Source organism: Vanellus vanellus (genome assembly GCF_965231255.1).
Source record: "Vanellus vanellus genome assembly, chromosome: 29".
NCBI classification, from domain to species: Eukaryota; Metazoa; Chordata; class Aves; order Charadriiformes; family Charadriidae; genus Vanellus; species Vanellus vanellus.
Window position 1 is genome coordinate 1,055,991 of NC_138934.1, and position 68,892 is coordinate 1,124,882.

At 51.1% G+C, this 68,892-nt stretch overlaps 3 protein-coding genes across 3 annotated transcripts in view; 2 read left to right on the forward strand and 1 right to left on the reverse strand.

Annotated features, from left to right (window-relative positions):
- Positions 1–6,038: 6,038 nt before the first annotated feature.
- Positions 6,039–7,004, forward strand: LOC309682460 (olfactory receptor 14A16-like; the record flags this gene model as incomplete). The annotated part of the gene is made up of 1 exon (XM_082496551.1): positions 6,039–7,004. One exon carries the CDS (start codon positions 6,039–6,041, stop codon positions 7,002–7,004), a length of 966 nt encoding a protein of 321 aa, XP_082352677.1.
- An 11,380-nt stretch (positions 7,005–18,384) lies between these two features.
- Positions 18,385–34,982, forward strand: LOC309682461 (adenylate cyclase type 10-like; the record flags this gene model as incomplete). Its single annotated transcript, XM_082496552.1, has 25 exons — positions 18,385–18,529; positions 18,814–18,918; positions 20,039–20,077; positions 20,256–20,399; positions 21,150–21,355; positions 21,791–21,884; positions 22,202–22,290; positions 22,846–23,037; positions 23,152–23,273; positions 23,862–24,010; positions 24,253–24,442; positions 25,254–25,306; positions 25,929–26,082; positions 26,800–26,992; positions 27,540–27,626; positions 28,071–28,354; positions 28,909–29,045; positions 29,908–30,033; positions 31,026–31,280; positions 31,971–32,309; positions 32,534–32,573; positions 33,067–33,289; positions 33,683–33,790; positions 33,949–34,127; positions 34,805–34,982. 25 exons carry the CDS (start codon positions 18,385–18,387, stop codon positions 34,980–34,982), a joined length of 3,831 nt encoding a protein of 1,276 aa, XP_082352678.1.
- Positions 34,983–54,002: 19,020 nt separating this feature from the next.
- Positions 54,003–68,892, reverse strand: part of LOC309682462 (E3 ubiquitin-protein ligase RBBP6-like) — a gene marked incomplete at both ends in the record, with an annotated part of 20,272 nt that continues 5,382 nt past the window's right edge. Inside the window, 11 exons of the mRNA XM_082496553.1 lie at positions 54,003–55,290; positions 56,838–56,939; positions 57,310–57,666; positions 59,208–59,548; positions 59,986–60,089; positions 60,897–61,063; positions 61,977–62,116; positions 63,148–63,244; positions 63,364–63,452; positions 65,110–65,154; positions 68,036–68,072. Of these exons, the coding sequence (XP_082352679.1) occupies positions 54,003–55,290; positions 56,838–56,939; positions 57,310–57,666; positions 59,208–59,548; positions 59,986–60,089; positions 60,897–61,063; positions 61,977–62,116; positions 63,148–63,244; positions 63,364–63,452; positions 65,110–65,154; positions 68,036–68,072 (2,767 nt within the window). The remainder of the gene's footprint in view (positions 55,291–56,837; positions 56,940–57,309; positions 57,667–59,207; positions 59,549–59,985; positions 60,090–60,896; positions 61,064–61,976; positions 62,117–63,147; positions 63,245–63,363; positions 63,453–65,109; positions 65,155–68,035; positions 68,073–68,892) is intronic.

Here is a 68,892-nt window from a genome sequence, read left to right on the forward strand (position 1 = left end):
GGATAGAGAGCAGTTTTACTATAACATATATCCCCGTGCAATGATTGCGTAGATGGAGCATACCAAAGCACCATGTCAAAACGCAAGTTCGGCTTTACTGTCGGTGGGGTCATAGTCGACTAGAAACCACCAGGATTGGAACTCCCTTTCAAATTCCATTTGAATTTCAGTGGGTATGGTGCCCTCTTCACCTTCTCTTACATTCACTGCCACAGTAGATTATACTCACAATTGGGCTTGAATACAACTAAGAGTGAGAGAGACATTACTTTGGTCACACTCAGAGCATTCACAATTAGTTGGTGGTCCTTTTCATTAATGTTTTTCTCATTGGGGTAATATATCAGAAAAGAGCCACCAGTTAGTTCCCAGTGCTCATAGGGAAGATTGCGATGGACATTCTAATTTGTATAAATGGCTTATTTCTGAGTTTATTTTGGTTGCTAAAACTTCAACGTCCATGCTATTTAATGCCCCTAATCCTGTTCCTTGGATACCAGTCACATCTCTTCTTGATCGTTTTGGAGAGGTGAGGGTTGGTCCATGCAATCACGCTAACCATCCTGCATAGGATGTACTTAAACATAGTGAGCACATAGGTTTAATTGCAGAGATATTAACCTGCATTGATATTTCCACTTGTTTGAGGGACCATGCCTGGTTAAACACTATTTGTTGTTTACCTGTATTTTTGATCACATATGGTCCCATTTCAAAAGTTTGCTGGGACAGTTTCCTTGACCCCTGTAGTCACTGTGGACATTAAGTGAGGAGTGGGAGATAATGTCGTGCTAGGCTCAAGCATGTCTATTTTAAATCTAAATGAGAGTCCCAGGTTACCGCGAGCCCACATGCAAATTGCAGTAACAGGTTGTACTAAGGTAAAGCTGTGCTGACAGCTCCATTTACTTTCAGTGGCACAAAGTGTTGTATCCCAGTCTGCTATTGGGTTTGAAGTAAGGTTGTATACAGAAATCTCATGTGCCTTTTCGTGGGTGGACCCATTGATCATCCGGCACCCTGTTTTAATTTCTTCCCCTACCGTTCCCCAAAGTAGGAAAACTTTGCCACAAGCTTCCTCTTTGTAGCAGCTCCACTCATTCTTTACATGTACTTTATTTCCACGCATGACCACGGTGGAAAGATTTACATTTCCCCTGGCAGAGAGAGTTCCCATGGTTCTGGCACACTGTGAGCTTGAGGCCGTGGCCATTCCAGGGTTTTCTCAGTAAGACTCCTTAGTAAACCTAGTGATTTTGAGGGATATTGTTCCTACTATTATGTTGCATCCCTCTAGAGTGTTCCTTGACTATGTCATGTGTTGAGCAGTGAATCACGTTACAGCATTTTCTATATGGCCTGTAAGAGTTATTGTAAGTAATCATACTATATACGTATCCCTCAGTAACGGGCGGTTGTGTTTTACTGGTCACATTTATATTATTGTCTGTTAATAACAGAACAGGTGGTGTATCTGCATTGACACAATTGTGGCTGATTCCTTGACTGCCAATCAAGTTGAGACAGGTGGGCATTCCCAGGGAAACAAGTATCATTATAACCGCCAAGAGCAGTAGGATGATACATCTTCCTTTCAGCTTGGAGGAAGCTGCATGACAAAAAGCTAAATTAGACTGGTCCTGGTGGAGTTTTCCGGACCCGTTACCCCATAACAAAGATGGAAATATCCACCGTGCACTACTTCTGTGTTTTGCACCCCTGCTATTGGTATCTTCCCAGGAGACTGTGCCACGAGGTTTCATTACAGTCATGGGCACAGTACTGATGGAGGGTAGATTGACCATCACATGTTGTCCCGGCTGTAATATTTTTGGATGTTCCCTTGTCCCAGAAGGTGGAGAGCTAAGCTGATGCTGGGCTTATGGGGGTCCCAGTGGGCCCATACCCATAATTCACCCTGTACAGGACATTCTGCCTCCTGCGCAGCCTTGCCTGTGTCTAAGAGTACAGCAAGAAGTTCTCAAGAAAACATTGTTTCTGTTTGACTGTAGAGATGACAAATAGAGTTGTTTCCCTGTAAGAAAATCTTATAGTAGCTTGAATGACCAAAACAGGACACTGCCTTCTATGGATGGGCTCTGCATGGTTTGTGCAGTCAGATCGAAGGCCCATTCAATGCTACACCACCTGGGGTTCCCACCATCTAGGGGACACAAGATTAGCTCTATGATACTCTCCTTATAGTGCTGATCTAATGAACAGCATTTTAAATGATACTTTACAGAGTCTGAGTGCCTTTCCTACTGGGGTCATAAGAGGCCAGCACCTCCTGGGGAAAAAACACTCTGGCAGCATCCTTGGATACAACCCCTCCAGTCCCGTGGACTGGTATGGGTGTAGTTTGCTCAGGTAACCACTGCCTTGATCCCCATCCACTCCTGGTTGTTCTCCTCCAGAGTCCTGCCTCAAAGCACAAAGGCCTGGGAGACCTTGCTGGTTGTAGTCCAGGCTGACACATGGAGGATCTCAGATCTACCTATGCCTACTCTTACTGATTCAGCAGTGGTCACACAGCATCTCTGATTCTTCTTTAGCAGTTCCTGAAGTACCAAAAGCTCATCTTGTTGCCTTTGAATTCCTTTTTGAGTTTCTGTTGAGTTTTGATATGGACCATTGCTGTGCTTGGAGGATGCTGACCTTGAAGACAAGACGTATCCAGGTGCATTGTGAAAATGATTGGTCTTTTCCTTGATGGTATCATCAAGGAAGTGAGTAAAGATCCCAGTGTGATTGAACACAAATAATTTTGGCCTTTATTTGGGCATCAGCTGTCATTTCAGTTGGACAAAGGTATTTCCCACCAGAATCGTATATAATTCCCAAGACGTTACCCTGTCCTTTGAACTTCTCCATTACAGAGTTATCTGTGTGTATCTTTGACCACTTCTGGAAACTCCAATGTCACCAGGTGTTTGCATCTGAACACCTCACTCCTGGCCTCCATCTCCAGTAATTAGCATGGGAGCTTCAGAAAGGTCACCTGCAGGTGCTTATTTTGTGCTCACCTGAAGTGAGGAAGGAAGAATCCCACCTCCTGTGTGTTTGTAGAAGACATGGGGGGAGGCCCAGGAGTACAAACACAGGATGAGATGCGTTCATTAACTCAGATGAATCCCTTCCCACAGCAGGGGTAAAAGACATCCCTGCCTGTCAATTTCTGGGTGTTGTCTCTAATAATAAGACAAAAAATGTGATATTTAGATGTACTTTTGACTCGGAGAGGAGAATTACACTTCTGGCAAGAAGTATCTCTCCCCAGCTGAGGGAGGGAACGTGGGTGATTGCTTCAGCCTGTCTCCCAGCAGGTTCCCCTGAAGCCCCAGGGACAGCTGGAGGGAGCCCAGAGGGGGCAGAGCAAGTGCTGCCTTGGGCTGGTCCTCTGCTGCTGAGCTGGGCCGGGCTGCTGGGCCGGAGGGAGCTCCTGGCAAGCGGGCAGCGCTGCAGAGAGACAGCTCTGCCCAGGAGCAGCTCCTCTGCACAGCGCAGCAGGGCTGAGGGCACTGCCCGCAGGCAGCAAGGGGAGAGGCGGGAGGTAAGAGAGAGGTTGAAGGCAGTGTGGGGTGGGAGGACAGAGGAGAGCTTACTCGGAGAAACACCTTCACAGCCCTGAACAGGGTAAGTCTCTGGCTGCAGGGACACACGGTTGCAGTTGCTGGAATGATCTCCTAAAGCTGGCACATCCCACAGCCTATGGGATGTGTCAGGAGGACTCTCACCGTGACTCCAGTGTAGAGCAGCAGGATGTGCTTTGGCGCAGGACTTCCCTGCTGCACCGTCAGAGGGACAGGGCATGTCAGCTGACTTCACCCGGGGATGGCTGCAGAGTGTGACGCTGGGTGCGCACCCAGAGGTGCCCAGGGCCGTCCTTCCAAGCGGGCACATGGTGCCTTGCGACTCAGGGGGCTGCGTGCCGCGGCAGGGTCTTTGTCTGCTGCCATGGTCAGCACTCAGCCTGCCCCGGGAGCTCCTAATGGCAGGGCAAGGAAAAGCTGTGCATGGAAGAAGCAACTCCCAGCAGGAGAGGGTCCTTCTGCTCTCAAGAAGGTGCTGCTTTGGTCAGGGCTGGTCACAGCTCCAGGTCACCCCAGGCTATTTCTGAGGGACTTTTCAAGGGGAAGGTGAAGGCAGGGGTTACTAAAAAGATAAGGAGCTTTTGGGAGTCTGTGCTTTCAGTTTCCTCCTCTTGTGGAATTTGAGAGGAGAAACAGAAAAGGAACTCTCATGCTTGAACAAGTCACTGAGACTCCTGAGCTGGAACCATGAGATATCAAATCTGACAGAAACCTGGCAAAGTGTCTTCAGCAACTCCTCTGCCTGTGGACAGCACCAGCATCACCTTTGCTGCACCCATCAGGTAGTTTTGAGCTTTTGAAGCTCCAAACAGGTCCGTGAGCCCGGCCAGTGCCCTGCAAACAGGCAGGTTTCTGGAGGGCCAAGGTGAGCGCACAGAGGTCGGGATGGGGTTTGTGAGAGCTGAAAGAGAAAGGACATGGAAACACCTTGCAGGAGGGGAATCGGCAGGCAGAATGCATGTCATCAGGGAATGAGAGGAAACTGAAAGCAGAAATGTTTTGGGAGGGAGAAACCTCGGTGTGATGCCTTCCTCTGAGCAAGCCCCCTTTGCCTACCCTCCCACCCAGAAAAGCCCCTGCCCTCAGGGCTGTGGGGCCAAGACATGAACCACCTCCTCCACAGCCGGAGCTCCAGCAGAGCCATGGTGCAGCTCTCCAGCCACACGCCCAGTGCCCTCTGCAGAGCGCGGGGGCTGAGAGCAACGGCCCAGCAGTGCTGGTGCCTGGGAGGTGGCGTGCCCAGCTGGGTAAGGGTAACGCTGTCCTGAGGGAGCAGCTGCCTCTGCCCTTGCCACTCTCACCTGGACCCTTGCTGCATTTGCCCTTGCTTCTCCACTTGTCTGTGTCACTGTTATCCTTCTCTCTTTCCTTCCGTGAGGCTCTCTGGGGATGGGAATTTCAGATGTAGGGTCACACACTGATCTTGTGTGTCCTCCCACGCAAGGGTGACCATGGGACAAAAGTCCCAGCGTTCCTCTCACGTGTGGGGTTGTGGTCAATGGTGTCTGTGGGGCCGGGGAACGAGCTGATGTCCCTTACAGAGATATCGTCATTAGGACACTTGGACATCTCCTCAGAGTGGCCCCCCAAGCTGTCCATTGCCCTGCAGGATGCAAACCTTTCCCACAGAAGCTTTGTGTTATCTGAAAGCCCCGTGGCGAAGCGCAGAGATGCAATGGCTGAGGAAATGGTCTTGGGGGGTGTGTGTGTGAAATGAGCCATGTGTGTCCTTGGCTAGAAGCAGGGTTCTGAGAGCTATAGAAAGGGGAGACATTTTGTTAGTCTGCAGTAGACCCCTCTGTTCTCAGTAACGTCGGGTGACTTTTCAGGGTAGTGTGGGAGTATGATCACGCTCCATCTCTGAAAGGTGCGAGCACAGGGAGCCTGGGAACCAGGTGGAGGGACATACCAGCTCTCCACACGCTGCCCCAACCCACAGGCAACCCTCTTGCCTGACAGGGCTCGTTCTCTTCTCCCTGGGTTCAGCAGAAATGCTGAGGGTTTCTGAGATCCAAGAAAACTGCCCAGGGCAGATGGGGGGGAAGCCGTAAAGAACCCTTAAACTGCCCTTACCATCCCAGTTCCTTAGCACTGGGAGGACAGATGCTGACAAGGCCTTGTGCGTTAGCAGTGGTTCCATCTGACAAAGTTGAAGAGCAGGACTGGCCCCTGCCCCATATTCCCATGAACCCACTGTTGCAGAGCAGGGCTGATTTTCCAAGAGCCCATGGAGAGAGGCCCTGCTCTTCCTTGCACACTTGGCCAGCACCAGCCAGGGCTCCAGCCACAGAGCTGAAGGAAGCTCTCCTAGAAAAGGAAAAGTGTGTCTCTGTGTGACAGGGGGAGGGTCTATGAGAAATGGTTTTGATTTTGCACACAGAAGTCTCCCCTAACTTGTCACTGTCTTTTTCTCCTACAACAGTGCTCCATGCCCAAAAGAAGCAAATGTCCAACAGCAGCTTCATCACTGGGTTCCTCCTTTTGGCATTGGCAGACACGAGGGAGCTGCAGCTCATGCGCTTCTGGCTCTTCCTGGCCGTCTACCTGGCTGCCCTCCTGGCAAACGGCCTCATCATCACCGCCATAGCCTGCGACAACCACCTCCACACCCCCATGTACTTCTTCCTCCTCAACCTCTCTTTTCTTGATCTTGGCTCCATGTCCACCACTCTCCCCAAAGCCATGGTCAATTCCCTCTGGGACACCAGGGACATCACCTACTTGGGATGTTCTTCACAGGTCTTCCTGTTTGTCTTTTTCATTTCAGCAGAGTTTTATCTTCTCACCGTGATGGCTTACGACCGCTACGTTGCCATCTGCCAATCCCTGCACTACGGGACCCTGCTGGGCAGCAGAGCTTGTGTCCGCATGGCAGCAGCTGCCTGGGGCAGTGGCTTTCTCAATGCTGTGCTGCACACAGTCAACACATTTTCCATACCACTCTGCCAAGGCAATGCCATCAACCAGTTCTTCTGTGAAATCCCCCACATCCTCATGCTTTCCTGCTCACATTCCTACCTCAGGGAAGCTGGGGTTCTCCTGGTTAGTCTTTTAGTTGCATTTGTGTGTTTTGTGTTCATTGTGCTGTCCTATGTGCAGATCTTCAGGGCCGTGCTGAGGATCCCCTCTGAGCAGGGACAGCACAAAGCCTTTTCCACGTGCCTCCCTCACCTGGCCGTCGTCTCCCTGTTTATCAGCACTGCCATGTTTGCCTACCTGAAGCCCCCCTCCGTCTTCTCCCCATCCCTTGACCTGGTGGTTGCAGTGCTGTACTCAGTGGTGCCTCCAGCATTGAACCCCCTCATCTACAGCATGAGGAACCAGGAGCTCACAGGTGCGGTGTGGAAACTGATGACTGGCAGGATTTTTCAAGTAATAATCTCTCCATTTTCTTACACATATCACTCGTAATGTAACCCATCACTGGCCCAGACAGCCTTCTTTAGATGGTGGTGGTGTAGGGTTTTTGCTGTGTTTTACTTCTTACAATACTTTGTCATTCTTTATCCCACTTCTAACTTGGCATCTACCTGCCTAGTGTTACCCACAGACTGTGCATGAGAGAGCCATGTTCTCTCTGCTTTAAAAAATAATAAAGGATCCTGCGGTGAACTGTTTCTCTGAGATCCTTCCTCTGAGACCTCCCTGGTGCTGCAGTGGCACTGCCTGTTTGCAGAAGTGGAGGGGAAAGCCGTTCCATCACAGCAGCGCTGCCAAAGACCGTCAGCACTGGGAACTGATGGTGAAGGAAGGATTGCTCTTGCAGCTTGGTGACAGTAATGCTGTGTGGCAGTTCTGTGACAGCAGGCAGGGACACGCAATGTGCGCTTGTGTGAGAGAGCTGGCCTCCATAACAGTGTTTCCATCCTACAAGGGGATCTCCTGAGCGTAGTGCCTGAGGAGGAGGAAGAATGCAAAGCACCAATATAGGTTAGGGGCGGACCTGCTGGGAAGTAGTTCTGAGGAGAAGGATCTGGGGGTCCCGGTAGATAGTAAATTATCCATGACCCAGCAATGTGCCCTTGTTGCCAAAAAGGCCAATGGAATCCTGGGCTGCATAGGGAAGAGTGCGGCCAGTAAGGTCGAAGGAGGTCATTCTCCCCCTCTACTTTTCACTGGTGAGGCCACAACTGGAATACTGCTTCCAGTTTTGGGCTCCCCAGTTCAAGAGGGACAGGGAACTGCTGGAGAGAGTCCAACAAAGGGCAACTAAGATGATTAAGGGATCGGAGCATCTCCCTTATGAGGAAAGGCTGAGAGAGCTGGGACTCTTTAGCCTGGAGAAGAGAAGGCTGAGGGGAGACCTTATTATGGCATACAAGTATCTAAAGGGTGGGTTGAAGGAGGATGGAGCCAGGCTCTTTTCAATGGTTCCCAGCGACAGGACGAGGGGCAATGGGCACAAGTTAGAACATAGGAAGTTCCGTTCAAATACACGGAAAAACTTCTTTACGGTGAGGGTGACAGAGCACTGGCACAGGCTGCCCAGGGAGGTTGTGGCGTCCCCTTCTCTGGAGATTTTCAAGACGTTCCTGGATGCAGTCCTGAGTAATGTGCTCTGGGCAATCCTGCTTTAGCAGGAGAGTTGGACTAGATGATCTCTCGAGGTCCCTTCCAACTCTGAAAACTCCGTGATTCCGTGATTCCGTGAAGGCTTAGGCCTTCTTTCAGAGTTGCTGTCAAGAACATGCCCAAGAAAGTGCCAGGAGAAAAATCTGCAGTGAATAGCTGAACTCTGTGAGTGTGCAGTGGGGGCATGTGGACGTGTCGTTGCACTGCCAGGCCTTCTGGAACAGAGAGGAAGGCCTAGCGGAAGAGGCTTTGCTCTGTGCCCATGGTCGCTGGACACCCCAAGGAAGCTGCCCCAAGGCCACCATCACAGACCAAACAAGAACAACCCCCATTACCAGCACTGGCCTCTCACCCCAGAGCACACAGGTAGGTTGTCCCTCCAGAGAGGGACACCAAATGACTAGGACAGAAGTCCATGTTTCCATTGTACAGATGTAAGATCATGGAGCAGAATCTCCTTGAAAAGAGGTTGAAACATATGGAAAACAGAGGGATGATGATTAGAGAGGCAACATGGTTTCACCAAGGACAAATCGTGCCTGACTCAAATAGTGGCCTTCTCTAATGCAGTAACAGGTTCAGTGGACATGGGGACAGCTACGGATGTCTTTTACTAAGAGTCTGGTAAGACCATTCAGACAGTCTCCCCCACCATTCTTGCCACGAAATTGGAGAGGTACGGGGTTTATGGATGGACAGGTAGATGGCTAAGGAATTGGCTGAATGGCCATGTGCAAAGAGTTGCAGTGACTGACTCCATGTCCAAGTGAAAGCCAGTAACGAGTGGTGTCCCTCAAGGGTCCATACTGGGACAAAAACTATATAATATCTTCTTCGATGACACAGAGAGTGGGATCGAGTGCGCCCTCAGCAAGTTTGCAGAGGAGACCAACCTGGGCGGTGCAGCTGATTCTCTAGAGGGAAGGGTTGTAATTCTGAGAGAGACCTTGACAGGCTTGAGGAGTGGGTCTGTGCAAACCTCAAGAAGTTCAATAAGGTCAAGTGCAGGGTGTTGCACCTGGGTTGGGGCAATCCCTGATCTCAATACAGCCTGGGGGATGAATGAATTGAAAGCAGCCCTGCTGAGAAGGACTCGGGGATACTGGTGGACAAAAAATCGGATATGAACTTGCAATGTGCACTTGCATCCCAGAAAGCCACGCATATCCAGGGCTGCATCAAAAGAAGCGTGGCCAGCAGGTCAAGGGAGGGGATTCTGGCCCTCTACTTTGGTCTCCTGAGGCTTCACCTGGAGCATTGCATCCAGCTCTGGGGCCCTCAGCACCAGGAAGACATGGGCCTGTTAGAGCGGGTGCAGAGGAGGGCCTTGAAAATGACCTGAGGGCTGGGACAGCTCTGCTACAAAGAAAGGCTGAGAGAGTTGGGGTTGTTGAGCCTGGACAAGAGAAGGCTCCGGGGGGACCTTATTGGAGCCTTTCCATATATGAAGAGAGCTTATAAGAAAAATGGAGAGAGATTTTTGTCAGCGCCTGTAGTGAGAGGACAAGGGGCATTGGACCTTTCTGTGAGTCTAGGAAATGAGACATCATGTACATGCGGTGAGATGAACATGAGTGAGAACAAATGCTGTCAAGTATTTCTGGGGTGCCTTGAAGGCTCATGGGAACGACTGTGTCTTGAGGTCGCTTCATGCTGAGAGTACCTTTCAGTGGGACACCACCTGAATGCAGCATGGGATGTGGTTGCGTGAACTGAGGTCCCTATGTCCATTCCTCATGCCTTGGGGCACCTCAGCTAAGTGCTGAGCAGGGCAATGGAGTGCAGGGCTGAGGTGCCTCCCAACTTCTGGGAGTGGCAACAGGAGGCCAGAGAGACACTGGGAGAGCCGACTGAATATGTCCGTGTCCCCAAATCACCAAGAAGGCCAGTAGCATCCTGGCCTGTATCAGGAATATTATGGCAAGCAGGACTAGGGAAGTGATTTTCCCAATCGACGTGACACTAGTGAGGCCCCACCCCAAATACTGTGTTCATTTTTAGGCCCCTCACTACAAGAAAGTGATTGAGGCTCCAGAGAATATCAACAAAGCTGGTGAGGGCTCTAGAGAACAAGTCTTATGAGAGTGGCTGAGGGACCTGGGGTATTTGGCCTGGAGAAGAGGAGGCTGAGGGGAGACCTTATGACTCTCTACAGCTCCCTGAAAGGAGGTTGTAGAGAGGGGGCGGTTGGTCTCTTCTAGCGAGTAACAAGCAATAACACAAGAGGAACCGGCCTCAAGTTGCACCAGGGGAGATTTAGATTGGGTATTAGGAAAGATTTCTCCACAGAAAGGGTTATGAAACATTGGAGCAGACTGCCAAGGGAAGTGGTTGAATCACCACCCCTGGAGGTGTTTAAAAGGTAGGAAGATGTGGTGCTGAGGGACATGTTTTAGTGGGGGTTAGGTTAACAGTTTGACTCGATGGTCCTTTCCAACCTAGATGATTCTATGTTTCAATATACACATCAACTCTTATGAGCGTGGATGTTCTTATACTGTACTGGACCTAATACTTGTCTTTGTGCAAAGACACCTTTAGTCCCAGTAGCTAAAACTTCGGGTGTAGGTGTGTGTGCGACTCCTCAAGTGGTGGGTGTTTGTATGTTTGTGCTTACAAGTATATGTATTGATTTAAGATACCTTATAGTAAGTTAATGTGAATCATACCATTCTTGAATCTGTAACTAAGTCACTGTTCAGTTATTTTGTTACATCATCTTGTAGATCCTTAAATCGGTTAATAAATTTTGAATTGCTACTAAATCAAAACCGTGTCAAATATTTCCATCTGCGCCTGTCCTGGTTTGAGGTAAAACGGGACCAATTTTCAGTTCAGTAACTTCACTTTTTAGCTGAGCCTCTTCTAACTACTGAAATTAACAGCATATAGTGCAGAAACTATTTGCTGCCAGAATGATAAGACCTATGTTTATAGTTATTCCAAGGGATGGTATGCAGAGAGGCTCTTGCTTACACTTGTTACTATAACAACGAAGGTCAGCTAACTTTGGTATTTGTTCTGTTGGGGGGGGTGGAAGGGGAAAAGCACAGTGGGGTCACAACTGTGTGGAGGAGCAGACAGGACAGGTGACCCAAATCTGACCAAGAGGGTATTCCATCCCATCTTCCTCATGCTCAGTCTCAAAGCTGAGGGATTAAAGGGTCAGCCCTCTTTCTTCAACGGCAGGCATCCGAGGAGGACACTGCCTGTTCATCTGCCTTTGATGCTGATCCTGTACCCAGATCCAGAATCCATTAATTATTGAATGAGGTAAACCTGGATGGGTTTTAAATTTGGCAAAGCCAAATGGAAACATTGCCTCAAAAGAAAAAAAAACCAAAAGGTAGTGTGGATGCTCAAATCATTACCTGCTTGGTAGTAACGGAAAGCATTTGAATGCAAATTTGCTTGTAATCTCACTTAATCTCAACGTTTCTCATGTTGACAAGAGAAAAGGGCAGATGGAAAAGCGTTTCTTAAAGGGGAATCCCTTTATCTGTCACTGAGTCGTGTGCTGACAGAGACCAACCCGAGCCACCATAGTCATGCTGGCACCCAGCCAACCACGCTGGGATGACCCCCTCACAGAGAATCTACAGCGGGACACACAAGAGGAAGAGAAAAAGAAGGAGGACAAACAGGAGGAACTGGTGGATGGCAAAGGAGGAAGAGGAAGTGGATGAAGAGGATGAGGAACACAGAATGAGAATGAGAACAAGGAGGAAGAAGAGAAAGAAAAGAAGGAAGACAGAACATGAGGAGGAGCAAGAGGAGGAGAAGAGGTGGAGGAGGAACACAAGGAACTGTCAGAAGAGGAACAAGCAGCACAGCACTAGGAGCAGGAGGGAAAAGAGGAAGAGAAGATGGAGGAGAAGGAGGAGGAACAGAAGGAAGAGCAACAAGAGACACAACAGGAAGAAGAGGAAAATGTGGGAAAGAAGAGAAAAAAAGAGGAGGAAGGGGAGCAGGACGAGAAGGAGGAGGTAGAGGGGCAGGAGGAGGAGAAGGTGGCAGGAAGAGCAGAAGGAGCAAGGAAAAGGAGAATGAAGAGGAATGGGAAGAGGAGGAGGAGGAGGAAGACAAAGAGAAGGAAGAGGAGGATGACATCCAGGATGAAGAGGAACAGAAAAAAGAGAAGGCAGTGGAGGAGGTGCAGGAAAAAGAGGGGAAGAAAGAGGAGGAGAAGCAAGAAGAGGATGAACAAGAGGATGAATAGGAGAAGGACAACTAACAGGAGAAGGAGGGTTAGGATGAAGTTGTGGAGGCGGAGTGGAGAAAGGGGGAGGAAGAGGAGGAGAAGGAGGATGACTACAGCAACGACAAACAGGAGGAAAGACAGAAGGAGAAGAAGGGTAAAAGAATGACAGCGAGGAGGAGTAGGAACAGGAGGAAGATGATCAGGCAAAGGAAGCGGGGGAGGAAGAGGACGAAGTATTGCGGGCTGAGCGTTCCAAGGCACACCTACAGCAATGTACAATGAGAAATTACAAATAAATGTCCTTGGGAACGTGCCCCATGGGCACCTTTTTTGCTTTTTCCCCTTCCAGGTGACGCTGGTCAAGGCCCTGGCACCCGCAGCCATTGGCTGTACAGCTCCCCTGACGCTGGATATCTCCCACACCTTTAGTAAAACAACGCAGCCCCAAGATTTTGTCTGTCCACCGGGAGCAGGGGGAGGAAGGTGTGCATGTGGGTGAGGACCATCTGCTTTATCCTTTTAACTGTGATCCCTCAGCAGAAACACTGAAATATTCAGAGTAGAGCACCCCATTGAAATCAAAGGGTAAGCGGCCAAGAAGGCTCCAAGCGCACATTTTCAGCTCTCTGTCCCTCTGCCATCCCCTCCAGCCACTCTGCCGTCCCGTCCCAGCCTTCTCTGCCGCTCTCTCCCTCTCTCCTGCTCCTCCTCTCGGCCCCACAGGGGCTCCAGGGCCTGGCCCTGTGCTGGGGCAGCCCCAGGGAAGTGTCTGTGGTTGGGGGGGGGCGGGGCCGCTGGGCCTACAGGGGCGGAGGGCAGGAAGGTGTGCCCCGCAGCACGCTGGGAGCTGTAGTCCCAGGGCATGCTGGGAGCTGTAGTCCCGTGGCCCAGGGTGGCCCGGCGGCCATGTTGGGTCTGGAGCTGCAGTCTGGGCTCCAGCTGCAACCGGCTGAGGGGAGGGCCGGGGCTGCCCCTGAGGCGAGGACAGGCGAGTGGCTGGAGCTAGAGGAGAGGAAGGCCGGAAGGGACAGACAGGCAGACAGAGAGAAGGGCCCGAACTCAAAAATTTCCTGGCAGTGCAGAGAGCGGGAGCTGCGCCGAGCCCCGGGCCCTTGGGGCCGTGTTGCCCCTCTTCTGCCTCCCAGGCCTTGCCTGCAGCCCCCGTCTAGAGCGGGGGTTCGAGTCCCCTTTGGGGGTTCGAGTCCTCCTTGGGTTTTTAGGCAACACTGAATAAGGGAATTGTTTTTCGGTACAGCCATGGGTGCTGCTGTTTCTCAGGTGACAGCCGCATCGTAAAGACTTGAATAAATTTGGAGGAGAGCCCATGACTAAAGATAAATTCAAGTGATATTGTAATCAATGGTGGCCACAATATGGATTGGAGGATTGTAAAAAATGGCCAGAAAATGGGTCTTTCAAATGTAATACTGCATTGCAATTAATGTTGTTTTGTCGCCCAACTGAAAAAGGGAATGAAATACCTTGGGTTTGCTCTGAGAAGTAACTGGGATGTTAGAAAGAAATGTGGTTTAGTGGATACTAAACCTCAGGTTGGGATATATGTTTTGAATAAGAAGGAACAAAAGAATTCTCTTTGTACTGATTGTGGAATGGGAAGAAATGAATCAGGAAATCCGAAGGAGGCTGTGCAATTGTTGGCAGCCTCCCCAAAACAAGCTCATATTGATTATTCAAGTGAGGAGGGTGAAGTATTAATTCCTGTGCCTGGAAGAACTAGAAGACATAAACAGTAATTCAGGCTGTTGGTCCTGATGGCAATCCTGTGTTTGTACACGTACCTTTGACTACTTCGGATTGGTTGAGTTGGAAGCAGGCAGTGGGATCTTATGAGAATAATCCTGAAGGCATGTCGCTGCATGAAGCTTCGTCCAGCTTCACGAGGGCCTGTGGGCAAGCACACAGAGAGCAGGTGAGCGTGGGTGCAGAGGCCACGGCCAGCCTTGTCCTCCCCCACTGCCGCTGGTATCTGTCTTAAGAGGGCTGCCAGAGTGGAAGGGGGCAAAGAAGCGCTACCGGGGGAGGCCGAGCGCTCCACAGGGCCTGTTGGCACTAGAGTGCTAGGGGAGCCAAGCAAAGCGGGCAACCGGCAAGAAAAAGTGTGTCGTCCCCTGAGCTGCTTCATTCTCACACCACACCACACCTCACCACACAGCAGCTTTTCCACCTGAGACTTCAGAAAGGCTCCAATGCAGGTGCGGGGAAACTCCCTGTTGAGCAGTCTCAAAGTCTCCCTGATCATTTGCTCGGCCAGCTTCGTGCATTGCATACGGCAGCAAACCTGCTCAGGAAAAGAGAAACACTCTGATCTGCTCTCGTTGCCCAAGAGACTGCAGGAACGTGTCGGTGGCTGGAGATGCCAGGGATATCCCCTGCAATTGGGGAAGGCATCCAGCTCCATCTCCCAGGAGATCCCTCCAGGACTCCCCGTCTCTTTACCTCCCCTTTGAGGCTGAAGAAGGTGGCCTCGTCAAAGTGGGCTATCACCCTCACTTTCTTCTTTAAGAAGTTCCTCAGGACCTCTGCTTCGTTCAGCTTCACGAGGGCCTGTGCACAAGCACACAGAGAGCAGGTGAGCATGGGTGCAGAGCCCTCAGCCAGCCTTGTCCTCCCCCACTGCCGCTGGCATCTGCCTTAAGAAGGCCTGTTTCTCCCCTGGTGCTGCCCGCTCACACGCTGTCACACCAGCTCAGAGCACAGGCACCAGGGATCCTTCCGACCGCCTCCCTGCTAATGCCCCTCGTGCTAAGGGCACGGTGGCCTGTGTCTCTTGCCGCAGAAGAGGCAAACCGGAGGAAAAAGTCAGGGTCCGACCCCAGCATTGCCCTTCCAAGGCCTTCTTAAGGCATGTCCTATTGCAACGGCAAAGGTGCCCTGCCCAGAGCCAGGCGACCGAGAGGACTCCATGCACAGTGGGGACTGGCAAGCGCGGCAACTCACCGTGTAGCTGTCGGAGACATGCAGGTAGGCAGCCACACACTCCAGAAGATAGTAAAAGGCTCTGGCAGCATCGCCTGTTGCCAGGTAGTGGTGAGCCAAAGGCACAAGCACCGATTCCACGATGGCTTTGCATTCACTTAAGTACGCACTGTGGTGCTTCCCGTCGGTCGTGCTGGGCAGCTCAGTTATCTGTTTGCCCTTTGCCAGAACTCGCTCGGCCACACTAGTTAGAGGAGAGTTCCCAGGGGAAGAAGAGAGCAAAGAAGACACAGGCATCACCTAGGCTGCTCTTTCTCCCCACAGAGACGGCATCCAAAGCCCTTTGTTGCAAGCAGAGCACGAGGCCACGGGCAGGCGTGACTCCTACAGGTGCTCCTTAGGCAGCGGGAGCAAGACCAGCTGGGCTTTCTCTCACCTCCCACAGGCAAACCACCCGACTCCCTGCGGTGGCTTTGCCCCTGCAGATTTTGCAGCGCTACCCTGGAGGAGCTGCTCTCCCTCTCCCCGTGGGCTTGCAAGGACCCTTGCAAGGGTCCTGACACCAGGAGGAAAGGCTTGGGCTGGTTGGAGCACACCATTCACACAGCGGTGACCTCAGCACGAGGTCAGAGACAGCCTCTCTCCAATGCCCCTTCCAGGGTGCGGAACAAGGCACCAGGCACTGCCAGATGCAGCGTGGGACACAAACTTCCCACAGACAGGGAGCCCCCCGGGCCCAGAAATGGCAATGTGGGCTATGTTCCCTGCGATAAGCTTCCATATGGTTTAAAAGAATGATAGTCACCTATGGATTCATAGAGATTTTATTTGAGCTGAATTTTGTGTTAAAGAAATGGAAAGAGTTGAAAATGAACTTCAGGGTGACGTTGCTGATGCTGATTTATCAAAACCTACGTATCTGTAATACTAATGTAGTTTTTCAGGTAATCCAGTGATTTCGGAAAATCCAGAACGTGAGTTAAATTACAGCATGTCGGACTTTTGATACCATGTTAATGAATGGAAGCAGGATATTAAGATTGAATTTGAAAAAGGAAAGGGTGTTTGGATTAGGGAAATGGAAGATTCTGGGGAATGATTCTAAAAATTGGCGTTGGCGTACTGATGAGACCCAGCAACCTGGATTGACTAAGCAAAGAGGACCATGTGATCGATTCTTCTGGGGAATGCAGGTCAGTTCCGTTTGGAAGACTGCAGAACAAGGAGAATGGCACGGTATGCAGTCTCCTCCGTGGTATATTGATTGGCCAGGGAATCAGTCAAAAGAGAATAAGAGAAATTAATTTGCCTTCTAATTTGACGGCAGAAATATACGAGAGGCAATAGAAATAGGACAGTTGAACAAGATCTTGCATGGATTTGGGTTTTCCCTGATGGGAAGTAACCCAGGAAACCTTCTGCTGTTCAAGTAGCATTGTTGATACGCAGGGCATTCCTGTCAAGAGAGGGATGAACTGTAGGACTGGTCAGCAAACCGAGAAAAGCACTTGGAACTGTCAAGATCAGAGGAGAAGTAGGTAAAAGGTAATTTTGGCAGGGGGAGGTCGTGAGCACAGGACTCCTTGAGCGCCTACACAAATGATACCACCTACTCAAAAGAGAACAATGGAAGAAGACAGTGTCTGTGCACTAATTTACATAGGAAGCGAAGAAATCTCAACCAATCATTAAACAGGATGAAAATGCATATGTATTAATTGTTTGAATGTGTAATAATCAATGTATAAAAGTGGAGATTTTTGAAAGTATGATGTGCTCCTGTTTGGACGAGCACCCCATTTCTGTGCTTTAATGGAATAAACTTGGAAATACCTCTGCTCTGGGTGTTACTGGCTTGCACACTGGGTAAAGAACCCAGATTTGGGACCGGGGAGGGAGAAGAGGAGCTTTGGCCTCTGCAGGACGTGGCAGGGCTGGCTGGTAGCCCTCCTCCCCTTCACAGTCCTGCCCTTGGCAGCGCTCATGGTTCTCTGGTAGTCCGCTGCCTGGCCCCCGGAGCCCGCTGATGGGAGCGTGGAGCCCAGTGGAGGGGGGCTGTTTGTGACCCAGGGTTCCCAGCCCGGGGAGATTTCCTTGCCACACGAGAGGTTGCACAGCTCTTGTGCCAATCCCAGGAGGCACAGCACCTCCTGCTGACTGGCTGCCATTGGCCCCAGCCCTGGGAGAGTGGTGGCACTCAGGCACAGCGCTTCGGCACGACCTACAAGGTGGTGATGTAGCTGCGGGAGGCTTGATGTCTGCTCAGCCACGGTCCCTCTGATGGCCTCCGCTCTGGCACCTGGCAGCTGCAGGGCAGCCTGCGTGTATGCCCTGGCCTCCCTTTCCCTTGGGAACCCCCGTCTGCCGCCAGGGATGAGAGGCCTGGCTCCACGTGCTGGAGCTCTGGCACCGCCCAGGGAATGGGGCAGCTTGGGAGCTGCTGTCTCTGCCGGAGACAGGCTCCCCTCCTGGTGGCAGGTACTGTGCGGATGGAGGGCTGGGAGAGCTGGAGGGCTGCGCTGTCAGAGGTGGGGCAGCTGGGGGCTTGGGGAGGGAGCAAGGGAGCAAGAAGGGAGTGAGCTTCATGGGAAGATGGCAACAAGCTGTGTAGCTGCAGAGGGAAGGACCAGGGCTAGCAAAGAGCTCTCTGCGCCGGAGGCAGCTGGTCCCTGATACAGGGGAAGCAGCTGCAAAGCGAGCAAGAGGTCGCTGCCTGAGCCTCCCTGCGGCCCTGTCCTCAGAGGAGTGGGGTGGCGCTGGCCGCCTCCGAGGCAGGGGCTCAGTGCCGAGGAGGGAGCCTGGGTAACGGTAGCAGCTGGGTAGCAGGCGGTGACACACGGAGGATGTCCCTGCCAGCTGATTGTGACACGGGAGGTCAGCTGCTGGGTAAGCGATGACCTAGCCAGGAGGCCACTGCCAGGTGATTGTGACCACCCCCGTGAGGGCCGAGGGCCAGTCGTCCCGCACAAGGGCCCAGGGCTCACTGTGTGGCTCGCACTGTGCAGTGAGGTGCTCGTCCTCCTGCCAGCTGGGCCTGGCCGTCTTCTCTGGAGGAAGCCTGTGTGCCACAGGGCGCTGACGATGGCTTCTGCCTGGGAGAGGACCTACTGCCACTCAGACCTGCAGAAAGCAGCAGCTCTCCTCCCCGCTCTCCTTGGTGACGGCTTCCTTGTGAGAAGTGCCACTCAGACTGTGCACGGAGTGCTGCTCTTTGCGGATATCTCAGGTGGGGTGAGCAGCGAGGAGCAACCACGGACGCACAGGCCCTTTGGAGGCCTGCCCCTGCCCCTCAGACAGAGTGGCCATCTTGTCACTGCTGAAGTCTTCTGCTGGGACGCCCACAGAGCGCATGATGGGTTATCTTGGGCGGTCAACCACTGCTGCCAGCAGCACTGAGCCGGGCATGGGAAGGTGTCACCTACAGGCTCTCGGGCTGGACAGCGTGGAACTGGCTGCCAGGTCCTTTGGCCCACATTGGCGTTTCCTGATTTCTAGGTGTCCCCCTTACAGGTTTCACTGCTTTGACAGAGAAATTCATTGAGAGGAGCGGCGCCCACAGAGGCACTGCTGAGCTGGCGCAAACCCTCAATTCCTACCTGTGTGACATTTTGGAGGGTAAGTGTCATGCTGCAGGACTCTCTGGCGTGGGGCTGTGGGGCGGCTCAGGGAAAGTGCAGGCAGACGGGCTGGGCAGCCCTGTCCTGCCTCCTTGCAAGGGCTGGGGCTTTCTGTGAGGACCAGGGAGAACAGCCAGGGTCTACTGGTGGCTCAGGAGCAGTGCGGGTCCCGTCTGCTCCCCACTGTGGCTGAGGAGGCACCCGCTTTCTCAGCAGCCCCCTCTGTGCCTCTAGCATGAGCAGCCGGCTCAGTGCTGCCTTAGGGCCCAGAGCAGGCTGAGGGCATCCAGCGAGTGCCAGCATGCGAGGGACCTGAGGATGCTGTCTCAGACATGTCTTTGTGTGTGTGTGTGTGTGAGCCCCCCACGAGCCCCTTTTCAGAGGAAAAACCTTGACCCTTCTGAGCTGAGCGTGAGCACATTGTAGCCACCCCTTTGGCAGTGCTTGTAGAGCAAAGCAGGAGAGTCCTCAAAGATGATGAAGGGTCTGGAGCATGTCTGCTGTGAGGAAAGGCTGAGAGAGCTGGGACTGTGTAGCCTTGCGAAGAGAAGGCTCATGGGGGATCTGAGTAATGTTCCTAAAACCTGAAGGGAGGCTGCAAAGAGGCCAGAGCCAGGCTCTTCCCGGTGGTGCCCAGTGTCTGGACCAGAGGCCACGCCATGGGCATGCACTGAAACACAGGAAGTTCCCCCTTTAAGTCAGGAAACACTTCCTGACTGTGAGGGTGACTGAGCACTGGTGCAGGTTGCCCAGGGAGGTTGTGGAGTCTCCCTCCTTAGAGCTCCTCCAAAATGACCTAGCCACTGTCCTGGGCAGCTGGCTCTGTGCCGCCCTTCTTGAGCAGCGGTGTCGAAACAGATGGACCCCAGAGGTCCCTTCTAGCCTCCACCTTTGTGAGATTTGGGGGCATCTTGAGGCCCTGCCTCCCTGCCTGCTCTGCAGGTACCAGGGCTGTGGCCACTGTGAGCCTGGGAGAGAGGCCGGAGTGGTGCTTTCCTGAGCTGTGCCCCATGGTACACCCTGGCCTGGCTGCTCCTCTCCGGGCAGAGGGGCGTGGTCTGTGGGTTCTGGAAGAAGTAGTTCCACCTAACTTTCCCTTTCCTTCCCTCTGTCCACAGAGATCCTGATTTTTGGAGGAGACATCCTGAAGTTTGCTGGTATGTTCTTTGGACGACAATGCCCACGTGCACTGATCTGCTGCCTTTGCCTCTTGTGGCAGCCACCCACAAGCCCATCTTCCTCCGCACGTGGGCTGATTTCTGCTGTCCCTGCCACTGAGCAGGGACACCTGCCACCTGTGTCAGCAGAGCCTTTGCCTTCCCGTCCCTTTCCCAGGAGATGCTGTGCTGGTGCTGTGGAGAACAGCACCCCAGGAGCTGGCTAAGACCATCAGCCTGGTGCTGCAATGTACCCAGCAGATCCGGAAGAAGTATGGGAAGCGTAACACGGACGTGGGTCAGACGGTCCAACTGAAGATAGGTATGGGCGCTGGGCCAGATGCAGATCCATGGCACTCTCTCGTGCAACAGGGTGCTTCTCACCAGCAGGGAACACGGGAATCCCTACTGGGGCGAGTGCCAAAGGAAAGCATCTCGTGGGAGCATTGAAGGGGCAAACGGTAGTCAGAGCGGGTACTGCTGTGTTTGCGTGCGTCTGTGTCTGCAGATGCAGAGGCAGCTTAAAGGTAGAGCGGGTGTCAGATCAAGGATTAGGGTCTTTGAATGTGTGTTTTAGCACAGATGTCTGCGGGAGGTGATTATTGTATTTTCATTTTTTCAGGTGGGGGTAGCTTTGCATCCTTTCCCCTGCTGGGTTCTCCCCTGCCTTTCACAAAGAGCAAAGGGGCGCTGCTTTGCGTACGGCTGTGAGAAGGGCTTTGGCAGGCTGTGGTGTTTTCTCAAGCAGACAGCTACAACTCACCTGCATGTAGAGGGAGCAGGCGGTGATCAAGCCCACTGGTTTGCTGGTCTTCTGGTGCAGGCAGCTGGGTGAGACGCCCAGCACTCTCAACATGTTGTGTATGTCGACTGCCTTTGTCTATTTCGAGACAGGCGTTTCAGGGAGCTGTGTCCATATCCCCCCGCGTGGGACGGAGGGTGCTGTTGCTCTCCATACTGCCCGTCTCCCTGCTGGGCCTCCGATTAGCTTCTGAACAGCTGAGGTGCTGGGGGCTGTAGAGTTGCAAATGTTCCCTGTGTCAGTTCTGCTTCTCCCTCGCTCCCTCACCAGGGATCACTGCAGGGCCCATGAGCCTCATCGTTTTCGGCAACGAGAGTCAGCAGTACTTCTGCATTGGTGGCCATTCCCTGGCTGAAGTCCGTGAGGCTGAACAGCTTGCAGGTGCAGGTGATGTTATCCTCTCCGCCACCTCCTGGGAGCGTTGTGAGCAGCACCGGCTCAGGAAAAGGCGTCTGTCAGGCGAAAGAGCTGTGAAGGTAGGCACATGGGACGGCCTCTTGAGCCATTCTGAGGAGCCGGCCCTGGCCATGAAGGAGGGAGATGTCAGAAGGCCGAGGAGCTGAATGGGGAGAGTTGTAGCTTGGAAAGCGGGCAGGCAGCTGAAGCTCTAGTCCTTCCATCTCAGGGAAAACTGTGGGCTGTGCTTGCTTGGTTTGAGGGGTCGGGAGGCATGGGAAGGGTTTTTGCCAATGTGGGCAATGTCCTCTGTGGGACATGGAGCTGTTGTTGACATCTGGGGGATGCTTGGATAATGCCTGCCCAGCTCCGGTACTCCTGAGGAAGACCGCTGTCCCATCCATCCAGGCAGGCTTGTTCTCCCCTTTTCCAGGCAGCAAGGGTGGAGGGCAGGCTCTGTCCCCTGGGACTCCTGGGGAGGCCAGTGGCAGTGCTTTCATTCTGTGTGTCTTCAGGTTACGGGCATGGATGAGATGCCTTGGTCAGAATGCCAAGATGTTTTACACAACCTTGTGCAAGACCCAATGAGCCACCGCTCGGAAAGGGAAGGTGAGTGCCCACTTCACCTTGTTCTGTGAAATGCCAGACAGGTTGGGCCTGGCTGCTTCAGGGGCCAGAGAGGGACCACCTCCTCCCTCTTCCCCCTTTCAGTTAGCACTCCTGCTTTTGGGCCTCCTGTGCATCAGCTGGGGCAGTGGCTGCTGCTGCCTCCTCCTTCCAGGGGACAGCTCGTCCCTGAGCATCTGGAGGTGGCAGCATGAGCAAAGGCAGAAGACGCTTTCTCCCCCGTTTCTTGTGCCATCCCCCGCTTTGCAACAGCTCGTAGTCCCATCCTCCCAGGGACCACCTGCATTTTCTCTCCTCAGGCACCATGAGTCCTGCTCTTGTCTTGCCTGATGATCCTAATGCGGAGGAGGTGCTTAGGAAGTACATCCCAGAAGTTGCTCTCAGGAAGGTACGGCAAGGCCACCGCTGCTGGGGGCTGCATTTTTGGAGGGCATAAGTGGTGCACTGCAGAGACGGAGTTCTCACGGGAACAGAGAAAGAAAAGAAAACGCACCCTGAGACGACAAGGCGGGGGGACAGAGCTGAGGGCCACCTGTGCTGCACCATTGTTGGCTTTGTCCTCAGAGAGACATGGGTGGCGGGAGGCGGACTTGTCTTTTCCGTGGGTGTGGTTCTGGGTGTGCTGGGGCCATGAGGGTGGGATAAAGGGGAGATTCCACTGAAGTCCCTAGAGCATCCCCGAGGGTCTCCCCTCATGCCTGTACCTGTCCCAAGATGGGGTGTTAGCGGAGCACCTTTCTCTCCTTTGTCGTTAGTGTTATGATTTGGTAACTGCCTGCCGGCGGTTGGGCAGCCTGCCTGCCATTTGCACCGAGAGGAGGATTTAGCCCTTCCTCTGCAGTCCCTGCTATTGCCAGGACGCCTGCTCTCCCTCGCTGTCTGGGGTGGGCAGTAAGACCCCAGGAGAGCAGGCTGGTGAAGCCATCGTGCTCTTGCCTTCCAGCTTGATGACAGAGTGCCACTGGACCTGTTCTCTGAGCTACGGCCTGTCACCATCCTCTTCATCCAGCTGCAGCTTCGTGCAGATATCAAAATAGCTTCTCTCGCCGAGACCCTCAACAATGCCAGCAGGATGATGCTGGAAATCCTCTATCCTCACAATGGCGAGATCAACAAAGTCCTCCTGTGTGATAAAGTGAGTGTGGGGGAACAATCATCTCCCCCAGCCCTGAGAAGGTGGCCAGTGAGAAGGAGGGAGGGACTCCCTCTTCGGCATATTAGCAAGATGTGCTGCATCTGTCCTTGGCAGGGCTGCACCTTCCTCTGTGTGTTTGGACTCGCTGGAAAAAAGCTGCCCTACGAGAGCACTCACGCCTTGCAGAGTGCTATTCAGATCCTCAACTCATGCTCCACCATGCTCGATGAAACAGAGTGAGTGTGTGGTGGGGGTGGGGGGCTGCATGCTGCCTGGGACGGTGCAAGTGGGCTCACCGGAAAGAGACGTGTCTTCTAGCTTGCCCTCCCTTGTCCCTGGAGGAAGGAGGCAGTGCCCGCAGAGGCGGCAGGCAACCCCTGGGCTTAGCCCATGGCAGCCAGGCGGAGTCCCTGCAAGCACAGCTTGCTGGCCATGGCGCTGGAACAAGCCCTCGCAAGGGCAAGAGGCTCCTTGGCGCCAGAGGCAGGCCCTTCTGGGCGACTGGCCCATGAACAGGGATGGGGCCCAGCCTCCTGGTCTCAAGCTGCTGTCATGGCAGGCGGTGACCTTGTGGGCGCCGCCTTCCCTCCCTCTCTGCTCAGGAGAGGGCTGTGGCCCTGCATGTGCTCTGCCCCTGTCCCTTGTCCCTTGCAACCCGTGGATGTTGCGCCCTGAGTCTCCACGTCCCCGAGACCCATGCTTGCAGGGCAGGGCAGCTGATGGCCCAGGAGAGGGCCCAGGGCAGGTGCGGGAAGGGATGTGTCTGGGAGGGCAGGACTGCGCCTGGGGCGCTGCTGAAGGCCCACTCTTTCCCTGTGTGCCAGGGCAGTGTCTGTGGCAGTTACCAGCGGGACGGTGTTCTGCGGAATCATCGGCCACCCTCTGAGGCATGAATACACAGGTAGGAGGCGTGTGTCTGAGGCGCGGCAGGCTGGCGTGGGCCTGCTTAAGCACAGCAGTCTGGAAGAGGAAGGTGGGCTGGGAGAGGGCTTGCCCAGCAGTCGGTCAGCAACGCCCCGGTGGCGCCGGTCCAGGCCCAGGGCGGGAGAATGGGCTCTGTGGGCGGCTGCTCCCCTGGGTTCTGCTGAGCCTGCGGGGGGGCTGGCCTGTGCTGGAGGTGAGGCAGCCATGGGCCTGGAAGGGTGTGGCAGGGCTGGTGGCACAGTTCCATCAAGGCGTGCTCCCTGTCTCTAACACGTGCTCTCTCTCTGGCAGTCATCGGCCAGAAGGTGAACTTGGCAGCCCGGATGATGGTGCACTACCCTGGGCTGGTGTCCTGTGATGCAGCTACCTACGCCGCCTCTGGGCTGCCCCCTTACTACTTCAAGGAGCTGCCGGAGCGAGAGATGAAAGGCATTCGCCAGCCTGGCACTGTCTATCAATATGTGGGCATGACCAAGGAGAGGTGAGTGTCCTCTGAGAGGGCTGCATGAGGGGGTGGTGGCACCAAGGGTGGTGCAGCCTTGGCCAGCAAAGGGCAGTTCTGCAGAGAGAGACCAAGCTGGTCTCCCTTCCCTGTGGCTGAGATGGTCGGCAGCTCTGGCGTGGCAGGCGTTTTGCCTCTCTCCCCCGCTGTCTTCTGCTGCTGAGAGAGCGGGAAGGGAAAGCACAGGATTGGGGAAGGTTTGTCTCTCTTGGCAGACGCAAGCTGGCCTTGCAGGCTCTGTCCAGATGGCTTTTGCCTGGGCTTTCCACGCTGTGCTTGTCCACCTTGTGCCCTGGTAATGCTGACCCAAAGAGGCGCTCGTCCCAGCTGCTTCCGAGCAGGCAGCTTTGCGCCACTCTGATCCCCACGGGGAAACGTGGACCATCGGGACACCCTTCCTCATGTCTTTCTGCTGAAATCTCAGTTCTTCCTCTGGGGCAGGATTTGGCCCCTGGTGGTTTTGGCCAACGTGGTAAAGCTGTCTGTTAGCCAAGAGCACACCTCTGCTTCTTTCACGTGCCTCCAAGTTCTCTGGGTTTGGCCTCTGGTGAGGGACTCTTGAGATGTTCTCCTGTCCCGCCATGGCCGTTGGGCTTCTTTATGCTTGAAGCTGTCCTAGCGTGTCAGCTTGAACTTTGGCTGGTTGGAGTGTGCACAGGATAACACGCTGCTGGAAAGAAAAGCAGGTACCCGAGAAGCACATCCGTCGCCACCAGGCAAGGCTACTTCTCTGTGTCCCCTGGCTCCTCACCAGCTAACTGACTTGTGTTTTGTTTTCCCCTGCTTCTAGCATATTTGGCATGGGCCTTTCCAAGAAGAGGTCAGAGTACGTCCCCTTGCTGGGTAGGTGGAGAACGCCTTGCTCTTCTGAACCCCTGGTTCTTCCTCTTGGTAACTTTTAGTGCCCCGCTGGAAAGAGAGAGGCTTTGACCAGGGATGGTGTTGCCTGCAGCGGCCCTAAGCACGTGCCGCCTGTCTTGGTCCCTACTCGGTTGATCTCTTATGGGTGGAAAGCAAGGTGAGGCGCCTGGTGCTCCTTGCCATGCTCCAGACCTGGTACAAAGGATGCTTTCAACTGTGGCATTGATCCCCATCTTTGGGATCAGGAAAGAGATTTCCTTGTGCCAGACTGACGGAGAGTTTTGGCGGTGGGTTCTCCCCCTTTGACTCCTCAGCGTTCCTTTCTTAGCAGCACCTGAGCGTAGTCATGGAAGTGTCAGGACACAAGAGATGCCTTTAATCACTCAGTGTCTTGCCCGATGTTTTGGGTGCTGTTATGGGTTAATCCCGGCAGGCAGCTCCGCCCCACAGAGCCGCTGGCTCCCCACAGTGGGATGGGGAAGAGAGTCGGAATGGTAAAAGTGAGAACAGTGGCGGGGGGGGGGAAGCTGCCGTGGAGGGTGCCCACAAAAGGCACGTCTTTTCAGCAGGCCCCAGCAGCTCATTTTCTTGCTTGTGTTCACAGGTCGGAAGCAGGAGATGGACCTCTTTGTCAGCTGCTTGAAAGCCTACAGGGACTTAGGAGAAAGGAACATCCTGGCATTTGAGGGCACGGCGGGCTCCGGCAAGAGCCGCTTGCTTACGGAACTGGCCTATTTAGGCCAGGATGCTGGTCACAGGTACAGCTTTTCGACCTGTAGCTTTGGGACACTACCCCTGCCCGTCCCCTGACAGCCATGGAACACTGCAGCCCCTCTGCCAGTGCCCCTGGCCCTGGGACTGCAGCCTCCCGAGGAAGCCTCCTGGAGACACTCCCTAGGAGCACCTGCGTGCTCTGCTCCCGCCTCTGCCTCTTTGGGGAGTTGGAGGTGGCTTCTTGAGCCACAGCTTTTCCTCCTGCACCTCTGGGCCAGGCGCTGAGGGAAGGAAAGAGCCCCTGCTCAGTGCTTTTCATCTGAGGGCAGACCCAACGGACAGCAGGGTGGCCTGTCTCAGAAGGCCTGCTTGCCCTCTGCCTGTTTCCCAGAAGGAGCATGTGGGCAGCAAAGCCTTCCTGGGCTCTGGCAGGCAGACTGCTAGGGTCGGGAGCCCAAAGGCAAACTCACACTTGCTCCATCCTTGCCTCTTAGCCCCATGAGTTCCTCTGCAGGGGCCATGTAGCGAGAGCTGGGCCGGCGCTGCGGAGACACAGGGTCTGGGCCCGGCTCTCCCAGTGGCTTGGCAGCAACTGGCCCTCTCTGCCCTTTCTCGTGGGAGGAGTGAAAAGCTTGGCCTTCTCTGGGAAGCGCTTTGAGCTGGGTGGCTGAAGAGCTCGCTGCAAAGGGCATCTCCACCCCTTTTGTCTCAGAAGGGTCGGGCCGTGTGGCATCTCAGTGCCTTTTGCTTTTGCACGGCAGGGTGGTTGCCATGGAACTGCTCGAGGTCAACGTGAGGCAGCCCTTCTCTGCCATCCGCACGCTGATGGCCAGGGCCCTGGGCCTCCAGGACTGCGACTCCTGCAGTGAGAGGCAGTGCGTGCTGAAGACCAAGCTCCAAGGGACAATCGAAGAGAGCAGCTATTGCCTCCTCAATGACATTTTCCTTGTCGAGGTGAGAGCCAGAGGCCTGTCTGGCTCGGGAGAAGGTCTTCTCCTGAGCTTTGCTTGGTCTCTGACGTTGCATGGGAAGGCTGCCTTATCTCAGGGGTGGGAATCGTGGGGGTGATGGCACACCTTTCCCATTGCTGAGCCCGGGGGGCTCCCCGTCTGTGGGGAGTTTGTGTCCCACGCTGTCCCTGGCAGTGCTTGGTACCTTGTTCTGCACCCTGGAAGTGGCATTGGAGAGAGGCTGTCTCTGACCTCGTGCTGAGATCACCACTGCAGGAGTGGTGTGCTCCAGCCAGCCCAAGATTCCCACAGCCAGAGACGCATCTCTTCATCCCACCCGCACGCCCCAGCTCTGCCAGAGACCCTCAGCAGAGGGCCTTTGCTTTGGGCTCCAGGAGGAGTCCCCACCGTGGCTTCCTGCCCCTCTTGGGGAGAGGCTCGGTGCTGAGGCCAGCAGAGGCGGTGCGCTCTGCAGTCTTGCATGGTGGGTGGATGTGCCAAGGCTGGAGCGACGTTTCTCCCTGACTCTGCTTTTCCGTTTCGGACTCCAGTTTCCCGTTTCGGACAAGGTTCGCGAGATGCGTGCAAATCAAAGAAAAATGGAATTGCACTCGACTTGGGCCAAAGTGCTGGAGAAGGTGAGCATTTCTCCTTCCCTCCTCCTGCACCAGAGAAGGAAAACAAGCTTGTAGGCTGCGGGCTCTGTACCACAGCAGTGTGAGCAGGCGGGAGGACCACGTGCCTGAGTCATGGCCCTTTTGGGCCTGAGAAAGTCCTCAACGCCACGCCCCTCCGCAGCCCCACAAACACACCCAATAACTATCCTCCTGTAAAGCGTGCCCTGGAGGAGGAACAATGTCTTCTGCGTCTCCTTTGCCCAAGCTCCCTCCTTCTGCAGGGCAAGTGATGTTAGGTGTGACCCTCAAGTCTCAAAGAAATGAGGAGTCGGTAAGCTTCTGAGCAGGGAAGGGCTTGGGGAGAGACTTGAGAGCATCCTCTCAAGAGACAGAGGCTAAATCTCCTCCCCCGGAAGACACCTGAGGATCCAGCAGATTCCTCTCAGAACAACCAATTTCTTTCAGACCATTGGAGGAGAATTTGGCATATTTGTCATCGACAATGCCCATTTCATCGACCGTGCCTCCTGGAGCATCCTGTCACCCGTGCTCAGAAACGTCTCCCTCTTCATGGTCATGAGCTTAGCTCCGGGCTACGCCACAACAGAGAGGTTTTGCAAAGCCGCAGCAGACAACACAACGTCCCAGAAAGTCACCTATCTGCACCTGGATGAGCTGAAAGCTTCATCTGTGGTGCAGAAAGTCTGCCAGGACCTTGGAGTGGTCAGCATCCCCAGGGAGCTAGCGAGGTAAGTTGGAGGCAGGTGAGCTCTTCCCGAGGGCTTGAACCTCTGCAGAGCACGGTGGGGGACGAGTCCCCCAGGAGAGGGAGCGCAGGGCCGCGAGAAGCATCACTGACTCTAGCCAGTAGCGCACGTGGGTTGCTAGTTATGCCTCATGCTGGCAGGGGTGAGCTGAGAGTGGGCGACTCCCTAGACACCGAGCGTGGGAGGTGTCAGCCCTTCGCTGTTGCGCAGGGAGGAAGGGAGGCAGAGTCCCGGGGGCAGAGGTCCACCCTGCTGCCAGAGAGGATCTAGGCTCCTGAGGAGAGGACAGGCAGGGCTCGCTGCTCTGTGCTTTGGGCATTGTCCGCAATTCTTTTCCCACGGACTTGAGTGAAGGCTGGAGGCTCAGGGGGCCCAAAAGGCCCGGCCAGCGGGAGGACCGTCCCTTTCCAAAGGGAGGTGTAGCTGTGACGACGGTGCGGGCTACCCTGTTCTGCCTGAGTGACTCGCCACCCACCTGAATTGTGTTTCTCCTTCCTTTCCTTGTGCTGGTCACTGCTTGGTCTGCTCCTGTGCAGCTTCCTGATCCAAAGAAGCTCGGGGATCCCATATTACTGCGAGGAGCTGCTGCGCTGCCTTTGCTGCAACAACATGCTCCTGTTCCACACCCAGGGGCAGGGTGAAAAAGCAAAGGACAACTGGGAGAGCCTGATCAGTAAGCACCTTTGCTGCGCCTACCGAGTCGCTGTGGCGCCTTCTCCGCGGCACAGTCTTGCTCCACCGTTCCCCCATGGATCTGGGCAGAGTCGGATCTTGCAGCAGGGCTGAACTTGGTCTGGTGGAGGCGTGGGCTCCTGCATGCCTTGCTGTTGGCACAGCCAAAGCAGGGGCTAGCGAGTTCTGGTGTTTTGGAGGGGCCTAAATTCTTGGGGCAGAGCTTGTGTGGCTCAAACACAGGGGAAATTGTTCCAGAGCACATGCGTTTCTGGTGTTCCTTAGGCATTCTAATGGGTGCGTAATTTACCTTGGCCAAAGGCCAGCTCATCTAAGAACAAACCCTAGCTTGAGGTGAGGGACAGGCCCAGGGCACTTGAATCCAAAAGCATAAAGCCCCACAAGGGTGCTGGTAACAGAAGAAAAGGGTGGTAATGCCATCCGAGAGAGCAATGCCAGCAGAGTGCTTTGGCCTTGGGAAGAGCCAGGGTCGACGCTACATTTTGCATTCTCATCGGCAATTTCCCTGGCTGTGGAGGGAGCGCTGGTGAAGGCAGCAGTGCTGCCACTTTCTGTGCCCGAGCATTCGGTCGCCCCCGGGGAATTCTGGAAGCTTTGACCGGAGGACTGTTTGGGAAAGGTGGTCTGAAGGCAGAACACCTTTGGGAGGGCTGTGCAAAGAAACTCTTGCAGTGGAAACTGCTTTTCTCTGCTTAATGACCACGTTCAGCGCAGGCAGGTCAGTGCGCCTGCACTGGACCATGTAAGGTGGGACTGGTCCCATCTCAGATGAATTCTGAAATGTTTGCAAGCTGCAAGTGACTTTGCAAAATGTCTTACTCGTGCTCTCCTGCTCCACCCAGCATCTGCAGTCGAGGCTTCATCCCTCGCAGCAGCTTTGATCTGCAGCGCAGAGAATGATGGCAGGGTCTGCATCATGAGACCAGACGTGAACCTGGAGAATACTATGCTGCCCGCCACCGTGAAAGGTGAGGGGCCGAGCGCCGGTCTGCCGGCTCGTGGCTGAGCGGGGCATCTTCGCGGGCCATCGGCTAGAGGGAGGCTGGGCATGTGTGCGCTGCAGAGTCCCCCTCTCAGCGCGGGGGCTCTGCTGGGAAGGTGGCTCCTGTCCAAGCAGAAACGGGCCTGGGGCTGCGGGCAGCCGCTTCCCTGTCATGGCTGTGGACCAGCTGTGAGCCTGCTGGCTGCTTTCCATCAGCAGGTAGGAGAGAAAAGGGTATTGGTGCAACACTGAAGGGGCTCCCTTTTCTCACAGAAACAAATCCTTTGCTGGGAAAAATCTTTGACTTGCCTCTGTCTCAACTTTGAAGGTGGCCTCTACTTTGCTATTCTCCTTTTAAGTTCCCCAGCTAACGCTGGTCTCAAGGCCCTTCATCCAAAGCAAATCCATTGGGGTTTTTTTGGTGGATGGGCATGGAAATCCCTCCGTAGCCAGGGGAGCTGGATGGGGGAGCTGTCGATGAGTGTCCCTCCTCTCTAGCCATAGCCATTTGTACGACCCTTGAAGAACTGTCATGCTAAAGTATTCCTCCTAATCACTCATTTTGTCAAAAAAAAGAAAACCAAGCAAGCCAAAAGAAAGGAATAGTATTGCCTGGGCAAGTTAAGTTCTGAGTCCACCTGTGAGGTGGGGAAAGTTCTCTGTGTGCTCCGTTGGGCAAAAACCTACTCCAGATCTGGTAGGGCGCATGATGGGATGCAGGTACCTGCTGGGTCCTGCCCTCCCCACCCTTGGTGGGGGAGCGTTCCTTTGAGCATTTTCCTCAGGCCTTGTGGCCTGCGATTCCAACGGGAGTGGAGCCATATGGAAGAGGCCAACCCTGGCTTGAGATTGCCCAGCAGGTGCAGTCCCGAGGAGAGGAGGCCAAAGTCTACCCTGTTTCATGTGTTGAAACTTTGCAGCCTCTCCAGCCTCAGCGTGGGGAACAGGCCAGAGAGACGTGTTGCTTCTTTTTGACAGAGCTTGCGCTGATTCAGCTGGATCGGTTAAAGCCACTGAAGCGGACAGTTTTGAAGTTTGCGGCTGTCATCGGGCCAGTGTTTACCACCCAGCTGCTGCGGCACATCCTTCCTGCTGGCCTCAGGTACCGGATGATTTTCTTGCTGGACATGCTGGTGAGCGACAACATCCTCAAGTGGCTGAAAAACACAGAGGTGCCAGAAGATGTGCGGGATCCTTCCGAGAGGCCAGCCACCCCTCAGCAGGCCCACAGCGGTACGTGGTAGCAGTAAGGTGGACAAGGGAGCTGCCGGCTCTGTCCTGGTGGGGCTCCGTGGCATATGGTGAGCTTCCCGCCCTGTGATGGGTGGCTGGAGCTCAGGCAGGCATGGCTGTTTGGGACGGGCTGTGCAAAGACCTCACAAGTCCATCTCAAAGCACACTAGCTTTGCACTGGAGGGCAGCTCCCACCAGCCGTCCCAAGTGCCTCTGCTGCCCTGCCTGCAAGCACTTGCTGCTTGTAGCGCAGGTATGGGAGGGCGTGTGGAGTCCCTCACATCTTCACCCAGCCGCCTGCAGCATCCAGATCAAAGATGCCCTCCGGAGTGCCCCGGGGCTTTGACAGGCTTTTAGCCAGGTTTGATTCTGCTGTGGCGCAGAGGGAAGCTCAGGAGGGTGGGACTGCCTTGCCAAGAGCAGGGAGAAAGCGCTGGCCGGGGCTTGCTTTAGCTGGTGGCAACATGCCCAGCTCCTGCCTGGAGCGCAGCTGAGCACTGTGTGCCCAGGGCTGTGCTAGCATGAGCGAGGCAAGCTGGGCCCTTTCTCCCTGTGCCGCAAGGCTTGGTGTGCAGCAGCGCTGCTTCGTGGCCAAGGACACACAGCAGGGCAAGACTTTTGTGCTCTGGCAGGGATGGCCCCAAGCCTGGGCTCCTGCGCAGTCTGATGCAAAGGCCCTTTGCCTTGCAGGTGTGCAGAGGCCCTCTGCAAGCACGAGGACCATGGAGCGGCAGTCTGGCGTCCTGGCCTTCTGTGTCCTGCTGCTGCGGGAGGCTGCCTATGAGCTGTGGCCTGAGAGACAGCGGGTTGACTTGCACCGCAAGTGTACTGTATTCCTGGAGCGGCATGCACACAAATGCAAGAGCTGCAACCAAGGGGACTTTGTTGCCTTCCACCGCTTGGCCGTCCCCAGCACCCAGGAGGGAGAGAGCTGTCAGGACCCCGCTGACATGGGCGACTCGCACAGCTGGGAGGCCTTGGTGCTCGCCGGAGAAGAGCTGAGGAGGGATAGGACCCACACCACCAGGGGTATGCTGCGCAGCACGGGCCCTGCAGGAGCCCAGGGGTGTGTGTTGGGGATCGGGTGGGAGTAGGTCTGCTAGGGATGAGCCCAAGAGCTGAGGACAAGCACTGCAGAATTTCCTCAATGTGTCAGGAGCCTTGCAAGGGTCCTTGCAAGCCTGCTGGGAGAGGGGGAGCAGCTCTGACCCTGGGCAACGTGAGGAGGTGTCTAACCCCTGTTTTCTTTCCAGATGCTGCAGCAGAGCAGGACTTCATGGAGGAGAACTTTGGGTGAGCAGGCAAGGTTTTGGTTCTTTTTGAAGGCAGTGGGCTCAGGGTCTCCAGAGGAGACAAAGGAAGCGCTGGCATTTGGCTGCCGGTGGTACCTCTACTGTAGGGAAGAGGCTTTCTGTGGGGAGGGAGCTGGGAGGAGATGGCCACGGAATGAGCGAGTGCTTGAGGAAGGCTGTGGGCTCAGGGGATCTTCCCGCTACACTGGAGCAGGCCTTGCTTTCCAGTTCTTACAGAGTAGCGCTGCAAAATCTGCAGGGGCAAAGCCACCGCAGGGAGTCGGGTGGTTTGCCTGTGGGAGGTGAGAGAAAGCCCAGCTGGTCTTGCTCCCGCTGCCTAAGGAGCACCTGTAGGAGTCACGCCTGCCCGTGGCCTCGTGCTCTGCTTGCAACAAAGGGCTTTGGATGCCGTCTCTGTGGGGAGAAAGAGCAGCCTAGGTGATGCCTGTGTCTTCTTTGCTCTCTTCTTCCCCTGGGAACTCTCCTCTGACTAGTGTGGCCGAGCGAGTTCTGGCAAAGGGCGAACAGACAATTGAGCTGCCCAGCACGACCAACGGGAAGCACCACGGTGCGTGCTCATGTGAATGCAAAGCCATCGTGGAGTCGGTGCTTGTGCCTTTGGCTCGCCACTACCTGGCAATGGGTGATGCTGCCAGAGCCTTTTACTATCTTCTGGAGTGTGTGGCTGCCTACCTGCATGTCTCCAACAGCTACATGGTGAGTTGCCGCGCTTGCCAGTCCCCACTGTGCATGGAGTCCTCTCGGTCGCCTGGCTCTGGGCAGGGCACCTTTGCCGTTGCAATAGGACATGCCTCAAGAAGGCCTTGGAAGGGCAATGCTGGGGTCGGACCCTGACTTTTTCCTCCGGTTTGCCTCTTCTGCGGCAAGAGACACAGGCCACCGTGCCCTTAGCACGAGGGGCATTAGCAGGGAGGCGGTCGGAAGGATCCCTGGTGCCTGTGCTCTGAGCCGGTGTGAGAGTGTGTGGGCGGGCGGCACAAGGGGAGAAACAGGCCCTCTTAAGACAGATGCCAGCGGCAGTGGGGGAGGACAAGGCTGGCTGAGGGCTCTGCACCCATGCTCACCTGCTCTCTGTGTGCTTGTGCACAGGCCCTCGTGAAGCTGAACGAAGCGGAGGTCCTGAGGAACTCCTTAAAGAAGAAAGCGAGGGTGATAGCCCGCTTTGACGAGGCCACCTTCTTCAGCCTCAAAGGGGAGGTAAAGAGACGGGGAGGCCTGGAGGGATCTCCTCGGAGACAGAGCTGGATGCCTTCCCCAATTGTAGGGGATATCCCTGGCATCTCCAGCCACCGACACACTCCTGCAGTCTCTCGGGCAACGAGAGCAGATCAGAGTGTTTCTCTTTTCCTGAGCAGGTTTGCTGTCGATTGCAATGCACGAAGCTGGCTGAGCAAATGATCAGAGAGGCTTTGAGCCTGCTCAACAGGCAGTTTCCCCGCACCTGCATCGGAGCCTTTCTGAAGTCTCAGGTGGAAAAGTTGCCATGGGACGCTTATGTTGCCAGAAGAGCCTCCTCCCTTCCGCAGGAGGACCGGTGAGAAGCAGAACTGAGAAGCCAGGGGAGGACAAGCCGATTCCTACCTGGTCCCTGGCACCAGGGCCCAGACCTGCCGAGACTTGAGGCCACACCTAACCTGATGCATAGCCTTGAGCAGGACCGAGGCCTCAGGCAGTGATGGACGGGTAGAAGAGGCACCGACTGAGTGCCACACTCCTTCCCGCCCTGCGCAGTCATGGGAACTAAGCCCACCTTTGGGTTGAAACCTGCTTGCAGCTGGGGATGTGTCAGCCGGCACATGTGGCTGCGGCAGGGGGTTGGTGGTGGCTGGGAGCAGAGAGCTGTAAAGAGGGAGTAGAGGCTGACGAGGGGCAGGGCTCTGGAGGCAGGTCCAGGGCACTGGGAAGGAGCAGTGGGTGGAGGTGAGGTGTGAGAACGAGGAAGCGCAGGGGACGACACTCCTTTTCTTGCCGGTTGCCCGCTTTGCTTGGCTCCCCTAGCGCTCTAGTGCCAACAGGCCCTGTGGAGCGCTCAGCTTCCCCCGGCAGCGCGTCTTTGCCCCTGTTCCACTCTGGCAGCCCCTCCTTCGTCAGCTCCCTTTCCTGCGTGGAGATGCAACTGGCTTGTCCGTTGCACTGCTTTCCCCCGGCCCTGTCCGATGTAGCACTGTTCAGCAAGAGCCTGCAGCCCCAGCATTGTCTCGTGTGTTGCAGGAGGAAGAGGCTAGCCTGGCTGCTGCGGCAGAGCTGGTGCCTTTCCTTACTGGAGGACCTCTTCAGCCTGGAGGACACTTCCAGCGGACAGAGGGACTCCCGCCTGGCAGCGCGCATGAAGGCCAACACGGACAGCGCAGCCGACTTGTATCGGGCAGCAGACTCCAGCCTCGGATAGACTTGAAAGAGAAGGGTGCAAATGCAGTTCTGTCAATAAATAGTTCCTTTACTATGACATTGGTTGTCAGGCCTTTCCTTCTGAGGCTATTTTTTTGCTAATCTGCTGGAGAAAATCCAATGGTGCCCCTTATTTTCAAGGAGAGAGGACACAGCGTGGGGTACAAACACAGTAGTCGCTTGACCTAAGGTTCATTTCCGAGATTCTTCAATCAATCAGCCTAAGAGTAGCTGCCACTTGTCTCAAGCATGCGGGCCAACCTTTACTGACTTCATCCAATTACTTAGAAAAATACCACACAAGTTTCTTCCCAACTCCCTAATTTTGGAGTTAAGACTCCTAGCGCAACCTGCTGCCGTTCACGTATGTATAGTCTAAAAGGCTTTCTCAGATTTGGAAGTCCCAGAGCAGGAACTTCCATAAGCTTCCTTTTCATTTCATGGAAACCTTTTCTGCACTCAGGTGTCCACTCCAGAACGCCTTCAGGTCCTTTTATAGCAGCATATAGTGCTTTGGCCATGAGTCCAAAATGAGGGATCCTAGACGGCACCATCCGGCCATTCCTAAAAACCCTCCTAATTGTTTGGGTTTTTTTTTGATGTTGGCACTGCAATTCTACAAATGGCTCTTTGGCAGGTACATTAGCGATACAAAAGAAGGCGTCTTTGAAATCCCGTACTGTAACAGTCCATGTTCTAAAAAAGAATTTATTACAGGTTCTAATCCTTTTCTAGCCTCCAATTTAATGGGATACTGCTTCTTTTCTTTCTGGCTGAGCTGCCGGTTTCAATTCAGTCTTTACCGGAGTCATGTTCGTTGCTTGTCCAGGTATTTTTGATGCCCAATCAGAGGGATGACAGCATCCAGTACTGTCCTGGTTCCGGCAAGGATGAGGTTAATTTCCCCAAGGAGCCGGCAGGGGAGGCAAGCATGCCATACCACGTGACCCATGCCCAGGTATAAAAGGAGCTAGCCGGGGAGGGGGAGTCAGTTGCCACTCTGGGGCGGGTTGCGGTGGTGCGGGTCCGGTCAGTGCGCTTTGTCGGCGGTACTGTAATCGCCGCCTTATATTCCTTTACCGGTGTTATTGTTTTTCTTTCTTCTTCCTTTTGACTGTTCTGTTAAATGATAATATTTCAACCCACGAGTTCTTGCCCTTTTCTGCAGATTTTTCCCACGGCTGTGGGAGTCGTGCGAGTGGCTGCGTGGTTCTTTGTTGCTGGCTGAGGCCAAACCACGACAAGTACTTCTTCTGGAATATCCCGTTCTTCACTTTGACTTCTCTCAACTAACAACCCTATTTGTGGTTTACAAGCAGTCTCTGGAGGCATATGCAACTGAACAGAATGTGCCAAAAAATTTAGTTGTGCGTTTAATTTACACAACAAGTGTCTTCTGCACAATGGGAGTGGGCATTCTGGCATATAGAGAAGCTTACGATCTAATTGAGTATTTCCACTTGAACACTCCCTTGGCTGTAAAAATGGCCTTAAGGTCTTTTTCCCCGTTGTACCAACACCGCTTCTTTTAGTTTTACTGAAAGGTCCTTTACAAGCAGTCCCTACGGGGCTGGGAGAGCTGGAGGGCTGCGCTGTCAGAGGTGGGGCAGCTGGGGGCTTGGGGAGGGAGCAAGGGAGCAAGAAGGGAGCGAGCCTGCTGGGAAGATGGCCACAGGCTGTGTTAACCGCAGAGGGAAGGACCAGGGCTAGCAAAGAGCTCTCTGCGCCGGAGGCAGCTGGTCCCTGATACAGGGGAAGCAGCTGCAAAGCGAGCAAGAGGTCGCTGCCTGAGCCTCCCTGCGGCCCTGTCCTCAGCGGAGTGGGGTGGCGCTGGCCGCCTCCGAGGCAGGGGCTCAGCGTCGAGGAGGGAGCCTGGGTAACGGTGGCAGCTGGGCAGCAGGCGGTGACACACGGAGGATGTCCCTGCCAGCTGATTGTGACACGGGAGGTCAGCGGCTGGGTAAGCGATGACCTAGCCAGGAGGCCACTGCCAGGTGATTGTGACCACCCCCGTGAGGGCAGAGGTCCAGTCGTCCCGCACAAGGGCCCAGGGCTCACTGTGCGGCTCGCACTGTGCAGTGAGGTGCTCGTCCTCCTGCCAGCTGGGCCTGGCCGTCTTCTCTGGAGGAAGCCTGTGTGCCACAGGGCGCTGACGATGGCTTCTGCCTGGGAGAGGACCTACTGCCACTCAGACCTGCAGAAAGCAGCAGCTCTCCTCCCCGCTCTCCTTGGTGACGGCTTCCTTGTGAGAAGTGCCACTCAGACTGTGCACGGAGTGCTGCTCTTTGCGGATATCTCAGGTGGGGTGAGCAGCGAGGAGCAACCACGGATGCACAGGCCCTTTGGAGGCCTGCCCCTGCCCCTCAGACAGAGTGGCCATCTTGTCACTGCTGAAGTCTTCTGCTGGGACGCCCACAGAGCGCATGATGGGTTATCTTGGGCGGTCAACCACTGCTGCCAGCAGCACTGAGCCGGGCATGGGAAGGTGTCACCTACAGGCTCTCGGGCTGGACAGCGTGGAACTGGCTGCCAGGTCCTTTGGCCCACATTGGCGTTTCCTGATTTCTAGGTGTCCCCCTTACAAGTTTCACTGCTTTGACAGAGAAAGTCATTGAGAGGAGCAGCACGCCCAGAGGCAATGATGAGCTGGTGCAAACCCTCAATTCCTACCTGTGTGACATTTTGGAGGGTAAGAGCCATGCTGAAGGACTGTCTGGCGTGGGGCTGTGGGGCTGCTCAGGGAGGGTGCAGGCAGGTGGGCTGGGCAGCCTGGTCCTGCCTCCTTGCAAGGGCTGGGGCTTTCTGTGAGGACCAGGGAGAACAGCCAGGGTCTACTGGTGGCTCAGGAGCAGTGCAGGTCCCGTCTGCTCCCCACTGTGGCTGAGGAGGCACCCGCTTTCTCAGCAGACACCTATGTGCCTCTGGCGTGAGCAGCCGGCTCAGTGCTGACTTAGGGCCCAGAGCAGGCTGTGGGCATCCAGCAAGTGCCAGCACGCGAGGGATCTGAGGATGCTGTCTCTGACATGTCTTTGTGTGTGTGTGTGTGAGCCCCCCACGAGCCCCTTTTCAGAGGAAAAACCTTGACCCTTCTGAGCTGAGCGTGAGCACATTGTGGCCACCCCTTTGGCAGCGCTTGTAGAGCAAAGCAAGAGAGTCCTCAAAGATGATGAAGGTTCTGGAGCATGTCTGCTGTGAGGAAAGGCTGAGAGAGCCGGGACTGTGTAGCCTTGCGAAGAGAAGGCTCATGGGGGATCTGAGTAATGTTCCTAAAACCTGAAGGGAGGCTGCAAAGAGGCCAGAGCCAGGCTCTTCCCGGTGGTGCCCAGTGTCTGGACCAGAGGCCACGCCATGGGCATGCACTGAAACACAGGAGGTTCCCCCTTTAAGTCAGGAAACACTTCCTGACTGTGAGGGTGACTGAGCACTGGTGCAGGTTGCCCAGGGAGGTTGTGGAGTCTCCCTCCTTAGAGCTCCTCCAAAATGACCTAGCCACTGTCCTGGGCAGCTGGCTCTGTGCCGCCCTTCTTGAGCAGCGGTATCAGAGCAGATGGACCCCTGAGATCCCTTCCAGCCTCCCCCTTTGCGAGATTTGGTGGCGTCTCGAGGCCGTGCCTCCCGGCCTGCTCTGCAGGTACCAGGGCTGTGGCCACTGTGGGCCTGGGAGAGAGGCCGGAGTGGTGCTTTCTTGAGCTGTGCCCCACGGTGCACCCTGGCCCGGCTGTTCCTCTCCGGGCAGAGGGGAGTGGTCTGTGGGTTCTGGAAGAAGGTGTCCACCTAACTTTCCCTTTCCTTCCCTCTGTCCACAGAGATCCTGATTTTTGGAGGAGACATCCTGAAGTTTGCTGGTATGTTCTTCGGACAAGAGCAAAGGGGAGCTGCTTTGCGTACGGCTGTGAGAAGTGCTTTGGCAGGCTGTGGTGTTTTCTCAAGCAGGCAGCTACAACTCGCCTGCATGTAAAGGGAGGAGGCGGTGATCAAGCCTGCTGGTTTGCTGGTCTTCTGGTGCAGGCAGCTGGGTGAGACGCCCAACACTCTCAACATTCATAGCATCATAGAAGCATAGAATTGCTGAGTTTGGAAGGGACCTTTAAGATCATCAAGTCCAACCGTTAACCTACCCTGACAAAACCCACTTCTAAACCATGTCCCTAAGTACCACATCTACCCTTTTTTTAAACACCTCCAGGGATGGTGAATCCACCACCTCCCTGGGCAGCCTATTCCAATGTTTAATATCCCTTTCAGTGAAAAAATGTTTCCTAATATTCAACCTAAACCTCCCCTGACATCACTTAAATCCATTTCCTCTCGTCCTATCACTTGTCACCAGGGAGAAGAGGTCAGCCCCCACCTCTCTACAACTTTCTTTCAGGTAGTTGTAGAGGGTGATAAGGTTTCCCCTCAGCCTCCTCTTCTCCAGGCTAAACAACCCTAGTTCCCTCAGTCGTTCCTCATAAGATTTGTCCTCCAGACCTCTCACCAGCTTTGTAGCCCTTCTCTGGACACGCTCCAACACCTCAATGTCCTTCTTGTAGAGAGGGGCTCAAAACTGAATGCAGTACTCGAGATGGGGCCTCACCAGTGGCGAGTACAGGGGGATGATCACTTCCCCAGTCCTGCTCACCACACCATTCCTGATACAGGTCAGGATGCTGTTGGCCTTCTTGGCCACCCGGGCACACTGCTGGCTCATATTCAGCTGGCTGTCCACCAACACCCCCAGGTCCTTTTCTGCCGGGCAGCTTTCAAGCCACTCCGCCCCAATCCTGTAGTGCTGCATGTTGTTGTTTGAACCCAAGTGCAGGACCCAGCACTTGGCCTTGTTGAACCTCATACCATTAGCCTCGGCCCATCCGTCCAGTCTGTCCAGATCCCTCTGCGGAGCCAACCTACCCTCAAGCAGATCAACACGCCCGCCCAGTTTTGTGTCATCTGCTAACTTACTGAGGGTGCATTCGATCCCCTCATCCAGGTCATTGATAAAGATATTAAAGAGAACGGGCCCCAGCACCGATCCCTGGGGGACACCACTCGTCACTGGACACCAACTGGATTTAACTCCATTCACCACCACTCTCTGGGCACAGCCATCCAGCCAGTTTTTTTACCCAGCAAAGAGTACACCTGTTCATGCCATGAGCAGCCAGTTTCTCCAGGAGAATGCTGTGGGAAACGGTGTGAAAAGCTTTGCAAAAATCCAGCTAGATAACATCCACAGCTTTTCCCTCATCCACATCCCTCATCACAAACCCATGCGGATTGGGCCTGATCACCCTATTCTCCTGCATGTGCCGTGCAATGGCACCGAGGATGATCTGTTCCATGACCTTCCCAGGCACTGAGGTCAGACTGACTGGCCTGTAGTTCCCTGGATCCTCCTTCCGGCCCTGCTTGTGGGTGGGTGTCACATTTGCCAACCTCCAGTCAGCTGGCACCTCCGCAGTTATCCAGGACTGCTCATAAATGAGGCAAAGTGGCCTGGTGAGCACCTCCGCTAGCTCCTTCGGTACCCTTGGGCGGATCCCATCTGGCCCCATAGATTTGTTCACCTCCAGGTGCTGAAGCAGGTCCCTCACCATTTCCCTTTGGATTACAGGGACTTCATTCTGCTCCCCATCCTAGTCTTCTAGCTCAGGGGTCTGGGTACTCGGGGAACAACTGGTCCTACTGCTGAAGCCTGAGGCATAGGCGGCATTAAGTACCTCAGCCTTTTCCTCATCCTTGGTCACTGTGTTACTGGCCCCATCTACCAGAGGACAGAGATTACCCTTAGTCCTCTTTTTATTGCTAATAGCTTTATAGAAACTTTTTTTGTTGTCCTTGACAACAGAAGCCAGGTTTAGTTCTAACTGGGCTTTGGCCCTCCTGATTTTTTCCCTACATAGCTTTACTACCTCTTTGCAGTCCTCTTGAGTGGCCTGTCCTTCCTTCCAGAGGCCATAAATCCTCTTTTTTTCCCTAAGTTGCATCACTAGCTCCCTGCTTAGCCAGGCCGGTCTTTTTCCCCGACGGCTTGTCTTTCGGCACACGGGGACAGCCTGCTCCTGCGCCTTTAAGACTTCCTTCTTGAAAAACATCCAGGCTTCCTGGGCTCCTTTGCCCTGGAGGACTGCCTCCCAGGGGACTTTGTCAACCAGGCTCTTGAAAAGCCCAAAGTCCGCCCTCCGGAAGTCCAAGGTAGCAGTTCTGCTGACCCCCCTCCTTGCTTCTCCCAGAATCGAAAACTCTATCATGTCATGATCGCTGTTCCCAAGACAGCCTCCAACCGTCACATCCCCCACAAGACCTTCCCTGTTTACAAACAACAGATCCAGCAGGGCACCTTCCCTAGTTGGCTCTCTCACCAGCTGCGTCAGGAAGATATCCCCAGTGCATTCCAGGAACCTTCTAGACTGTTCCCTCCCTGCTGTATTCTATTCCCTGCAGATGTCTGGCCAATTGAAGTCCCCCACAAGGACAAGAGCTCGCGATCTTGAGACTTCTCCCAGCCGTTTATAGAATATTTCATCTGCCTCCTCATCCTGGTTGGGCGGTCTTTAACAGACTCCTGCTATGATATCTGCCTTCTTAGCTCTCCCCCTGATTCTTACCCATAAACACTCAACCCCATTATCTCCATCATTTAGTTCAAAGCATTCATAACACACCCTGACATACAGGGCCCACCCTCCCCCCTGCCTCTCCTTGCTTGCCTATCCTTTCTGAAGAGCCTGTAGCCATCCATGGCAGCACTATAGCTATTTGAGTCATCCCACCACGTTTCTGTGATGGCGACTACATCATAATTATCCTGCTCTACAATGGCTTCCAGCTCCTCCTGTTTGTTGCCCATGCTACGTGCATTAGTGTAGAAGCACTTCAGCTGGGCTATTGGTCCTTTCTCCTTTTTACTGGAGGGAGCTGAAATTCTGCCACCCCTAGACTTATTCCTAAGGGGCTCGGTTATACCCCTTATCTTTTCCAGGTCTAGTGCCAGCATGCCGCTTTCAGGCTTTTTGCTAGCAATCACGGATCTATCCTCATCCCCCTTCAAATATAGTTTAAAGCTCTGTCAACGAGCCCCGCCAACTCCTGCCCTAAAACCCTTTTCCCCCTCTGAGACAGGCTTTTGCCGTCTGTCGCCAGCAGTCCTGGTGTCCTGAAAAGCAGCCCATGATCAAAGAAGTCCTGCCTATGACACCAGTCTCTGAGCCAGGCATTGACCAGCTGGCACGTCCTGTTAATCTTCTCATCAGTCTTAGCAACTGTTGGGATAGAAGCAAACACTACCTGTGCTCCTGATCCCCTTAGCAGCCGTCCCAGGGCTCTGAAGTCTTTCTTCATTGCCCTTAGACTTCTGGTACCTACTTCATCACCACCTACCTGAAAAATCAGTAGCGGGTAGTAATCTGATGTCTGAACCAGGGAAGGGAGTTTTCTCTGTATGTCCTTAATTCTGGCCCCAGGGAGGCAGCTGACTTCCCTGTGGGATGGGTCCAGTCTAGAAATAGGGCCCTCTCTTCCCCTCAGAAGGGAGTCACCTACTACAATTACTTTTCTTTCTTGGTTGAGGAAGTCTTAAAGCGTGGGGGTGGGTGACTAACCCTGAGTGACTCACTGGATGGATCATCCTCTGCATCCTCAATCGCCTGGTCCTCGATTTCCAAAGCCCCATACCTATTATGCAAGGGCAATTGGGATGGTGAGGTGGGCCGTGAGGGGTTTCGGTTGCCTCTCGGAGGCGGGATCTGACTCCATTCCCCCTTATCCCTTAAGTCCCCTCTTTCTGCCTGGTGACAGGAGGGAAGGGGATCATCCACTTCTGATAGGGCCTCTTCCTGCTGCCGTTGCCTCAGGGTACGGCTCCACCAATCTATTTCATTTTCACAGTCTCTAATACTTCTTTCCACCTCTTCCCTCAGTTCAACCACCTGCCTGCGCAGATCACTTAACTTGATCACAGCGTACAGAGGCAGTGTCTCTGGCACCCTGTGAGAGCAGTGCCAGGCTCAGGCATTGGTTGCAGCCCGAGACCTGCACAGCCACATGCTTGCGTGGGAACTCAGTCTGAGTTCCCGCATCCTTTCTTGCAGCGGTTTTTGACCGTTTTGCGGCCGTGTTCTTCTCTTGTGCTGGGAGGTGATGAATCCCTGCTGCCAGCTTCACGCACGCCCTGAGCCCGTACCCCTGCACGCCGATGTTCCTCTGCTTGCGCTTGCCCAGCTTATGCTCAGCTTAGACACAAGGCTTTCAGTGACCTACTGTGCGAAATCCTGCGCCCTGTTCACCTGCTCCCACTGTGGTGCTGCAGTGTAGTCCTGGGTGATGCCCACTGGCTGCCCGCGTGCTGGGTGCTCCGGGACCACCCGTTTAGAACTGCCGCAAGGTGTTGTCTCCGCCTCTGCCACCTCAGCAGCCCGACCTCGCGCTGCCGGTTCCGGCAAGAGCTAGCCGCTTTTCCCGGCTTCAAAAGCCCCCAGTAAGAACCCATTCACGGAATCACGAAATCACGGAGTTTCAGAGTTGGAAGGGACCTCTAGAGATCATCTAGTCCCACCCCCCTGCTAAAGCAGGATTGCCTAGAGCACATTACTCAGGACTGCATGCAGGCGGGTCTTGAAAATCTCCAGAGATGGGGACTCCACAACCTCCCTGGGCAGCCTGTGCCAGTGCTCTGTCACCCTCACTGTAAAGAAGTTTTTCCGTGTATTTGAACAGAACTTCCTATGTTCCAACTTGTGCCCATTGCCCCTGGTCCTGTCACTGGGAACCATTGAAAGGTGTCTGGCTCCATCCTCCTTCAACCCATCCTTTAGATACTTGTAAGCATTAATAAGGTCTCCCCTCAGCCTTCTCTTCTCCAGGCTAAAGAGTCCCAGCTCTTTCAGCCTTCCCTCATAAGGGAGATGCTTCGATCTCTTAATCATCTTAGTTGCCCTTCGCTGGACTCGCTCCAGCAGTTCCCGGTCCCTCTTGAACTGGTAAGCCCAAAACTGGACACAGTATGCCAGTTTGCCGGCTTTATCCGCCACTATCCCCTTCCCCAGTGCAGCCTTACCTGCACTGGAGCTGGTCTCCTCAGCGACTGAAGGTTGGCATGTTTACAGCCCGTATAGAACTGCCGCGTGGTGTTGTCTCCGCCCCTGCTGCCTCAGAAGCCCGCACCCGAGCTGCTTGTTCCGGCACGAGCTAGCTGGTACTCCTGGATTTGAAAGCCTCCAAAAAGAGTCCTTTGCCGGCTTTATCCACTGCAATCCCCTTCTCCAGTGCAGCCTTACCTAAACTGGAGCTGGTCGTCTCAGCGACTCAACTACCCAACCTCCAGCCATTGCTCCCACACCAAAGGGGCCAGCATGCAAAGCTGTGCATTGTCCTCGCTGTCCCCTGGAACCGCTTTCATCGCCCCACAAACCTTTGAGCTCAGGTCTTTCCTCTTGACTTCAGCCTCAAACCCACCGTTTTCCATTTTTCCAATGGCCGGGGGCAAAACCCCTAAATGTCCAGGCATTGTTCCCACACCAAAGGGGCCAGCACACAGAGCTGTGACTTGTCCTCACTGTCCCCTGGAACTGCTTTCATCGCCCCACAAGCCTTGGCGCTCAGGGTTTTCTTCTTGACTTCAGCCTCAAAACCATATTTTTCCATTTTGTCAATGGCTGGGGGCAAAGATACCCAACGTCCAGCCATTGCTCCCGCAGCAAAGATTCCACAACGCAAAGATGTGCCTTCTACTTGCTGTCCCCTGGAACCGCTTGTATCTCCCCAAAAACCTTGGGTCTCAGAACTTTCCTCTTGACTTCAGCCTCAAAACCACCTTTGGCCATTTTCCCAAAGGCCGGGGGAAAAAATACAGAACGTGCAACCATTGCTCCCACAGCAAAGGCGCCTGCATGCAAAGCTGTGCTTTGTCCTCGCTTTCCCCTGGAACCGCTTGTATCTCCCCAAAAACCTTGGGGCTCAGGGCTTTCATCTTGACTCCAGCCTCAAAACCACCTTTTTCCCTTTTCCAAATGGCTGGAGGCAAAAATACCCAATGTCCAGCCATTGCTTCCACAGCAAAGGGGCCGTCATGGATAATTGTGCCTTGTACTCGCTGTCCTCTGGAATACCTTTAATTGCACCACAAACCTTGGCGCTCAGGGCTCTTCTCTTGACTTCAGCCTCCAAACCACCTTTTGCCGTTTCCCCAATGGCCGGGGGCAAAAATACAGAACGTCCAGCCATTGCTCCCACACCAAAGGGGCCAGCACGCAAGGTTGTGCCTTGTCCTCACTCTTCCCTGGATCCGCTTTCATCGTTCCACAAACCTTGGGGTTCAGGGGGGTAGAGAACCAATACCAGATGCGATTTCCTCTCGACATTGCTGCCATGCCACCCGTCTTCTTCCGGGTGGACCATCTTCACAATTTTGGAAGTGGATGAGCTCACACACCTGCGCAGGGACTAATGGCTCAAAAAGAGCAGGAAGAGGCTTGTAGGGGACCCGCGCTTCTGGTCGATCTGCACATGAGCAAGATCTCTATATAAGGCTTTTGGCGAGCTTCTTCGCTCTCTTTCTTCTCCTCGCCTCGTTGCTGCGCGCATCCCCGGACCCCAGACTCAGCCAAAAACTGTTGGACTCAGGGTGGCAGTAGCGAACTTTCTCCCTCTTTCTTTGTTTCCTTCCTTATCCCCCTTTCCTTTCCCCTTTGCCTTCCCTTCCCCTCTCTTTTTACCATTTTTTCTCGGTTTTGTTAAGAGAATTAGGTAAAAGGTTGTACGACATTTGACCGACTTCAGCGTCTTAATCTCGTCCTTGGGATTATAACGAAACCTTCCTGACACTGGATCGGGACATCTAAATGGTGTCACGGACAGGATCCCTTGAGATGAGAGTGTCGTACAACTTTCTGGTGTGCTGAGTGATTGTGTGTGAAGGAGACGTACAAACAAGTACGAAGTGAGTGCAGAGTTGCGATCTGCGGTTCTTGTCTCCCGTGAGGGAAGCAGCCGGAGACGAACAAAGTGTAAGGAAGGAGTGAATGTTGAGATCTTCGCGTTAAAACTTATATGCTAGTTTCACGGTTTGGTTTCCTGAGGAAGTATAGGGGAAACATGGATATTACGGTGTGACCTCCTGAGGATGATATCCCCTTTGTAGGCCATTTGTTGTTTATTAGGAGGTTACGGTTTGGCTTCCCAGCAGTGTGTAGGGGAACCTTGGATTTTTCTTTGACTCTCCCGGGATGAAGTCCCCTTTGAAGGACATGGCCTCCCAGAAGGCAGGTGATTTTTGTGAAGAAACAGAAACATTGTATGATTTTTTGGAAACATATCGTTCTCGCCCCTCACTCCTGGGACGAGATTGGGCACGGGACCATTGGTTCCAACTGCAAAGTGTTGTAGACCATAGAGTGGTCTTGCATAAAGAAGCTGGAGGTAGAAAGGGAAAAGGGAAAGCTATTGTTTATGATGTGCTGGGAGCGTGCTTGGCGGCTGCGGTGGAGGACAGGAGGCGGGTGCCCCGCCAAGAGGAGACGATAGTTGTCTTGATACAAGCGGCACTAGTGTTGCTGCAGGAACAATTACTAGAAACCAAGCGGGCGCTAAAGGAAGAAAAGCACCAAAATTTAATACGGAAAGAGGAGCTAAGAGTTCAGCTCCTGAGGGAGGCAGACACCCTCACTGAGACAAAGGTGATGCCGGAGGGAAAAGGGGTACGCCCAATTTACCCTCTAGAGGATTTAAAAGGACTAAAAGACACCACAGATGACCCCCCCACATGTTCCCACTAGTAAAAACAGAATATCTATATGAGGACAATAGCGACAACTGCCCCCAGGTTGTCACCAAAGAAATCCCCTTTACCGCCACTGAATTGGCCAAACTACGGAAAGATTTTGCTAGGATAGCAATGGAATCTGAAACCGAATACGTGTGGAGGATATCCCTGTCGGGGGGGACACACGACAGAATCATGTTATCGGAAAAGGAAGCAGAGGGATATTGGGGCCCTGGTGTTTTCCTCAAACGGGCGACCGCCGAGCCCCATGGTCTCTGACCCAGAGAGCCACCTATTAGGCAGGGGGGCTGAACCCATTGGAGAGGGGGGATCCTCTAGCTATAAATGGGTCTGTCGATCAGCTATTGGAAAGTGTACAGAAGGTGGCTTGCCTACAAATGATGTATGATCGGGAACTCAAACTAAACCTAAGCTCCCCAATGTTATTACCGGTAGATCCCGAGCGAGTAACGCCCCTGATAAGAGGATTCCCTGACTCACTAAAACCTATTGGGATCCAGTTGTAGGGGAGGATCCAAAATGTGTCTCAGGAAGAGCAAATTGCAGCTGCCCTAGGGGGGATGGTAACCCCTGAGCAGCAGCGGGGGGACAGAAAGGTATGGACCTGGGGGGAAGTAGCTCAGGAATTAATAAATTATGGGAGGAAATATGGGCCAGTAGGTCGGACCTACCGAAAGGTAGAAACTAGAGCAGTGCAGGCAGAGGAGCCGGCAAATAAATCATTGTGTTTTTTTTTCTGGAAGAAGCCCTGATCTAACCAAAAAAGAGAGACCTCTTATGTGGCAAGAATTGTGGCAAATGGGGCTGCAAAAGGGTGTCCCCGAGACTTAATGGATGGGCTCCCCATCAAAAAGCTGGAGCTCCTGGTGCGGAGGTGGTCTGGACAAGGACCCCCGCCCAAACTGAACCCACCTTCGGCACCACCCGTGGACATTGGGGAAGGATTCGAGAGAAAGGAGAAGGTGGCGGAAAACTAAATCCTCCGCCCCCTCAGGGTGAGGGGGGAGGCGGAGGGTAGATGTTTATTAGGCGACTCACCTGCAATAATAAGGGAGACTTGCTAATTACATTTGCGGTAGGGCCAAGGAAAAAGCCCGTGACTTTTTTATTTGATACAGGGGCCCAAATTACAGCAATTAATCGGAGTGAGGCAGAACAGTGCAGCATCTCGGCCCCTTCTAAACACCTAATAGTACTAAATGCTTTGGGGAAAACCCACTCTGTGCCTATGACTCCAGTAACCTTGTGGCTACCAGGAGAGGAAAGTCCGGTGGACACCATGGCGGCTATAGGGCCCTTTCAAATGAATCTCCTGGGAGTAGATGTTTTGAAGGGAAGACAGTGGCGGGACACCCAAGGGGACTTACGGTCTTTTGGCGTTCCTCAGGTTAGAAGGCTAACCGAGAATTTCAATGCGGCAGTGCACCTCCTACAAGCGGCGCCTCCCCTCCCCCCTTCCCGCTTGACTAATGTGAAAGCCTACCTGTTTGTTACCCCGGGAGCGAGGGAGGGCTTCGCCCCAGTGTTAGAAGATCTGAAGAAGCAGGGAGTCGTAGTCCCAGCACAGTCCCCCTTCAATTCTTCCATATGGCCCGTGAGAAAACCTAATGGGAAATGGAGCTTGACTGTAGACTACCAGATGCAGGCCCATTAACGGCTGCCGTACCAAACATTGCTGAGTTAATCGCAACCATTCAGGAACAATCCCACCCAGTGATGACAACAATCGATGTCAAAGACATGTTTTTTATGGTTCTGCTGCAACCTGAGGACCAGCAGCGCTTTGCTTTCACGTGGGGGGGGCAGCAATATACGTTTAGTTAACTGTCTCAGGGATACAAAGACTCCCCCACACTAGCTCATCATGCGCTGGCCCAAGAACTTGAAACCATTCCCATACAAGCAGGAGTTAAAATTTACCAATCTAGAGATGATGTGCTTGTGGGAGGGAGCCAGGTAGAGGGCGTTGAAAAAACGCAACGCGATATCATTACTCACTTGGAACGGACAGGACTGACGATCCCGCCTGAAAAAATCCAGACTCCCTCCAGCGAGGGAAAATTTTGAGGAATAGGGTTGAGGGGGGCATTGCCCTGGATACCCTATCCTCGTTAGACTCCATTAAAATGCCAGAATCCTAAAAGGATTTACAACACGCTCTGGGGCTGCTCGTGCTTTGGAGAAAACACATCCCCGACTTTTCAGTTGTTGCCAGACCATTATATGATTTACTGAGGAAAAGGGCTCAGTGGGAATGGGCCCCAGTTCATGCTGAAGCCGTGCAATTACTAATTTTTGAAGCAAATGCCTATCAAGCTTCAGGGCTAATCCATCCCACTGATCCGATTCAGATTGAATGGGGATTTGCCCGGACCGGGCTCTCCATTCATCTGTGGTAAAAGGGGCCCAAAGGGCCCATCCGGCCCATTGGGTTTTACTCACGCAGTTTCAAGGACGCTGAAAAGCGATACACTACTTGGGAAAAGGGGTTGTTTGTGGTTAGCTTAGCTTTACGGGAGGCCCAACAAACTATTCGAAAACAACCCATAGCTCTTCGGGGCCTGTTCAAGGTGATCAAAGCCATTGTAACAGGGACCCCACCCCCTGACGGGGTGGCACAGCGCGCCTCTGTGAGGAAATGGTATGCTCAAATAGAACACTATTGCGAGATATTTTCTGTGACAGAAGGGACTTCTAAAATATTGCCTATCCAAGATGAGGCGAACTTGAATAAGGAGACGCCCCAACTTCCCTCTGTGATCAGAGTAGCTCCCCCATTCTCGGAGCAGGTTTTAAATGCATGGTTTACCGACGCTTCATGGAAGCGAGAAGGGAAAGTTTGGAAGTACCGGGCTGTGGCCCTTCAGGTAGAAACCAAGGAGCAGATCATTTCAGAAGGAGAGAGCAGCGCGCAGGTGGGAGAGCTGGTTGCAGTATGGAACATGTTTCAACGTGAGAGACAGATTCTTTCCCCTGTGCACATTTATTCAGACTCCTACGCAATGTTCAAAGGCTGCACAGAATGGCTTCCGTTTTGGGAGCAGAATGGCTGGGAAGTCAATAGAATACCAATTTGGCAAAAGGAAAGGTGGCAAGATTGTCTTGCGATTGCAAGACAGGGGACATTTGCGGTAGCATGGGTAGCTTCCCACAAAAAACTGATACCCCGGCTGGCCGGTGGAATGCAGAGGCGGATGAGTTGGCCCGATTAGCCCCACTGCAGAGCACCCAGTGCAGGAGGACTGGGAATACCTATTAGAGTGGTTGCACATAAAACAGAAGCACTTGGGGATCAACGATTTGTTCTGCGAGGCACAGGCCCAAGGATGGCCGGTCACAGGGAAGACTGTAAAACCTGCATATCCTCCTGTGAACAACGCCGTGTCCGTCTGGACAGGCACCCCTTGGAAAACGAGCCCCTGCACCTCAGGGAAGGGAAAGGGTTATGGGAGGCCTGACAAGTCGACTATATTGGGCCCTTCCAAAGGCCTGCGGGGAAGTGTTATGTGCTGGTGGGGGTCGAAATAGTCTCTGGACTTGTACAAGCCTGGGCCTGTGCAAAGGTGACTGGGGAAAACACAGTGAAGGCCCTTAAAGAGTGGTTTGGGAAACGTCCCAAACCACAAACTATCCAGTCAGATAATGGCTCGCATTTCACCGCCAAAGTGGTCCAAGAGTGGGCAGCTCGGGAAGGAATTTCTTGGGTGTTCCACACTCCGTACTATCCACAAGTGAACGGGATTGTGGAACGGACCAAGGGGCTGCTCAAGCGCTTCCGAAAACCACACAAACCAGGATGGGATGAGCGGGTGGGGGAGGCAGTGAATAGTCGATGGGGAACAAATGAGTGCCCGAAAATTGCGGCATTCTACCCACAAGCCCCAACCCTTGTACCCATCTCTCAAGGCTCTGATCCCCCCAATATGCCATTTCACTCCCCTGGTCAGCCTGTTCTGGTTGAGCTTCCCACCGTGGGAGCCATCCCCCTTGTATTAGACACCCCGCTGAACAAGTATACTTGGAAGGCGAAAGATGCTAGTGGCAGAACCTACAAAATCCACACAAAACGGATGATTCCTTTTTTCTAACCCAAGAAGCGAGATTGCCTCTGTTTTCTGTTTTTAAGCATGGCAATACAACAACGATGTACCTGCTACTTTGGATCATCTCAACTCAGAGATGCCTCCAGGTAAGTGATGAACGACCACTCCCTCTACCTTCCCCTCCTCCATACCATCCCTTTGAAAACAACGAATTCCTGCTGCTGGCAAAAGCTGTACGTCAAACTTTCAATTTGAGCCACTGCTGGGGATGCGGTGGACCCATGGGACTATCAAGTTGGTCATGGACATCCGTACCTCTCACTTCCAGACCAAAGCGTAAGCACTTATAGCGAGACCGCAGACGATCCGTGGGATGACAGTGGGACCTGGCTGATTCAGTTTCCGACTAAAGGCCAATAGAGCTAAAAAGGGACACTATTGGATTTGTGGACACACAGCATAGAAATCTTTACCCACGGGGTGGTCGGGAGTTTGTTCTGTAGGAATCATCAGGCCCTTAGTCTTCCTTTTACCGGAAATAGGCGGACCCCGATTGGGTGTAAAAGTATATGACAATCTCGGGGACAGAAGCATTGCCCGTAAGATGCGATCCATAGAGGTAAATTTGGGTGGGACGCAAAAATGGGGGAATAATGGGTGGCCCCCCAAACGAATAATTCAACATTATGGACCAGCAACTTGGAATCCTAACGAGCCCATTGCAGGGGCAAGAGAACCAATTTATAAACTAAATTGAATGGTCAGCCTACAAGCGGCTCTAGAGATCGTTACCAACAAAACCGCTGACGCAATAGATATGTTAACTCCACAATCTCAACAAATGGGCATGGCAATCCTTCAGCACCGCATGGTTCTAGATTATTTGTTGGCTGAGGCAGGAGGGGTGTGTGGAAAGTTGAGTATCTCCGACTGTTGCTTGGAAATAGACGATGTGGGTGAAGTAGTTCTCCAATTAACCAAAGATATTTGAAAAATAGCCCAGGTCCCTGTCCAGACCTGGAATGGCTGGAATGGCGACTTATGTTACTGGCTACCAGGGGCACCATGGGTCAAACAGTTAATACTGTATCTGCTATGTGTCGTTGCTGCCCTGATGTTCTTACCCTGTATAATTCCTTGCTTCGTTCAGCTAATTCGACATGTCGTATCAAATATGCAATTTGTTCCTCCTTCCTCGCCCGATGGCATAAAATATATCTGTGCCATCAATCGGCTGCAACCCACCTCGGTTTCCATCATTTAAGTCCATTCCAAATTTATTGTGAGGAAAGAAAATTGCATATTGATACTTACATCATACTTGTCATGTTGTACTTTTTGTAATGGTTACCTATATCATTGACTCAATCCCGATGTCTGTTCTGTAAAGTTAAATGTTGTCAAAACTATTCAAGAATAAGCTTGCATTGGGCAATATTTTTTTCTTTAATCCCTGTCATTTCCCCCTTTTTTTTTCCTATTTCCCCTCCGTCCGTACCCCCAACTCTCCCATGCCTCTCTTTCCTTTCTCCCTCATTTTCTCTCTCTCTCTCTCTGCCACAAAGCTGCAATGTCGAACCACGGGGTGGTGTAGAGAACCAATACCAGATGCGATTTTGTCTCGACGTTGCCGCCATGCCGCCATCTTCCGGAAGGACCATCTTCTTCACAGTTTTGGAAGTGGACGGCTCCGTGAGCCTGTGCAGAGACTAAAGGCGCGAAAAGAGCAGAAAGAGGCTTGTAAGGGACCAGTGCTTCTGGTCGATAGAAAGCCATATGTAAGGCTTTTGGTGGGCTTCTTTGCTCTCTTTGTTCTCCTCGCCTCCCTGCTGCACACATCCCCGGACCCCAGACTCAGCCAAAAACCGTTGGACTCAGGGTGGCAGTAGCGAACTTTCTCCCTCTTTCTTTGTTTCCTTCCTTACCCCCTTTTCCTTTCCCCTTTGCCTTCCCTTCCCCTCTCTTTTTACCATTTTTTCTCGGTTTTGTTAAGAGAATTAGGTAAAAGGTTGTACGACATTTGACCGACTTCAGCATCTTACTCTCGTCCTTGGGATTATAACGAAACCTTCCCGACACTGGATCGGGACAGTGGCTTAACTGGAAAGCCTGCTCTTCCTTGTGCAGAAAACACCTGACCTCTGCCAAGAGCGCCTTGATGGCATATTTGTCTTTTTTTTTCAAATTAGGTCTGTCTTAAAATTATCGAGCACATTAAATCTACATTTTCTAGATTGTCACTGTTCAAAGTGGTTTCAAGCAGAAGCCTGCCTCCCTAGTGGGCTTGCTTCTTCTGCCAAACTCATCTGCTGAAGCCACATGTAATGGAAGGGTTGGGTCTGTGTCATGGTTCCGCCATATGAAAATACTACTAATGAAGCTTCTACTGAAGAAATACAAACATCTGGGTGACCAGCACAGTTATGAGACCAAATACAGATTATATAACGTTAACGTTATATAACGTCATATATAACGTTATTTTAAAACAGTCCGTCCCAGCTGTTAGTAGTGGCCATACGTTTGGGGCCACATAGTGTCTTTTGCAAGAGAAATACGAGTCGACTTGGCACGTGAAAAACGTGCACCTCTTGCTGGCAGTACCTCCCCACATCGCATCAGCCCACCAGATTTAAAGTCCAACCAGCCTTTTCAAAACTGAACCCGTTGGTATGTTATTTTTCACACACGTTAGCTACCAGCAAGCTGTTACTGGTAGCTTTGTTCTGTCACTAGTCTTTTCTCTGCTAATGTTCAGCTATCACTGCAAATCTCATCACACCGGACAGTTTACCAAAACCGTTTTATTGTAATCAAAAAGTGACATGACAGGGCTGTAACGTATTCTGCCAATCATTCTGCTGATATTTTATAACTTCTGCCAGGCAACTAAAAAATTTCAACTAGCAAAACTTTCACACTCCAGGAAACTCCGCCCAACTACTTAACGGTGGTTTAAAATAGGATGCCCCAGCAAAACCTGGCAACTCACAATTCTGTACAAAGTGTTCACTTTTATAAAGCTCCGATGTAAAAATCAAACCATCCAGCAGCACCATTTCAAGTGCAGCACAGGCTCTTTCCTGTCATTACTTGCAACGCCTGAGTTCGTTTACATTTTAACACGTTTCAATACCAATGATTCAGCAATCCAGTCATTTCTGTATTATCTGTCATTCTGTGTTGTGACAGGTTCCACTTTTCGGTCAGCTTTCTCTTAATCTTTGCTCTTCTTCCATTTTTTCATCTTGTGTTTGTGTTTTTGGCTCTTTCCCGATTCCCTTTTGTTTCCAGTGTGTTTCTTATGCTTCTTGTGCTTCTTATGCTTAATGTGCTGCTGCTTCTCTTTTTTCTTTCTCTTTTCCTTGCTGCCTTGACTCTCTCTGGAGCTGGCACTGCCGCTGTGGCTTCGAGTCTGAGCCTCAGAAGGGCTTTGACTACGGCCACGGCAAACACGGGGACTGCTTTGCCTTTGCCTTCCGCTTGCTTCAGGCTGCTCAGCTGCAGCAGGTGCTGCTGGATCCTCTTTCACCTCATCAACGGCCTTTTCTTTTGCTTCTTCAGGATTTTTTCCTGCAGCTTCGTCATCTTTTGCGGATACATTACTGTCCTGGTTTGAGGTTGGAGGTTTTGAGCCGAAACCACGACAACGGCTCTCACTGTCACTTTCACTGCAGTCTGGTACAAAGGCAGCCTCATCCCTCTCTCGAGTTACATCAGAAGAGAGCCGTGAGCAGCTGCTGACCTGAGGCTTAGGCTCATCGAAACTTTCATCGTTTTGTCCAGTCACCTTCTCTTTCTCATCTTTTACATCTGGCGATTCCTGTCTCAAAGGTGGTTTATTACCACCTGGTGCTCTCTCTTTGTTGCTCTTTACTTCTGGGACGTGCTTCTCTTTCTCGGAATTTTTGTCTAGAGGTTTGTGTTCCTCCGATGTATGCTTGGAATTGTGAGCAGCTTTACGGTCAGACTGCTTCCGCTCTCGCGGAGGACTGTAGCTGCTCCTTTGGGCATCTCCAGCGCCCTTTGTAGAGGGCTCTGCTCGCTCGTCTCTCGGCTTCCTTTTCTGTACCAATGTAGATTCTCTGCTTGGAGAAGGGTAGTCTTTTCTCCTTACTAAGTCACTCTTTTCATCTCTACGCTTGCAACGAGAATGATCTCTATTGCCATCGTGGTCATATTTTTTGCCTCGGTTAGGAGTAGAGTTTTTGGCAGTGGATCTGCGGCCTCTAAATACTGGAGACCTTGACCGTGAATGGTACCTTCTGTATGGGGGTGACCTTGACCTTGAACGGTGATAACCATGGGACCTTGACCTAGAAGGATAGTTACCACTCTTCCCTTTGCCTCTTCGGGGATAGGCTGGTGATGGCGAATAGGAACGAGAATGGGAACAACTTAATGCTCGAGAGTAGGAGCGAGAGCAGGAAGAACTTGATCTTGACTTGCAGTAGGAGGTATACAAACTTCTACAGTAAGATGAAGCACTACAGGGAGACTTGGACCTTAAAAAAAAACACAACACAAAAAACCACCAAACATGAGGTTCATTCAGAACGGTCACTCTCCTCAGTTTTTTTCCTCCCAAATTTGGTTTGAGTTTTGGGTTTTTTTTGGGTTGTTTTTTTTTTCCTCTGCATATGCTTATGGCAAACCTTCCATCTGCTGACAAAAGGCTACTCCAAATTGAAGAACTTGATAACATGTAACAGTTTCTACTTACAAGACAGAAGCCCTGCTGCTTTGCTGGTTTTTGTAAAAACATACAGGAAGGGTAAGCCTCTTTCGCCTCACTTCTAGCACATGAACTACCACAGCGATTGATTGATTTAAGGTGGTGTGTACTGGCCTCTACTGGTACGTGAATGCGCACATGTTTCACTACTCAGCAACGACATGCAGTGCAAACCGTCGTTGTAGCACTAAGATGCAGAAAGAGCAAGTCTTAATGGCTCCAGTGCAGTATCAAACATGAACACTGTTTAGCCTGAAGACAGTAAAGCTCAGTTTCAAAATGCCAGCTTAGGCTTTTTAAACTCACTACTTACTTGGCTATTTGTACAGAGGCAAAATACTTGTGCTGCAATCTTACATACAGGACGATGTAAGCAACACCTCTAGCCAGGTGGCCTAGCAAAATTTTGCACATACCTCTAGCTCTAACCAAGGAGAGTGACGGCATTTCAAGAAAAATCACATCTAAAAGCTTCTAAACTCAGCCTCCAGTACTATGACTCAGTGCCACTACTCTAGGAAAGATACTGACAGCATTACTACCAGAAGAGCCATTCAGACTCCTGCCAGAGTGATCTTTTGGGATAGAAAACATCAGCTACCCTGAGTTTTTCTTTTATCGTTTTTAAAAGCAGCATCTCACGGTATTCTGCATATGTTCACTAGCATCACTCCTCCTCTCCAAGTCCCTCACAAATTTAAGATTTCCTTACAAACAAGTCTGATCTTTTAATTCCTAAGAAAAATTTAACACTGTCAACAAAATACTAGCGAAAGCCACCAGTTTGCAGTCCAGGTTAAAACCTCTCCGTGTAGCCACATGAGATAGACAAAAGAGGAAATGAAGACAATTGGTCTCCCGTATCTCCTCCCAAGTGCTTTAAGGTAATGGTTACAATCAGAACAGGGAGACGCAGAAAATCCAGCCGCTGCACCTCTTCGGTCTCTATCCTCCTCACGTTGTCAGGAGGTGAAGGATGTCCCTGCACAGAAACTGTAGGAAACAGACCCTTGTTCCTCAACAGCTACGGCCAAATTATAACTAGCCCTCAACTGTAATCTCTGCCCTCTTTGAGCTAGTATGAGAAATGGCCAATTTCTCATACTCATTTCCATGGCCAATATGAGAAAATGTAGACTGCACGCAAATGCAAAAGGTGGATATCCTATTTGAGCAAAAAGAGTTTACAAATGAAACTCCTATCCCTGCTAATCCCTGGAATCACCCAACCCACCTAATGACAGAGGGGTGGAGTGGAACTCCCCCTGATTCTGCTAGACAATCTGCTTCTCCATTACGGACATGTAAAGCAGTTACCTGGAAAACAAACACCTACCCTCCTTTTGAATCTTTTTATATTCCACCAGTTCCTTAGCAAAATCACTTGTAAACTCATCAAGTTTGGACTTCTTCTCTTCCCTGTTAAAACAAGTTTGACCTTTGTTGCAATTATAGTTTGACCTTTACTACAAAAAGACACCAAGAAACAAACCATGGCCAACGTGAGAAAATGTATACTGCTCACAAATGCAAAAGATGGATATCCTATTAAAGCAAAAAGAGTTTACAATTCCCACAGGTTTAAGGGAGAGCTTTAGGATTACGTTTGTCTTCTTTTAGTTAGGCATGTTTGCCATCTGCAACGCAAAAGCATATTGGAATAAATACCGTGGAAATAATACTGTGTTATTTTTGCTCATGTCAGATGCACTTTAGTGTAGCTGCAGTCCGATAGCTATCGAAATACAAAAAGGAAAGCCAACACAACTTCATTGAGACAAATACTTACTCCTCTTTAAGTTTCTGCTGTTCTCTGTAAAACTCCTCCCTAGAAAAAGGAGGTGCTGGGATGGTATTTGAAGGAGCTGTTGGTACTGCTGTTGATACCCAAGGTGATGGCACGGTTGCAGGAGCTGGGGGATATCCTGGCGTGGGGACAGTGTACGCGGAAGATGGAGGCCGACCAGGTGGCAACTGAGGAGGATCCTGGGGTGGCGCTACCCCCGGTGGAAGAGGAAGTGCTTGGGGTGGTGGACGATACAAAGGAGCTGGAGGCACAGGCACGAAGACGGGGGTTGATACTGGTAGTGTTGGGGCCCAAGTCCTTTGGGTACGTTCACTATGCAGGCGTCCTCCATTTGAACGTCTAAAGAAACCCAAACCCATGTGTCAGTGTTTGTTACTCTCTACCCTGATTTTAAAGAGGAAAGCAAATGAAGCGGGAGCACGGTGGCGAGCACTTTGTGTTCTCGACTTAAGCATTCTTCTCCCTGCTTCCTGTTCATCTGAGACGACCGCTATTTCTCGATCCTCCTACTTGCCTTCCACATCCTCACCCCCGGCAGTTCCCCCCGCCTTCTCTCCTTAGCCTCCGCTTTGCGACTGTGGATGGAGGCTGCCCACGCTTAAAAGAGACTCCCATCTGCCAAGTGCCTACCGCTCCTCTGCCACTCCTTGATACACTTAATACTTCACGCTCCCCATCTCCAAAGGACTGCACAAATACGAACTACTCTTCCCTCAAGCTTCTTTTAACTTCTTCCACACCCGCTTCCTCTCTTGTTGCCTCACGATGATGTAGTTGGCCCGTTCTCGCCCCTGAATTGTTATTTTCTTGATTGCTGAATTTGAGATTTAGCTAATCTGTGGGATCCATCCTGGGTTTGGTTTTGATTAATCTTCAAGCTTTTAGAAACACAATGCACCTGTACAATCGATCTAGAACAACTATATCCCAAAAGGAAGGACTAACTTGACACTGCAGTAATAGATGAAACGGACTCCTCTCCCCAGCTGAGAGAAAGCAGCTGGGCTATTTGAGATGACTAAATGCAAAAAATTCAAAATTGTCGTAACATAACAGCATTGACTTTTCCAATAATTTGCTCAATCACTATCAACTAAGTTTCTACAAAAGAATGTTGGAGGATGATTTCTATTGGGAAATCAATTTCTTCAGCCCTGTTCAGCCGCTAATCAAAAGGGTGGCTTTCCACCTGATCCTTTCATTATATCTCGTTATTGGATGTACTTAGGGTTTCCTCAGAAAGTTGTTAATTTTTCAGAGTCCTCTTTTCAATCGTGTGCCGGAGTTTCATTTTAAATAATCTTACTGCAAGCACAGACGCCCTTGGTTAAAGCCAATTCAAATTAAGCCATTTAAAAACTAATCACCACTCGTATTCTCCACAACTGTCTGTACGTACTCCATTTGGTCTAGTGGCATTTCAAGAGAAAGCTCACTGGAAAAATATGGCTGCCCATGAAAGGATCAGAGTACATATAACCCACACACCCAATCTCAGTTTTGGAAAATGCAACAACGGAAATTCTGTTAGGAAATGTCCGTGGTCCAGTTCAGAGGCTGCCTTAGAGGTTCCTTTGAATTTGAAAGGTCTTTTGAAAATCCAAGGGCTCCTGGGGAAAAAAGGTTCCTCTTTCAGGGTAAACCTGTACTGAATGACTGATACAGGAACCAAACAAGAAAGTACTTCGGAGAAAATTCCTGCATGAGGCACACTTCCAGCTTACCAAAGCGTCCTCATTCAAAGGAAGAACAAAAAAGCAGAACTTTCACAATTCATCTGGAACTGTCACTAAGGCTATAGAACTCGCTGGCAGAGAAGCTCAAGAAGAAGACTCTAACTTCAGCATGCTATATTCATGTAGATCCACAGATGTACTTACCGAACAGCTCCACCCGGCTTTCCAGCACGCAGAGACAGGGGCACTGCTGCAGGGAGATCAGAAGCAATGACAGAAGAGGGACTTACTGGCAGCCCAGCTGCCACAGATGACGGACCAGGGGCCAATGATGACAAAGCAGCAGCAGAATGAGAAGGCAGAGTGGCTAATGGCATCAGGAGCGGCTCCTGCTCTCTGGAAATTGTTGGCCGGAGTAGAGGCTGCAGGTTGTCTGTTGCTGTTTGTCTCATGAGTGGTGGTGATGGCGGTGGCGGCGGCTGCTGCAGCTGTTGCTGCTCAATCCGCTTACCGTAGCCAGTTCCATTTTTGAAGTTGTTCACAGCCTAGAGGCAGAAAAACATTTACAAAAAGGTACTCTGAAACTTCACTAGATATACGAACAAAAGCCTCCGCAGAGTAAAGTTACTTGTGTTTTCCTGTAAATGCTATCAACCCTCAAATAAATCGGCACACAGCTATACGAACACATCGCATTAAACAGTGGTATTAATGACCGGCAACTTAGGGTATCTGTACTTAAAGGACTTCTGTGTTAACACCCAATTTGAAAGTGAGGAAACCACGGTAAGCAGAAGTGTGTCCTGATTGTTTTTAAAGAGTTGGAAGCTCCTGTAACAGCAGATAACGTATTTGAAAAGTACACTTAGCTTCATTCCATTTAGCCTTGCTTAAGGAGATACAAATGAAGATTTTCTTCCCTTTCAGCTTGTTACAAATAAACTTTTCCTACAAACAGTTTACGTAAAAGTCCTCACGTTACCTGGCGTAGGAACTTGTTGGCAACTAAAGCATCAGGAGAAACATCTGTCTGATGACATGTTGGGCATGTATGTTCCTCAGACTCCAGTAATGCTGTTCTAATACCTGTGAATAAATAGAATCATCAACTAGTTTGGATGATGAGGCACTATTGATTAGTGATTAAAACCTAAGGATTAGACAATGGGTGTTAGCCGACCTAAGGGAATTTTAGGGGGTTCTAATCAATTATCAAAAGACGTCTACCATTAATGGTGAATTTCACCTTGAGTTGAGAGCATGAAGCTATAAATGGTCAACAGTGTAAAAAATGTTGACTGTGCAGCAAGTAACTATCCAGTTTTGATATTTCCCTGTTGTAACATTTGAAGATGTAGAGCAGGCTGTGTCTTGATGCCTCAACTCATCTTTTTTCCCAGCATCTAGGACAGTGAGAAGTCACCAACCTCAAGGTTAATGAATAAAACACATCTCAAAAACGTTACTAGGTTTGAGTTCTGAAGGTTTTAACCCACTCTCCCGTGGAGAAGAATGTGGAATAAATGCCAAACTATCCTTTTGTTGCAGACCACAGGGAGTCACCGGAGTGGGCTATGTCATTTTGGATGAGAAAAAGGGCTGTGGACAAACTAAATGCATTCCATCGCTAATACTGTAATCACCTGCCCAATTACACACTCTTCTCATACTCGTCCCTTCGCATGTAAAGAGGATTTAACGAAACGCATAGAAAGGCAAAAAAGCTTTCTGCCTCGTTGTTTTCTCCTTTATAGGAGGAGAGTCCTTTGCTCTTCAGGGTATACTTAAGTATTAACTAGAACCGCTAACAAAGCAATTTTGTTATCTCCGATTTCTGCTTTCAGAAGATCCGATTTGACGTTTTGAATTAACAAACACGGGGCTGACACTTACATTGCTCACAATAACTGTTTCCACAGCAGGGAATAAGAACTGCATCGGTCATTACATCTTTACAAATGAGACATAACAGCTGATCTGGAAGAGGATCGTCTGTGGAGGCGGAGGACGGCTCCCCTGGTAAAAAGGGAGGCTTCTTCTTTCCTCTGGCATAGGCTTCCCTGGAGGGGAGGGGGGGGAGGAAAAAGAAAAAAGTTAAAGATGGGTAAAGGAAAACTTTTCCAAGCTTAGGACTTTACCAAAGGAAGATAACAGATGCAATTCTTCCCACTCCACATTAGCCTTCTAAAACGTAGGCACTTAGTTTAAACAACTTTTCTAGAGCTACAACACCAGAGAAGGGAGGGGGGCACAATTTTCCTTCTGCAGAACTCTCCCATTCATTGGATCACCTAAGAGATGAGCTCAGACTAGAAAAAACATTTTCTGACAGCTAGAATTCAGGTGAAATGAATCCCACCCCTCCTTTGCCAGGGGGTACATGTAAATTGCAGGCTCAGGACATAGTTAGTCCCTGAGTAATTACATTTTATAAATGAAAGAAGTCTATGTTACAGCTTCCACCAAAGGAGATCCACGACAGAAAAACAGAACTGCTACCAACTCCCTTTTTGTAAAGCCACTCTGGGCAGCACACTGTAGCATTTTCTTAGTTTACAGCAACAGGAAAACTTCAGTCTGTTTCACCCATGAGATTTGATAGGACTCAGAGGGGGAGGAAATCTCACTCTGACAGCCAGTTGTTAAATTTTACAAGAAGCCTTTGAAACACAAAACAGAGGCCAAACCAGCTTTCCAAGAGAACAACTCCAACTGTCAACACTACGGAAGTGTTTTGCTGAAATACAGGTTCTTAGCATACAACACGTTTAACCAACTCCCAGCGGCACGAGCACTGGGACCAGCCTATTTTCACATTAGAAAGTGTCACCGGTTTTCAGGTGAAGGTATAATGACGGTGCTTCCTCCCCCGTATCTACAGATGCTGGCCAACTCGCTTGCATTGCCACTCAGATATTGACGCATGGTTTCTCTTGCTCAGTTTTTGGTCAGTCTAATTAATTCCAGACCTACGCATTAATAGTTGGTATTGCATATCTTCCAGTGCTTGTCAGCATAGCACCCTTTGTATTGGGATCTTTCACCTCCATCATGAAACTGCTTGGAATTCCTGAGCTCCTTTTAAGTCTGGGAACAGACTCAAAATTTTTGTCCTGTGCAGAAAAGAAATGCAGACACATCTCATCTCAAGAGCCACACTTGAAACGACATTCCAACGATTAGTTTAGGCAGCAAAAGCCTTTCATCCTCTCCTTTTACCTAGCGCAAGGGTTGCTTTACTGAAAGCTTCACTGAAAGTGACAGAGCACTGGAACAGGCTGCCCAGGGAGGTTGTGGAGTCCCCTTCCCTGGAGATTTTCAAGACCCGCCTGGATGCAGTCCTGAGTAATGTGCTCTAGGCAATCCTGCTTTAGCAGGAGAGTTGGACTAGATGATCTCTAGAGGTCCCTTCCAACTCTGATAATTCTGTGATTCTGTGATTCTGTGAAATGCTTATTTTCCTAAATGAGTATAGCCAGCATATTCCACATTCTCGAGCAGTGTTTGGAACTCATCCGATGCCCTTTGCCTTAACTTCGGGTTGCTTCAGGGTGAGTTATCCCATAGCTCAGCATCCACCCCGAGAAGAGTCACAAACCCGCTCCAGTTCAGAGGGAGAGCCTAATTCAGTGCTCAGAATCAGCCACAGGGGAAACTTATATTCACCATCTATATACGAAGCTCGAATTCGTACCTCGTGCATATACATTCAGTGACAAACGTTAAATGGCATGAATACTCAGCCGGAGGCTGGTGTAGTTAAAACACGCAAATATTCAATACATGGCATCAACAGAAACATCGGGGTTGCAGATGAAATACCAAAATCTGTGAAGTGTCATTAAAAGAATTAAAAAAATAAAAATTTCCAATACTATTGAAATATATAAAAAGTATGCCTGAAAGGTCACAGAGAAAGACCTATGGACATATTTCATGTCCATGACCTAGAAAAAAGAAGATGTTACATTTAGAATGCCAGCAATCCCTTGAATTTTTAAGGGCTTTGCAACATTGCCATAGAACCTCTGTATTTCACCCCAAGACAAACAATTCTTAATAGGAGTGCTCGTGCTTTGCTTACGAAACTGCCAAAGGAAAAGAACAAAAAGTGAGTAACACCAGAAGTCCCCCACAATCTTACCCTGCGTCTTGGACAGTTCTTTAGGTAGTGGCCAGGTTTTCCACAGTGAAAGCAAGTATATGACGGGGGAAGTAGACCCAAAGGTTTCTTCGTGTAACTAAAAGTTTTTTGGGGAAAAAAAAAAGAAGGTAGGCACGTGTCTCTCTTGTTAAAACAAACACCTTTACAATTTTTCCATAATCTTCGAAGAACAGATTTGACACTATCAGCACTTACTTGATTGGATCATAGTCACGGCAGGACTGTGTCATCATAGCTTTTATTTTATCTTCTTTGGAAGCGTTGGCTTCGGCCAGATCGGCGGTCTGCTTAACAGGTAATTATTTGACATGCACATTAGAAACACAGTTAAGCCCACACAGACTGTGACATAAACCTTTTGCACAATCAGATCTTCAAATTATTGAAGCCATCTATTTTTATTTTTTTTTTCAGAAGCAGTTGTTCAAGTGCTCCAATTACACACCAGACTCCAGATACAGGCAGGCTCTATGGGAGGGACTGTAAAGGGTTTGGCCCTGCAAGCACCTATTGTTCAAATCAGCCAGCCATGGTTTTGGTTTTATATGCATTCAGTCACAAAAGCAACCAACTGCTTTCAACATTTTGTTAAATGCTTCTTTCAGATACACAGTTTTTTCTCAACAGTAACGTAATCCAGATCAACACCTATGAAATCCTTTCCATCAACATTTACAGAACACTTTGGAGATAACTGACTCATTTGTTGGAACCCAAACAGTTTACAAAACACATCCCAAACCCACAAAGCACTACTAGGAAAATGCCCAAATTCAAAGAGAGCATTTAATACACACCAATAATAAAACAGAGAACTCTGAACACATGGCCTCCACGCAAAGCCGGTCTGCACTAAAGAGGTTCGAGTAAGGAACACTTTTGAGCTTATGTTATGTTGCTGTCTTTTTCTGAAATAGTTACATTTTCTCAAAAGCTTCAATGTGTACACCACTGGGACAGTTTTTTACATTGTAGAGTAAAACTTTACACGAGTTTACACAACCAAGGACATGTTTATGGACAGCACTAACGGAGCCTAATTTCTTTTGGTGCTTGCCTTCCAAACTACTTTTTTTTTTTTTTTTTTGTCGAAGTACGCAACTTAATTTCTGCAGTGAGAGAGGGAAGAAGTTCCCAGGAGGAAGACATTTTGCTTTCTCGGAAAGGAACTCCAGCCTTTATTTTCAGAAGAAAGAACTAGCCCCTCTGCGTTAGGCCCTGCCTTCTCTAATCTTTGTACCTTTAAGGACTCGTAATTTAAACGACTGGCACTACGTCTTTGCCCAACGTGCAATCCCTAGTGCACAGTTACACATCTGCAAATACGACACACAGACACATTGGTATATGCCTATAAACAAGTGGGCGCATTTTCACAATTTACACAGTCTGCATTCAAACAAGTTAGATTGAGTTGTCCACTGAATATGTACTACAAGTTAGGAAATTGTGCAGCAGTCGAAGAATGGATCTAAAACTAGAACGACTAGAATTTCAAAAATTGCCGTGCAATTGGCCATGTTACAGAAACACTTCTATTTCGGCTCTTCAAAACCCCCATAGCTTACAGCCAATTAAATTCTTCTGTAAAAATTGTGTTCGTTTCCAACACAAACCTAACAAAACGTATGAAACAGGGGAACCTGCTTCTGAAGTGCTGCTTCTCTGTGTCTTGAAGATGACTAATACTACATCAACTACCTTGAAGCTGGTAAGGTACGCCCCTTCTATCTTCCCAAACCAGGAAACACGCTTGACAGGACAAGATCAAAATATACACACATTTTAAAGTTAAAATAAATATTTTAAATTATTAGAGATTAAATGGAAGTTTTGGTCAAATCACAACACTTATCCAGCTACAGATCACAGTACAAGATTTAAAAACACAAAGCAAACACTCTTTTTTTCTCTCAGTATTTGAAAAGAATATACGTATACCTCAGTAAGCTGGGCCAGAGAAATAGATGCAGAAGAGTCACCAACCTGTTCACAAAAAATGAAACCCTTATTCAAGTTCTGCAACCAAAACATAGCAATAGATCACCTCTGCTGTAGTCTGACAGTCTGCGCTAGAGCCTCTGGGTGTCACTGAAGGAGGCATTTCCACCCTACCGTAAGTTGTATTTCTCCAAAGCAAAGTCCAAACCTGCGACAGCTTAAGAGTGCCTCTGTGGTCAATGGGAAGACACTGAAATTACCAAACCCGCTTGAGATCAACTTATTGCTCCACATTTCTCAGAGAGGGACCCTTCTCAAATGCTCACAACTGCTTCAAAGTCAAAGGGCTTAGGAAGCTGTCAACTTTCAGCTAGAAAGGATTTAGAAACAATATTTCCCTTTATTCAAGCAGGAAGCATCGCTACAGGAAACTTATTTTCCATGCAGTTTGTAAGTTAATCAGTTCACGTCTCATTTGTAAATGCAGGCGGCTGTGCTTTTATGAACACAGCAGTTACCTGTCACAATAAAGCACAGGCGTATCAGCCCTGAAACGTGAACTCTGCCCCTCCTGTCAAGAAGTTTAAACATGCCAAACTCACCATACCCCACAAAACCCAAACAAAAACACCAATGCAAAACATCAGCCATCAAAGTAACCCACCGCTTTGGCTAGAAAAAAAATTAAGTGCTCAAGATATTGAAATAGAGGTGTTTACCATAACAGAGAATCCTATAGAAACCGAGAAAACGGATTTCTTGTCTTTTATTAGACCACAGGCCATACTATCCAAATCAAGTCGGGAAGCGTGAGCCTTTCATATTATTTTCCTTGCTATCAGACCAAAGCCCATTTTTAGGGAGGATGAAAACATGGATTCAGAGCACAGTCCCATAGCTTTTTTTCTCCACACTCCTCCCTCCCAGCTCCTTGCTGGAACACCTCGCAGGAAGGAATTCCTCGGGCCACTAGCTAGTAACGGACAGCGGTGTCTAGTGAGAACTACTACTGAAGTGCAGTTCTTCCACAAGAGAAAAGGGTAACCCTTCTCTTGTTCCATTCCCAGTCTACTGAACTATATTAGGACACAAGCAGCAGTTAAGCTTACCCTGGTAAAACAGTATCAGAAAGACACTCGAATCTCTGCCTATTACGTCTTAAATTGTTCAAAAATATAGCACACAACTTCACGATGGAGACCAAACAGCTCTCCTCAAGAGGTCACTAAATTGATCACAAGAGAGATTAAAACCCTTCCTTGGAAAAAGCTCTTCTCCTTTATTACCTAAGGTAGTGGCAGAATTCAAGGGAGCAGTTGTAGCAGACTGGGGAGAAAACACCTACGTGCACAAGATGATTCCTCACTCCAGTTCATCATTCTTCCTCTGTATGTTGACAAAAGCACATACATCACTGTATTACTAACAAAAAAACTTGTTGACAATGCGCCTTTGGAGAGGAATGCCTTGATCTGGAAAGAGAGACCTCCTTTCCATTGCGAGTCTTACCAGCAGATACAACTTTCCTTCTTTTCAGAACATTTGGTACCTAGTTCCATTTAAAAGGAAGCCCCATCAAGTATTTTGAAGCTTCGTGCTCCATAGGCCACTTATTTTTACACGTGGAAAAAAAGGCCTGTGTTCTCTCATAACAGCATACAAAATGCATGACATAAACTGCGAGGGTCACTGGGCCACTTAAACTTCCTCAAACTCACCATGAGGGGCATTAGTGCCCAAAAAGGAATTCGAACCAATCAGTGACAGAATTACAGATGTCAGATTCAGACTTAGTGCTTTTAGACCTCCATACAAAAAGTTTACCATTTTAAGTTGATTGTATACCATTCCACGAGAATCAGAGGCTGTATTCTTCACCGAACACAGAACACGGAGACAGGGTTGACGAATTTCTAGATTGTTACCCCAACAGCTAACCAACTGATCAGATCCAGTGGTCCAGGCTTAGTGTAATGCCCCACATCATTCCAGTGCAGAAAAGGCAGTTATACTTCAAATAAAGAGGAAAAGAAACCCAAAAACTAATAGTGGTGTTCGCACTGTAAGGACTATTTTGAAATGCCTAGTTACACATAGCGTTCCACCCAAGTGGCAAATCAGAAAGTGGAAAGATCAAATGCAGCACTTGAGAATACCACTTTGCGTAGCAACGATAGTTAAATTCACAGCAATCTACTAAAGACATTTATGTATGCAGAGGGGCCCAAACAATATCACTGCAAGGATGCAGTTATAGGAACAAACACCCAACTATTTAAGGACATGGAAAGGAATCGTGTAGCTGAGCAGAACTGTCCTCAAAACATATGGGGCACCTTGGGTTTGGCATTTGTTTAAACCCCCACGTCAAAAGGGAAAAACAGGACCAAGACTAAAAACAGGGGCTTCTCGGTGGTTTTTGAGAACATTTTCATGTGGCAAAAAGGTATTTAAAAACAAAAGCTAAGTGATACAATGTGAAAATGGCAAAAAGTACCTTCCAGACAACATTTATTGCAAGAAACAGAAAGCACACAACCACCTATACAGACACACATATTACTAGCTACAGACGGACAGGTGTCAAACGTGGCACCGTGTTCAGCTGTGCAAACCGTGAACCTACGAGATCTAAAATCGGTCGTGTGCTATCTGTACAGCACAGTCATACAGGAACTATTCCAGCATATTCAATATGAAACACAATGCATCACTAGGCACAAATACACATCTTCACATTAGAACTGTGCAAATGGTGGCATTTCTCAGTTTTTACTTTGCTGAAGCAAATACCTTCTATTTACAACATATACTATGCTTTACTGGAAAATACATTAAGCTAATGTTTGGGCAATTAAGACAAGGCTACATTGTTTATTATTAAGTGCAGCGTGGAGAAAAAAAGTGAGATTGGGGTTTTACATACTGCTTCTGATGTTCCACTCACTGGCTCAGTTCCACATCTAGAAGAAGAAAGAAACGTGATCAGAATTTAAAATAAAGCACTTGTACCCAGCATAGAGTAGTGAAAACACATCATAGAACCTGATCACCAAAGCATTATGTTCTGATAGCCTACTGAACGTGGAAATTTACTTGTACGCGTAAACCATTCTCTCTTGGTACGTTCAGTGCAACTAAGAAAAAAAAAAAAAAACAAACCAAACCAAATCACATTTCTACTTTGTCAAAAAGTCCCCTAAGCCCTACAGGTAGAGGATACAACAGTGCAAGAGGAAGTCCTCAGATATTTTGTCGCTGATCCGTAAGTATCAAAAACATGACGGCTGTGCTACGGTTTGTGTTCTTAAATAATCAGCCATCAAAATACAAAGGGAACTTTAGCCAATCTGTATATCCCTAGTATAGCAAATAAGTACCAGATACAGTACTTCAATTGCTAAGAAAGAAGAGTGATAGTTTAGACACTTCAAAGTGCAGCTTTCCTTAAGCGAACCAAAAATCAGTCACCTGACAAAGAACAGAAATGTCAGCAGCGTAGTCCTTAGAACAGTGCTTCTTTGCGGAAGCCCAAGCACGGTGGTCAGATATCCACTGTATTTAGCCACCAAATGTGTTACATATGCTATATTGACTTAAAATAGGAGTAGAAATGTCACGTCAAAGCAGTTTCTAGGATTTTAGGCGCATAATATGTATTACACACTGTAACCCATCAGTTGATTTATTGAGAACCAACATTGGAAAGACACGGCAAAGCCACAAGCTAATAGTAGCTACTGATTGTGGGGGAGAGGCATATCTTGAAGAAGGCTGGACAAG